This window comes from Oncorhynchus clarkii, unplaced genomic scaffold (assembly GCF_045791955.1).
Source record: "Oncorhynchus clarkii lewisi isolate Uvic-CL-2024 unplaced genomic scaffold, UVic_Ocla_1.0 unplaced_contig_10532_pilon_pilon, whole genome shotgun sequence".
In the NCBI taxonomy this organism is placed as follows: domain Eukaryota; kingdom Metazoa; phylum Chordata; class Actinopteri; order Salmoniformes; family Salmonidae; genus Oncorhynchus; species Oncorhynchus clarkii.
Window position 1 is genome coordinate 492,524 of NW_027261121.1, and position 57,766 is coordinate 550,289.

Consider the following 57,766-nt stretch of genomic DNA (forward strand, 5'->3'; position numbering starts at 1 on the left):
GACACGCTCCCAATTCTGAGCAGTAGTTTTAGGCCAGGATTCAATCCAAGCTGCGTTATCATAGAGCAGTGACTTTTAAAGGTCATTTACGCTTGATGCACCTTCTGCCGTGAATGATAATGTCCACAAACAAAAAAATGCCTTTAAAAGGATCATGGTCAGCTGTCCAGTGCACTACTCTATAACACACTTTGGATTGAATACTGGCTTTTAAAACACTCAACAGTTCTTGGGTGTAGAGTCCTACTACTGATCCTGTAAGGTCTTAATACTGATCCTGTAAGGTCTTCATACTGATCCTGTAAGGTCTTAATACTCCTGTAAGGTCTTAATACTCCTGTAAGGTCTTAATACTGATCCTGTAAGGTTATATCACTCCTATTGGCCATGACAACGTCATCCGGTAATAGTGCCTTCAGAAAGACTTCACACCCCTTGACTTTTTTTCACGTTGTTGTTACAACCTGATTACATTGAGATTTTGTGTCACTGATCTACATACAATACCCCAATGTCACAGTGGAATTGTTTACAAAGGAATTCAAAATGAAAAACTGGTTATGGAAAGCCTAAATAATCACAAGTTGCATGGACTGTGTGTGCAATAGTGTTTAATATGATTTTTGAATGACGACCCCCACACACAGTTAACTGTAAGGTCCCTCAGTCGAGCAGTGAATTTCAAGCACAGGTTTACCAATGGTTCACAAAGAAGGGCACCTATTGGTAGATGGGTTAAAAAAAAGAAGCAGACATTGAATATCCCTTTGAGCATTGTGAAGTTATTAATTACACTTTGGATGGTGTATCAATACACCCAGTCACTACAAAGATACAGGCGCCCTTCCTAACTCAGTTGCCGGAGAGGAAGGAAACCGCTCCTCCCTCTCTTACTCAGTCTCTCCTTACACTAAAGAGGCCAGGCCTTTCACAGTGATACTCATGACTATAGGAAGGTATCCAGGCTGGTCCTTCATCTCTGTCCTCAGTGTGTCCTCCTCTCTCTTCAGTGTAACTTCAGAGTGACCAAAGAGACTCTCTGTCCTCTGATACAGCTCCTCCTCAGTCAGAACAGCCAGACCAGCATCACTCAGAGAGAGGGTCTCCCCACTCCCTGCTGCCACATGCTGCACCTGGAGGACAAGCAGCACAGGAATATGATCAGATACTGCGATGTCATGTCTGTAAGATGCAATGACCATTTCAAAATGGAGAATGAAGTATTGTCATAACGTGGGAGTGTTTATTTGTCCTGTTACACACGTGTTGGTAATGGAAAGGTGTTTGTTGCATATCCCAACTCCCCCTGGGACACCCACAGGGAGTGAGGTCACGGCCAGGGTTACTGGCCCAACGCTCTAACTGCAAGGCTACCTGCCGCCCTTAATCTATTCCAAACAACTATTGAATTAATTGAACCTTTATTTAGCTGAGCCAAGTGGTGAACAGGCCAAGTGGTGAACAGGCCAAGTGGTGAACAGGCCAAGTGGTGAACAGGCCAAGTGGTGAACAGGCCAAGTGGTGAACAGGCCAAGTGGTGAACAGGCCAAGTGGTGAACAGGCCAAGTGGTGAACAGGCCAAGTGGTGAACAGGCCAGGTGGTGAACAGGCCAAGTGGTGAACAGGCCAAGTGGTGAACAGGTCACACAGTACTATATTTTTGAAGTATACAGACTTGTTAACCAGACAGTGTAGTCTTTATTTTTTACCCCCTTTTTCTCCCCAATTTCGTGGTATCCAATTGTTAGTAGTTACTGTCTTGTCTCGTCGCTGCAACTCCCGTACGGGCTCGGGAGAGACGAAGGTCGAGAGTCATGCATCCTCTGAAAAACAACCCAACCAAGCACGCATCCAACCCGGAAGCCAGCCGCACCAATGTGTCGGAGGAAACACCGAGCACCTAGCGACCTGGTCAGCGTGCACAGCGCCCGGCCTGCCACAGGAGTCGCTAGTGCGCGATAAGACAAGGATATCCCTACCGGCCAAACCCTCCCTAACCCGGACGACGCTAGGCCAATTTTGCGTCGCCCCATGGACCTCCAGGTCGAGGCTGGCTGTGACAGAGCCTGGGCTCGAACCCAGAGTCTCTGGTGAAACAGAGGCACAGATGCGATGCAGTGCCTTTGACGACTGCACCACCCGGGAGGCCCATAGGTTGTTTGTAAGTGTACAGTACTTTTGAAGAAGTATAGACTTGTTTTTACCAGGCTAAGTGTAACAAAAGGAGAAATGTGAACTCACCAGGATCTGCAGGGCCTGTAAGACTGGAGGACTGCAACAGGATCCCAACACAGAGAGACACTCATCTGTCATTCCTGAGAAATAAAGATTCACAGATGGTGTGAAACAGGAAGTGGTTTTCAGGGCATTGTGGGTTCTGAGAAAATAAAATGTTCATGAAGTGAGATGCCAGTTTTCCTGATAAATGCAGTGGCTGGAGACTGTTGTGACAATGAACTGAACTGGCACTTAATATTCAACTAGTCAACTAATATTCACTGCTCAGTGTCTCACCATCCATGGCACTGATAATGAGATGAGTGGCATTGAGGAGGGATGGTGTCTGGCTGGAATCACTGAGGAGGGACCGTGTCTGGCTGGAATCACTGAGGAGGGTGGGTGTCTGGCTGGAATCACTGAGGAGGGAGGGTGTCTGGCTGGAATCACTGAGGAGGGAGGGTGTCTGGCTGGAATCACTGAGGAGGGACCGTGTTGGGCTGGAGTCCGATTGCTCTAGAAGGTTCAGTATGGCCTGGACTGTCTGCATCTGAGAGGCTTCCTTAACCTCCCCCAGGTCAGCTGTCTTACCTGTGCACATCTGGTCCAGCTGTGAGAAGAGCCATTATTAGAAAGAATAGGTGAGATGTGTGGTTTGTTTTTTCCTGCTAAACTTAGTTGAATGTACTGACTGTAAGTCTCTCTGGATAAGAGTGTCTGGTAAATGACTCGTGAAGGTTCGAGACAGAAGACATTTAGGATACTATGGTAGATTATAATGATGACAGACCGAACGTAATGAGAAGTTAGTATGTTCAGCATTTTCAGAAAGCTACTGATTCTTGCCAGTAATCCGATCATAGAAAATAACTGTAGGACTGTGTGTGTTTGTGCCCTGTTTCTGTACGCCTCACTCACCACACTCTCCAGCACACTGACTGCCTCTCTGTCCTCCATGGTTGTCTTGAGGAGCTGGAGCAGAGAGGAACGTGTGTCTGCTGGCAGGACTGACAGCAGCTGGAAATGACCCCTCAGTTTCTCCAGTTCTGTCAACACACAAACACTTTGCATCTAGCGGAAGTTTGACTCAGCTGCCACCGTATCACAGAGATTTCACAACCAGAAAACTATCATATGTAAGATTTATTCTGCAACCACAATGGGACAAATGTATGAATTTATTTATTTTAATGAATTGTTAGAGGAAACAGTGATCTCTCCAAGGCAGTGCTATAACCTTTTACATGATCCTCCTGATGAGCTCTTTTGTTCATATGACCGATGTATTTATTCATCTAGGCAAGAAGGTGAAGAACATCCTTATTTACAACCGGATACGCTAGACATCGGCCCTGTACACTCATGTTGTATGTACAACGCATATGGCACAAGGTTTTTGGACCAAAATAATTACACAAGTGTTGTGGACTGTGGAGCCACGGCACAATGATTGAGTAAACATTTCTGTGCAGACAATTTATCACAAAAATAACAGTTGTATCACAACAACCATTGTGTTAAATGTGTTGTAAATCAGTTCTACAACCTGAATGTGACGGGGTCATTAAGAGTTTTACATAAAGAACAACATGTAACATTCCATTCAGTATATGTCCACCACTAGACCAGGGACGTCTTGCACCACTAGACCAGGGACCTCTTCCACCACTAGACCAGGGACCTCTTCCACCACTAGACCAGGGACCTCTTCCACCACTAGACCAGGGACCTCTTCCACCACTAGACCAGGGACCTCTTCCACCACTAGACCAGGGACCTCTTCCACCACTAGACCAGGGACCTCTTCCACCACTAGACCAGGGACCTCTTCCACCACTAGACCAGGGACCTCTTCCACCACTTTGCGTCTTCTACCACTAACGTCTTCTACCACTAGACATGGGACGTCTTCCACCACTAACGTCTTCTACCACTAGACCAGGGACGCCTTGCACCACTAGACCAGGGACGTCTTGCACCACTAGACCAGGGACGTCTTGCACCACTAGACCAGGGACGCCTTCTACCACTAGACCAGGGACGTCTTCTACCACTAACGTCTTCTACCACTAGACCAGGGACGCCTTCTACCACTAGACCAGGGACGCCTTCTACCACTAGACCAGGGACGCCTTCTACCACTAGACCAGGGACGCCTTCTACCACTAGACCAGGGACGCCTTCTACCACTAGACCAGGGACGCCTTCTACCACTAGACCAGGGACGTCTTCTACCACTAGACCAAGGACGTCTTCTACCACTAACGCCTTCTACCACTAACGTCTTGCACCACTAGACCAGGGACGTCTTCTACCACTAACGTCTTCTACCACTAACGTCTTGCACCACTAGACCAGGGACGTCTTCTACCACTAGACCAGGGACGTCTTCTACCACTAGACCAGGGACGTCTTCTACCACTAGACCAGGGACGCCTTCTACCACTAGACCAGGGACGTCTTCTACCACTAGACCAGGGATGCCTTCTACCACTAGACCAGGGACGCCTTCTACCACTAGACCAGGGATGCCTTCTACCACTAACGCCTTCAACCACTAGACCAGGGACGTCTTCTACCACTAACGTCTTCTACCACTAGACCAGGGACGCCTTCTACCACTAGACCAGGGACGCCTTCTACCACTAACGCCTTCAACCACTAGACCAGGGACGTCTTCTACCACTAACGTCTTCTACCACTAGACCAGGGACGTCTTGCACCACTAGACCAGGGACGTCTTGCACCACTAGACCAGGGACGCCTTCTACCACTAGACCAGGGACGTCTTCTACCACTAACGCCTTCTACCACTAGACCAGGGACGCCTTCTACCACTAGACCAGGGACGCCTTCTACCACTAGACCAGGGACGCCTTCTACCACTAGACCAGGGACGCCTTCTACCACTAGACCAGGGACGCCTTCTACCACTAGACCAGGGACGCCTTCTACCACTAGACCAGGGACGCCTTCTACCACTAGACCAGGGACGCCTTCTACCACTAGACCAGGGACGCCTTCTACCACTAGACCAGGGACGTCTTCTACCACTAGACCAGGGACGCCTTCTACCACTAGACCAGGGACGTCTTCTACCACTAGACCAGGAACGCCTTCTACCACTAACGTCTTGCACCACTAGACCAGGGACGTCTTCTACCACTAACGTCTTCTACCACTAACGTCTTGCACCACTAGACCAGGGACGCCTTCTACCACTAACGTCTTCTACCACTAACGTCTTGCACCACTAGACCAGGGACGTCTTCTACCACTAACGTCTTCTACCACTAACGTCTTGCACCACTAGACCAGGGACGTCTTCTACCACTAACGTCTTCTACCACTAACGTCTTGCACCACTAGACCAGGGACGTCTTCTACCACTAACGTCTTCTACCACTGGACCAGGGACGCCTTCTACCACTAGACCAGGGACGTCTTCTACCACTAACGTCTTCTACCACTAGACCAGGGACACCTTCTACCACTAACGTCTTCTACCACTAGACCAGGGACGCCTTCTACCACTAGACCAGGGACGCCTTCTACCACTAGACCAGGGACGCCTTCTACCACTAGACCAGGGACGCCTTCTACCACTAGACCAGGGACGCCTTCTACCACTAGACCAGGGACGTCTTCTACCACTAGACCAGGGACGTCTTCTACCACTAGACCAGGGATGCCTTCTACCACTAGACCAGGGACACCTACCACTAGACCAGGGACACCTACCACTAGACCAGGGACGTCTTCTACCACTGGACCAGGGACGTCTTCTACCACTGGACCAGGGACGTCTTCTACCACTAACCTCTTCTACCACTAACGTTTTCTAACGTTTTGAGCCACAACCAATTGTGTATTCTACTATTCTACCTCTCAACAGTAAGTTGAGACCCCGACTGAGTTCCCCTGACAGAAATCTAATGATAATAACAACAACAATTTAAATTGGTACGTGGGCCTACAAAAGGAGGGGAACTTCCATTAGTCTCGTTACCTCTCTGAAAGCAGCTCTTCTTTGGGGTGTCGTCGCGAGCGCCAGACACCCCCACTAAGCTCTTCTTAACAGGCCCATCCACCTCAAACCCCCCAAGAGTGTCGGACATTAGGCACAGCTCTGAGGAACAAGAGTGTGGGACATTAGGCACAGCTCTGAGGAACAAGAGTGTGGGACATTAGGCACAGCTCTGAGGAACAAGAGTGTGGGACATTAGGCACAGCTCTGAGGAACAAGAGTGTGGGACATTAGGCACAGCTCTGAGGAACAAGAGTGTGGGACATTAGGCACAGCTCTGAGGACAAGAGTGTGGGACATTAGGCACAGCTCTGAGGAACAAGAGTGTGGGACATTAGGCACAGCTCTAAGGAACAAGAGTGTGGGACATTAGGCACAGCTCTGAGGAACAAGAGTGTGGGACATTAGGCACAGCTCTGAGCACAAGACAAGGAGACAGTAGTATGAACCTATTAATACAGACACTCATTCAAATACATTGGACATACTGAACATTAACAGAGACCATGCACTTGATAAGGCTTTGTAATATACAACCTACATGGTCTGATGATGGGTCCAGGTGAGGGTTGACAGTTTAAAACGTGTGTTGTTGCCTGAGAAACAGGAAAATAAAGGCTCCCTCACCATAGTGTCCGTTGAGTTTGATCTCCAGCTCTATAATGCCGTAAGCGATGACGGTGTGGGCAGGAATCTCCAGAGACACGTTGCTGTCTTTGTGCAGGCTGCTGTTCTCCTTTACAGACGCCTGTGGAAAGTGGTACTTCAGTCATCTTTGGGGGGTGTCTGTACTTTACTATTCATATTGTTGACAACTTTTACTTTCACTTCACTACATTCCTGAAGAAAATAAGGTACTTTTTACTCCGTACATTTTCCCTGACACTCAAAAGTACTCGCTACATTTTGAATGGTCCAATTCACACACTTATCAAGAGAACATCCCTGGTCATCCCTACTGCCTCTGATCTGACACACTCAATAAAACACCAACGCTTCATTTGTAAATTATTGTGTTGGAGTGTGCCCCTGGCTATCCGTAAATTAAATTAAAAAAGAAAATGGAACCATCTGGTTTGCTTAATATAAGGAATTTGAAATTATTGATACTTTTACTACTTAAGTATATTTTAGCAATTACTTTTGATACTTAAGTATATTTAAAACCAAATACTTTTAGACTTTTACTTAAGTAGTATTTTACTGGGTGACTTTCACTTGAGTCATTTTCCTTCAAACCAGTCAAGGGAAGTGAACAAGTGGACATGACGACATAGAATGACTGATCTACTGTAGTAGTCTATGTAGTAGTCATTCATATGACTGATCTACTGTAGTAGTCTATGTAGTAGTCATTCATATGACTGATCTACTGTAGTAGTCTATGTAGCCTCTAGCACACATAGGCCTGTCTGCAGTGTTGTCATAGGTCCAATCCAGCCTGCAGCCTCCAGCACACATACGCCTGTCTGCAGCGTTGTCATAGGTCCATCCAGCCTGCAGCCTCCAGCACACATAGGCCTGTGCAGTGTTGTCATAGGTCCAATCCAGCCTGCAGCCTCCAGCACACATACGCCTGTCTGCAGCGTTGTCATAGGTCCATCCAGCCTGCAGCCTCCAGCACACATAGGCCTGTCTGCAGTGTTGTCATAGGTCCAATCCAGCCTGCAGCCTCCAGCACACATAGGCCTGTCTGCAGTGTTGTCATAGGTCCAATCCAGCCTGCAGCACACATAGGCCTGTCTGCAGTGTGGTCATAGGTCCAATCCAGCCTGCAGCTTCCAGCACACATAGGCCTGTCTGCAGTGTTGTCATAGGTCCAATCCAGCCTGCAGCTTCCAGCACACATAGGCCTGTCTGCAGTGTTGTCATAGGTCCAATCCAGCCTGCAGCACACATAGGCCTGTCTGCAGTGTTGTCATAGGTCCAATCCAGCCCGCTGCCCTTGGAGTCAACCTCTTCCCTATTTTCCCTGCTTAAAGATTCATTCATCATACAGGGTAAACTACATGGCTAACTTCAACTCTTGTAATATATAATATCCCAGCCTAACAAATAGAGATGATTAATGTAACAAATCCTACAACGCTCTTCATCTCTCTCCATCTACCTGGGTGCTCTTGGGCCCACAGAAGCTCAGCAGCTCCCCTAACTGCCCCCCCTGCTGGACCTCCTCTATGACCGAACACGGCTGGGTCGTCACAATCCTCTCCTTCACCACCGCAAACACCTCCCTGGACTTCTCACGGGTCTGCTGGATCAGACAGTGGGACATGTCCAAAAGCCTGCAGGAGAGACAAATAAATCAGAGAATTGTCCTTTGATGAGGGCAAAGATGATTCAAGTTATGTTTCTTGGATGATTATAAAGTAGCTTGGAGAAATTCAGTCTGTTTGTGACAACATGCCACTCCTCATTGTGCCAAACATGACAAGCAGTGGCAAGGAGTAGAATGGTGTGGGGTGGGGGCTGTGCTTTGGCAAAGTGGGTGGGGTTATATCCTGCCTGTTTGGCCCTGTCCGTGGGTATCATCGGATGGGGCCACAGTGTCTCCTGACCCCTCCTGTCTCAGCCTCCAGTATTTATGCTGCAGACAGTTTCTCCTGTCTTATCTGGTGTCCTGTGTGAATTTAAGTATGCTCTCTCTAATTCTCTCTCTCAGATGACCTGAGCCCTAGGACCATGCCCCAGGACTACCTGGCCTGATGACTCCTTGTTGTCCCCAGTCCACCTGGCCGTGCTGCTGCTCCAGTTTCAACTGTTCTGCCTGCGGCTATGGAACCCTGACCTGTTCACTGTGATTACTATTATTTGACCATGCTGGTCATTTATGAACATTTGAACATCTTGGCCATGTTCTGTTATAATCTCCACCCGGCACAGCCAGAAGAGGACTGGCCACCCCTCATAGCCTGGTTCCTCTCTAGGTGTCTTCCTAGGTTTTGGCCTTTCTAGGGAGTTTTTCCTAGCCACCATGCTTCTACACCTGCATTGCTTGCGGTTTGGGGTTTTATGCCAGGTTTCTGTACAGCACTTTGAGATATCAGCTGATGTAAGAAGGGCTATATAAATCAATTTGAATGTTAGCACAGACAGACTGGATTTCTCCAGGCTACGCATAAAGCAGTGTTCAGCTTCATTAATACATTTACTGGTATTATAAATCTATTTTTATTTTTTAACTATAGCATACATATGGTGTTGGGCAGTCAGAATACAGTCCGCCCATATGGTATTGGTAGTCAGAATATAGTCCGCCCATATGGTGTTGGGTAGTTAGAATACAGTCCGCCCATATGGTGTTGGGTAGTTAGAATACAGTCAGCGCATATGGTAGAATATAGTCACTGCATACAGTTTGCAAAGAAGAAACACTGATCATGAGGAAAGATGCTGTGATATACAGGGCATTCGGAAAGTATTCAGACCCCTTGACTTTTTCCACATTTCGTTACAGCCTTATTCTAAAATTGGTTAAATAGTTTTTTCCCCTCGTAAATCTACATATAATACCCCAGAATGACAAAGCAAAAAGTTTTTTTTCAATAAAAAATGTATAAAACATAAACTTAAAAATGCACAGTTATAAAGGTAATCAGACCCATTACTCAGTACTTTGTTGAAGCACTTTTGGCAGAGATTACAGCCTAGAGTCTTCTTGGGTATGACGCTACAAGCCTGGCACACCTGTATTTGTTGTGTTTACTAGTCTCCCAGTCCCTGCTACTGAAAAACATCCCCACAACATGATGCTGCCACCTCCATGCTTCACTGTAGGGATGGTACCTGGTTTATTCCAGACGTGACGCTTGGTATTCAGGCCAAAGAGTAAAATCTTGGTTGTAGTATCATACCCAAGACTCTAGGCTGCAATCGCTGCCAAAGGTGCTTCAACAAAGTACTGAGTAAAGGGTCTGAATACTTATGTAAATATAATATTTGTGTTTAAAAAAATGTTTTTATTAGCAAACAAAATTAAAAAGCTGTTTTTGATTTGTCATTATGGGATATTGTGTGTAGAAGTTTGCTGCTTCAGTGTCTTCAGATATTTTTGTCAGATGTTACTATGGAATACTGAAGTATAATTACAAGCATTTCATAAGTGTCAAAGGCTTTTATTGACAATTACTTATTATTTGCAGTGTTGACCCTTCTTTTTCAAGACCTCTGCAATCTGCCCTGGCATGCTGTCAATTAACTTCTGGGCCACATCCTGACTGATGGCAGCCCATTCTTGCGTAATCAATGCTTGGAGTTTGTCAGAATTTGAGGATTAACCACAAGTTCTCAATGGGATTAAGGTCTGGGGAGTTTCCTGGCCATGGACCAAAAATATAAAGGTTTTGTTCCCCGAGCCACTTAGTTATTATGGCAAGGTGCTCCATCATGCTGGAAAAGGCATTGTTCGTCACCAAACTGTTCCTGGATGGTTGGGAGAAGTTGCTCTCGGAGGATGTGTTGGTACCATTCTTTATTCATGGCTGTGTTCTTAGGCAAAATTGTGAGTGAGCCCAGTCCCTTGGCTGAGAGGCAACCCCACACATGAATGGTCTCAGGATGCTTTACTGTTGGCATGACAACAGGACTGATGGTAGCGCTCACCTTGTCTTCTCCGGACAAGCTTTTTTTTCGGATGCCCCAAACAATCGGAAAGGGGATTCATCAGAGAAAGTGACTTTACCCCAGTCCTCAGCAGTCCAATCTCTGTACCTTTTGCAGAATATCAGTCTATCCCTGATGTTTTTCTTGGAGAGAAGTGGCTTCTTTGCAGTCCTTCTTGACACCAGGCCATCCTCCAAAAATCTTCTCCTCACCATGCGTGCAGATGCACACGTGCCTGTTGCCATTCCTGATCAAGCTCTGTACTGGTGGTGCCCCGATCCCGCAGCTGAATCAACTTTAGGAGACGGTCCTGGCGCTTGCTGGAATTGTCTTGGGCGCCCTGAAGCCTCCTTCACAACAATTGAACCGCTCTCATTGAAGTTCTTGATGATCCGATAAATGGTTGATTTTGGTGCAATCTTACTGGCAGCAATATCCTTGCCTGTGAAGCCCTTTTTGTGCAAAACAATGATGACGGCACGTGTCTCCTTGCAGGTAACCACAGCTGACAGAGGAAGAACAATGATTCCAAGCACCACCCTCCTTTTGAAGCTTCCAGTCTGTTATTCGAACTCAATCAGCATGACAGAGATCTCCAGCCTTGTCCTCGTCAACACTCACACCTGTGTGAACGAGAGAATCACTGACATGATGTCAACTGGTCCTTTTGTGGCAGGGCTGAAATGCAGTGGAAATGTTTTTTGGGGATTCAGTTAATTTACACGGCAAAGAGGGACTTTGCAAATAATTGCAATTCATCTGATCTCTCTTCAGAACATTCTGGAGTATATGCAAATTGCCATTATACAAACTGAGGCAGCAAACTTTGAAAATTAATATTTGTGTCATTCTCAAAACATTTGGCCACGACTATATATAAGGAATAGGGTGCTATTTGAGATTCAGCCTGTGTGTTTTCCTTTCACTAACCACTGACTCTACTGTAGGAAGAGGTGAACTGAGTGTAACCTGGGGTTACTGTAGGTACAGGTGAACTGAGTGTAACCTGGGGTTACTGTAGGTACAGGTGAACTGAATGTAACCTGGGGTTACTGTACGTACAGGTGAACTGAGTGTAACCTGGGGTTACTGTAGGTACAGGTGAACTGAGTGTAACCTGGGGTTACTGTAGGTACAGGTGAACTGAGTGTAACCTGGGGTTACTGTAGGTACAGGTGAACTGAGTGTAACCTGGGGTTACTGTAGGTACAGGTGAACTGAGTGTAACCTGGGGTTACTGTAGGTACAGGTGAACTGAGTGTAACCTGGGGTTACTGTAGGCACAGGTGAACTGAGTGTAACCTGGGGTTACTGTATGTACAGGTGAACTAAGTGTAACCTGGGGCTACTGTATGTACAGGTGAACTGAGTGTAACCTGGGGTTACTGTAGGTACATATTAGAGAGAGAGAGAGAGAGGAACTCACTTGTCTTTGGAGTCGCGCAGCAACTTCTGTACATCCACCTCCTCTTTCTTCAGGCTGCCGAAGGACGACTGGAGTTTAGATGTGTCTTTCCCCTCCACTTTAAGGTTTATAGCAACCAAATTCGACTCAAAGTTTCCTGATTTGTTGTCACCAAATGTCCCTTGGTACTTTAGGAAATCAGTCTTGACCACAACTGTAGGAGAGGGAAGCAAAAATGTTTTTTTTAATTCTTCTAGCTCTGTCAACTTGGTTTTTGATCATAGTTTTATCTTAAATCTACATAAATCTACTTAAATCTAACTCGGCCACTCAGTGACATTCACTGTCTTTTTGGTAAGCAACTCCAGTGTTTATTTGGCCTTGTGTTTTAGGTTAGTGTCCTGCTAAAATTTGAATCTGCCTGTGCTTAGCTCCATTCCGTGTATTTTTTATCCTGAAAAACTCCCCAGTCCTTAACGATTACAAACATACCCATAACATGTTGCAGCCACCACTATGCTGGAAAATATGGAGAGTGGTATTCAGTAATGTGTTGGATTGGATTTGCCCCAAACATAACAATTTGTATTCAGGACAAAAATTGTATTGCTGTACATTTTTTGCAGTATTACTTTAGTGGCTTGTTGCATACACACTTCCTTCTTCTCACTCTGTCAATTAGGCTTAAAGTCATCATTGGCCTCATGGTGAAATCCCTGAGCAGTTTTCTTCCTCTCTGGCAACTGAGTTAGGAAGGGTGCCTGTATCTTTATAGCGACTGGGTGAATTGATACACCATCCAAAGTGTAATTAATAACTTCACCATGCTCAAAGGGATATTCAATGTCTGCTTTTTTTTACCCATCTACCAATAGGTGCAAAAACCTCCCTGGTCTTTGTGGTTGAATCTGTGTTTGAAATGCACTACTCAACTGAGGGACCTAACAGATAAACATAATTCCACTGTGACATTATGGGGTATTGTGTTCAGGCCATTATGGGGTATTGTGTTCAGGCCATTATGGGGTATTGTGTTTAGGCCATTATGGGGTATTGTGTTCAGACCATTATGGGGTATTGTGTTCAGGCCATTATGGGGTATTGTGTTTAGGCCATTATGGGGTATTGTGTTTAGGCCATTATGGGGTATTGTGTTCAGACCATTATGGGGTATTGTGTTCAGGCCATTATGGGGTATTGTGTTTAGGCCATTGTGGGGCATTGTGTTTAGGCCATTGTGGGGTATTGTGTTTAGGCCATTATGGGGTATTGTGTTTAGGCCATTATGGGGTATTGTGTTTAGGCCATTATGGGGTATTGTGTTTAGGCCAGTGACAAAACAAATCTAAATGTAATCCATTTTAAATTCCGTCTGTAACACAACAAAATGTTGAAAAAGTCAGGGGGTGTGAATACTTCTGAAGTCACTGTATGTATCATTATGTATCATGATAGGATCCTCTTCATAATCTTTCCAGTAACATGGATAACAGAATCGACGCTCAAATCTTTCACAAGGAACACATTCACACAGTATCACACGTAGGGAGAGCGGAGCCTATACCTGCAAACAAACAGGTAGCAAGTACAGGTGTGCAGCCTATCATTTCAACTGAGGGGCTGATCTTGTGTTTACCTGGGGTTAAGGGTGTGTCTCCAGTCAGCACATCACTGAGGGTAAAATCAGTGGGCAGGTACTTGGGTTTCTGCCAAATCCAAAAACGCTTGCGTTTCACAACCAGTGAGAGAGGGACCAGTTTGTCTGAGTCAATCAGACTGGACACAGGGATCAAGCTGCCATCATCATCAATCTCCTCCACAAAGTTTCTTGTAGCCGTGGAAAACATCTTCAATGGGAGACAGACACAGAAATGGTCGAGGATGATGTCTCTGTTTGCAACTGATAACAAACACGACAAGAACACAAGATTAATAATACGATAATATTCACATTGAAAAAGTTCCCATTAATTTACTATCTAAAAAAATAAAACGTTAAAGCCATGAGCTATGAGCCATATGAGTAGCAGACTGGATACGCTAAGAAATCAGACTTTACACAGAGTCAATACTGTGGTTGTTATTCGTAAACGTTCATAGACGTCTATCTATGCGTTCATAATTCACGACTCAATATGTTCAAAATTGAAACTACTGCTACCTACAAGAGCAATATGTTTTACCGTTTATCCTGGCTATGTCCTAGCCGAACGCGAAAGACCGTTCCAGGTTAGAGTTACCGGTTTAGATAAAGGTAGATATTTCTGTCCCAACAGCGGAATAAGTACGGTGATAACAAAGAGTTTCGCTAAACCCCTTTCTCCAGCCACGTGCACTGGGAGTGTTTTGGGGGAACCCCCTCACGTTTGGCTCTATCTCTCTGTGCTTCCATCTCCACCTCCTGTCCAGGGCACCACCAGCTGCACAGTGAAACCAAACATGTTCTCATTGTTCTATCTGTGGTAAAACATTACAAAATAATGTAGCCATGATGATAATATTTTATTACATGTAACGGAACTTTCAATGCATAGATAGACAAGCTTGGCTCCACGAAGACACCTATGATACATATTAAAGTATAAGTTAATTATGCCCCATCAAGAGCCCCCTTATTTACATAAGTATTCAGACCCTTTTGCTATGAGACTAGAAATTGAGCTCAGGTGCATCCTGTTTCAATTGCTTGTCCTTGATATGTTTCTACAACTTGATTGGAGTCCACCTGTAGTATATTCAATTGATTGGACATGATTTGGAAAGGCACAAACCTGTCTATATAAGGTCCCACAGTTGACAGTGCATGTCAGAGAAAAAACCAAGCCATGAGGCCGAAGGAATTGGCTTTAGAGCTCCGAGACTCTGACAGAGCTCCAGAGTTCCTCTGTGGAGATGTGAGAATCTTCCAGAAGGACATCCATCTCTGCAGCATTCCCCCAAACAGGCCTTTATGGTAGAGTTTCCAGATGGTAGCCACTCCTCAGTAAAAGGTACATGACAGCCTGCTTGGAATTGCCAAAATGCACCTAAAGGACTCTCAGACCATGAGAAACAAGAAACCAAGATTGAACTCTTTGGCCTGAATGCCAAGCGTCACTTCTGGAGGAAACTTGGCACCATCCCTACGGTGAAGCATGGTGGTGTCAGTATCATGATGTGGGGATGTTTTTCAGTGGCAGGGACTGGGAGACTAGTCAGGATTGAGGGAAAGATGAACAGAGCAAAGTACAGAGAGATCCTTGATGAAAACCTGCTCCAGAGTGCTTGGGACCTCAGACTGGGACGATGGTTCACTTTCCAACAGGACAACAACCCTAAGCACACAGCCAAGACAACGCATGAGTGGCTTCGGGTCAAGTCTCTGAATGTCCTTGAGTGGCCCTGCGAGAGCCTAGACTTGAACCCGATCGAACATCTCTGGAGAGACCTGAAAATAGCTGTGCAGCGACGCTCCCCATACAACCTGACAGAGCTTGAGAGGATCTGCAGAGAACAATGGGAGAAACTCCTCAAATACAGGTCTGCCAAGCTTGTAGCATCATACCCAAGAAGACTGAAGGCTGTAATCGCTGCCAAAGGTGCTTCCACAAAGTACTGAGTAAAGGGTCTGAATACTTACAGTTGAAGTCGGAAGAACATACACTTAGGTTGGAGTCATTAAAACTTGTTTTTCAGGCCTCCCGGGTGGCGCAGTGGTTAAGGGCGCTGTACTGCAGCGCCAGCTGTGCCATCAGAGTCCCTGGGTTCGCGCTCAGGCTCTGTCGTAACCGGCCGCGACCGGGAGGTCCTAGTGTCGTCCGGGTTAGGGAGGGCTTGGTCGGTAGGGGTGTCCTTGTCTCATCGCGCACCAGCGACTCCTGTGGCTGGCCGGGCGCAGTGCGCGCTAACCAAGGTGGCCAGGTGCACGGTGTTTCCTCCGACACATTGGTGCGGCTGGCTTCCGGGTTGGATGCGCGCTGTGTTAAGAAGCAGTGCGGCTTGGTTGGGTTGTGTATCGGAGGACGCATGACTTTCAACCTTCGTCTCTCCCGAGCCTGTACGGGAGTTGTAGCGATGAGACAAGATAGTAGCTACTACAACAATTGGACACCACGAAATTGGGGAGAAAAAGGGGTAAAAAAAAAACAAAAAAACTTGTTTTTCAACCACTCCACAAATTTCTTGTTAACTATAGTTTTGGCAAGTCAGATAGGACATCTACTTTGTGCATTACACAAGTCATTTTTCAAACAATTGTTAACAGAGATTATTTCACTTATAATTCACTGTATCACAATTCCAGTGGGTGAGAAGTTTACATACACTAAGTTGACTGTGCCTTTAAACAGCTTGGAAAATTCCAGAAAATGATGTCATGGCTTTAGAAGCTTCTGATAGGCTAATTGACATAATTTGAGTACATTTGAGGTGTACCTGTGGATGTATTTCAAGGCCTACCTTCAAACCCAGTGCCTCTTTGCTTGACATCATGGGAAAATCAAAAGAAATCAGCCAAGACCTCAGGAAAAAAATTGTAGACCTCCACAAGTCTGGTTCATCCTTGGGAGCAATTTCAAAACGCCTGAAGGTACCACGTTCATCTGTACAAAAAATAGTACGTAAGTATAAACACCATGGGACCACGCAGCCGACATACCACTCAGGAAGGAGACGCGTTCTGTCTCCTAGAGATGAACATACTTTGGTGTGAAAAGTGCAGATCGATCCCAGAACAACAGCAAAGGACCTTGTGAAGATGCTGGAGGAAACAGGTACAAAAGTATCTATATCCACAGTGAAACGAGTCCTATATTGACACAACCTAAAAGGCCGCTCAGCAAGGAAGAAGCCACTGCTCCAAAACCGCCATAAAAATGCCAGACTACGGTTTGCAGCTGCACATGGGGACAAAGATCGTACTTTTTGGAGAAATGTCCTCTGGTCTGATGAAACAAAAATAGAACTGTTTGGCCATTATGACCATCATTATGTTTGGAGGAAAAAGGGGGAGGCTTGCAAGCCGAAGAACACCATCCCAACCGTGGGGGTGCTTTGCTGCAAGAGGGACTGGTGCACTTCACAAAATAGTTGGCATCATGAGGAAGGAAAATGGTGTGGATATATTGAAGCAACATCTCAAGACATCAGTCAGGAAGTTAAAGCTTGGTTGCAAATGGGTCTTCCAAATGGACAATGACCACAAGTATACTTCCAAAGTTGTGGCAAAATGGCTTAAGGACAACAAACTCAACGTATTGGAGTGGCCATCACAAAGCTCTGACCTCAATCCTATAGAGAATTTGTGGGTAGAACTGAAAAAGCATGTGCGAGCAAGGAGGCCTACAAACCTGACTCAGTTACACCAGCTCTGTCAGGAGGAATGGGCCAAAATTCACCCAACTTATTGTGGAAAGCTTGTGCAAGTCTGCCTGAAATGTTTGGCAATGTTAAAGGCAATGCTACCAAATACTAATTGAGTGTATGTAAACTTCTAACCCACTGGGAATGTGATGAAAGAAATACAAGCTGAAATAAATAATTCTCTCTACTATTATTCTGACATTTCACATTCTTAAAATAAAGTGGTGATCCTAACTGACCTAAGACGGGGAATTTTTGCTAGGATTAAATGTCAGAAATTGTGAAAAACTGAGTTTAAATGTATTTGGCTAAGGTGTATGTAAACTTCCGACTTCAACTGAATGTAAATGTAATATTTCCGTTTTTTATCAATTTGCTAAAAAATTGTCTAAACTTATTTTTGCTTTGTTATTTTGGAATAATGTTTGTAGATTGATGAGGTGAAAAAACTATTTCATCAATTTTAGAATAAGGCAGTAACATGACAAAAAGTGGAATGCATTGTATACACAATTCATGCCTCAGTTGCCTCAAGGGTTGAAAATCAATCTTGTCCTGTCTCCTCCCTTTCATCTACACTGATTGAAGTCGATTTAACAAGTCACATCAATAATTGATCATAGCTTTCACCCGGATTCACCTGGTCAGTCTATATGTCGTGGAAAGAGCAGGTGTTCTTAATGTTTTGTACACTCAGTGTATGTTGGATTTATTCTTCTGTGGAGTGCCAATTCTGTAGTCGTAATACTCACAGATGTCTGTTCAGTAGTCGTAATACTCACAGAGTACCTTTGATATTTTCAGTATTTTCAATTTTTCTTTTGAATAAAGACTTTCTAAAATGCCACAGTTCAGCATTTTGACTGTGACTTCTGGAAAATGTTTAACCCACTTATCCCAACATTTCTCCACGTTTTCACCATCATTGAAAAAGCCCTAGTTCTTTTGTTGTTTTGACAAAGTCATTTCTGAATATTTGTATTTATTTACTGTGATTAATTTACGTCTGTCCATCTTTTTAAGGTCAACCCTGTTACGTGAACTCTCGTTTTAATATGGTGAAACTGTTTTCTAAAGAAATATTCAACATCTAATAGTTAAATCATGGTGTAAAAGCAGGTAAAAACTGGTTCTCCTCCTTTAGTTAATTTTCTGGTGTTTTGTGGTGGAAAACTGAGTGGGTTGAGCGTAACACTTTAAACCTGTTATCCATAGATTTAAACAAATAAATGGGGAAGCTTGCTTTCCATTGCCACTCCCTGCGAACAGGCTTCCATTACCCCTGTCACAAGGATATTTATGGCTGATTTAAAATGGTCAACCCTAATATGGTCAACCTTGTTACTTAATAGGCACTTACTATAATCATTTAAACAAATATCTCTTGAGATGGGAAAACATAATTTTTTACGAAGTTGAACCTATGCTCTTTATGAGAGACTGTTCAAATTAGGTGAAATCCCAAAATAAAGCAAGTTACACTTCTCAAAAGGCAGCAAATCGTGTTTTTATCATTAGAACCACTTCCTGAAAATGTGGTGGTGTAGAATATGTGACTGTCTGGGTTAGAATCTGGGTCGTCTGGGCACCAAACGTCTCTGACTCATTTAAAATGTTCTCCACAGGCCTCTATGAAGCAGATCGGCAGTACTCAGACAGAAAGTGATGTGTCACTGGGTATTCCTGCAAATACTGTCATGGCCTACAGTCTGATTGAGCTTTACGTCAAATGCAATGGACAGTTTGGTGAGGAAATGTATGGTTTGTCAATGTCCCAGGTTTAGCTGCATGGTTAAGTACCATGGTAAAGTACACAGCCAGCGTCTCTGTTCCTCAGTGTATTTAGTATATTCCACTGTATTGAGTATAGCCACTGTATTTAGGACAGCCACTGTATTTAGTACAGCCACTGTATTTAGTACAGCCACTGTATTTAGTATAGCCACTGTATTTAGTATAGCCACTGTATTTAGTATAGCCATTGTATTTAGTACAGCCACTGTATTTAGTACAGCCACTGTATTTAGTATAGCCACTGTATTTAGTACAGCCACTGTATTTAGTACAGCCACTGTATTGAGTATAGCCACTGTATTTAGTATGGCCACTGTATCTGTCTGTGTGTGACTGGTTATGACTGTTGTCTGCTCTTGTCCACAGAGCTGTGCCTCATCCGCAACAATGGGGGCTTTGAAAAGGTTTGGTCAAAGGATGAGATTGAAGAGGATGGAATTATGGACCTGAGAGGCGACTTTGATACCAACAGCCCCTTAAATCTGAACGAAGGTAATAATGCCAGTGGAGGGTAATGTCTATAAGGGTAGTCTACTGAATGGAACGTCTGGTCAACATGTAGTCTACTGAATGGAACGTCTGGTCAACATGTAGTGTACTGAATGGAACGTCTGGTCAACATGTAATGTAGTCTACTGAATGGAATGTCTGGTCAACATGCAATGTAGTCTACTGAATGGAACGTCTGGTCAACATGTAATGTAGTCTACTGAATGGAAAGTCTGGTCAACATGTAGTCTACTGAATGGAACGTCTGGTCAACATGTAGTCTACTGAATGGAACGTCTGGTCAACATGTAATATAGTCTACTGAATGGAACATCTGGTCAACATGTAATGTAGTGTACTGAATGGAACGTCTGGTCAACATGTAATGTAGTCTACTGAATGGAACATCTGGTCAACATGTAATGTAGTCTACTGAATGGAACGTCTGGTCAACATGTAGTCTACTGAATGGAACGTCTGGTCAACATGTAATGTAGTCTACTGAATGGAACGTCTGGTCAACATGGAATGTAGTCTACTGAATGGAACGTCTGGTCAACATGTAATGTAGTCTACTGAATGGAATGTTCCATATTTAAATCGTTCTCTTTGATGAGTAATTACAATGTTTCCACACTTTTGGAATATAAAAATAAATGATTTGCCACATAAAAATACTTTTTATGGTCTCTGTGTTGTTTGTGTGTTGACAGAACTGGAGAAACTGAGTGGTCATTTCCAGCTGCTGTCAGTCCTGCCGGTGGCCAAACGCTCCTCTCTGCTCCAGCTCCTCAAGACAACCATGGAGAACAGAGAGGCAGTCAGTGTGCTGGAGAGTGTGGTGAGTGGTAGAGGTCTTCACGGGTCCAACAGATCCGAAATCCGACCCGGGACCCGAGTGGGTTCGGGTCCTAAATTCTGACTTTTGTCTCGGCTCTGGATCGGGTCTGGTCTAATTGCCACAGGTTTCTGGGTATGTGTAATTACAACTGATTTACCGAATGGACCTGACTGGACCCGTTCTCTTGTTGTCTGTTTCAGCCAATTGCAACTCAATAAAATGTATAGCTTATGTCCAACTGAAACTGATTCCGGCCGCTCACCTGAAATGCCCCTGCTGCCGAGGAGAGGGAGAGAGAGAGCGAGTGAGTAAAAGGAGACATTGTCTAGGCTACTGTTATTCCTGAAGATTGAGGCCTTTTTCAATGAAGTAAAGCGAAAGTTAGAGGAAAAAGAGTATTATCAGGATAAGGTAAGACCCAGATGCAGACCGAGTCGAAGTAACAATGTTTATTTCAGCAACAGAGGCAAAGGTACAGGACGGCAGGCAGGCTCAGGGTCAGGTCAGGCAGAGGTCGGAAATCCAGATAGGGGCAAAGGTACAGGACGGCAGGCAGGCTCAGGGTCAGGACAAGCAAGGGTCAAAAACCAGGAGGGCAAGAAAAATAGAGGCTGGGAAAAGACAGGATCTGACAGGACAAACGCTGGTCAGCTTGACAAACAAGACGAACTGGCAACAGACAAACAGAGAACACAGGTATAAGTACACAGGGGATAATGGGGAAGATGGGCGACACCTGGAGGGGGTTGGAGACGAGCACAAAGACAGGTGAAACAAATCAGGGCATGACAGTAGCCCGCCCTCTAGGAGCGACACCTGGCGCCCTACATGGGCGCATACCTGGTTGCCCGGGGTGCCAGCGGTGGAGGTCGGCGATGAAGGCTGGGTCCAGAATGTCTCTAACAGGGACCCAGCACCTCTCCTCCAGGTCATAACCCTCCCAGGCGTATAGTAGTAGTCCTATAGTAGTTGTCCTATAGTAGTAGTCCTATAGTAGTAGTCCTATAGTAGTAGTCCTATAGTAGTTGTCCTATAGTAGTAGTCCTGTAGTAGTAGTCCTATAGTAGCCCTAGAGTAGTAGTCCTGTAGTAGTAGTCCTATAGTAATTGTCCTATAGTAGTAGCCCTATTGTAGTAGCCCTATAGTAGTAGCCCTATAGTAGTAGCCCTATATAATAGTAGTCCTATAGTAGTAACCCTATAGTAGTCCTATAGTAGCCCTATAGTAGTATCCCTATAGTAGCCCTATAGTAACCCTATAGTAGTTGTCCTATAGTAGTAGTACTATAGTAGTAGCCCTATAGTAACCCTATAGTAGGCCTATAGTAGTCGTCCTATAGTAGTAGTCCTATAGTAGTAACCTTATAGTAGTAACCCTATAGTAGTAGTCCTTTAGTACTCCTATAGTAGTAGTCCTATAATAGTAGTCCTATAGTAGTAGTCCTATAGTAGTAGCCCTATAGTAGTAACCCTATAGTAGTAGTCCTATAGTAACCCTATAGTAGTAGTCCTATAGTAGTAGCCCTATTGTAGTAACCCTATAGTAGTAGCCCTATTGTAGTCCTATAGTAACCCTATAGTAGTAGCACTATAGTAGTAGTATCCCTATAGTAGTAGCCCTATAGTAGTAGTCCTATAGCAGTAGTCCTATAGTAGTAGCCGTATAGTAGTAGTCCTATAGTAGTAGCCCTATAGTAGTAACAATATAGTAGTAACCCTATAGTAGTAGTCCTATAGTAGTAGCCCTATAGTAGTAGCGCTATATGAGTAGTCCTATAGTAGCCCTATAGTAGTAGTCCTATAGTAGTATTCCTATAGTAGTATTCCTATAGTAGTATCCCTATAGTAGTATCCCTATAGTAGTAGCCCTATAGTAGTAACCCTATAGTAGTAGTCCTATAGTAGTAACCCTATAGTAGTAGTCCCATAGTAGTAGCCCTATAGTAGTAACCCTATAGTAGTAGCCCTATTGTAGTCCTATAGTAACCCTATAGTAGTAGCACTATAGTAGTAGTCATATAGTAGTAGCCACACACACACACACACACCCCTACCTAACTACCTACCCACCTACCCACCTACCTACTTACCTACCTACCTAATGGCAGGAATGAATATATTTCTCTCTCTCTCTCTCTCTCTCTCTCGTCACAGCTGGATCAGATGTGTGAAGGTGAGACTCCTGACCTGGGTGATCTGGAAGAGTCTGAGAGGGAAACAGTCCAGGCCATACTGGATCTTGTAGACCAATGTGTTGGGAAGGAAGAGGACGAGATCAGATCCTCACTTCTCAGTGCCGTCCACCTCATTGTCAGTGCCATGGACGGTGAGATAGAGAGCAGTTTTCACAGGATTCTCCAGTTATTATTTGATCAGTTCCTGGGAAACTAGGTTCAGTACTGTGGTTTTATGTGTGTATATTTATATCTTCAGGAATGACAGATGAAGGTCTCTCTGTGTTGGGATCCTGCTGCAGTCCTCCAGTCTTACAGGCCCTGCAGATCCTGGTGAGTTCACACCTGCTTGATTGAGCCTCCAGTCCTGTATGACCTGGAGTTCATTTTTCTAGGTTTTTGTTTATGTAAATGTGTTTGGGTTTATGTAAATGTGTTTGGGTTTATGTAAATGTATTTGGGTTTATGTAAATGTATTTGGGGTTATGTAAATGTATTTGGGTTTATGTAAATGTGTTTGGGTTTATGTAAATGTATTTGGGTTTATGTAAATGTATTTGGGTTTATGTAAATGTATTTAGGTTTATGTAAATGTTTCTTCCCATGTTAAATAAATTAATATTTCTACCATTATGATAACATTGTACCACCAGTAGCAGTACTGACACCAATGACGGTAACCAGTGGCAATTTCTAACAAAAATATTGGTGGGGCAAACTCAATGAAAAAAGTGAATATGCATCGATACATTACTACACTAAACATTGAATGCACCATCATAAATAACTACCAATCCCAGAAATTAGTTTTGAGCCACACACAAAAAACGTTATAGCATAGCATGGAACCCAAACCGGCTGCGCGCGCCATCGTGCATAAATGTATTTTGTCTCTCCACACCAAACGAGATTATGACACGCAGGTTAAGATATCAAAACAAACTCTGAACCAATTACATTATTTTAGGGACAGGTCGAAAAGCATTAAACATTTATGACAATTTAGCTAGCTAGCTTGCACGTGCTAGCTAATTTGTCCTATTTTGCTAGCTTGCTGTTGCTAGCTAATTTGTACTGGGATATAAACATTGAGTTGTTATTTTACCTGAAATGCACAAGGTCCTTTATTCCGACCATTAATCCTCAATAAAATGGTCAACCGAATCGTTTCTAGTCGTCTCTCCTCCTTCTAGGCCTTTTCTTCTCTTGACTTTATATTGCGATTGGCAACTTTCATAAATTAGGTGCATTACCGCCACTGACCTCGTTCGTCTTTCAGTCACCCACGTGGGTATAACCAATGAGGAGATGGCACGTGGGTACCTGCTTCTATAAACCAATGAGGAGAAGAGAGAGGCAGGACTTGCAGCGCGATCTGCATCAGAAATAGAACTGACTTCTGTTTTAACCTTTGGCAACGCAGACGCTCGTTGACGCGCGCGAGCAGTGTGGTTGCAATAATTTAATAATATAGATTTCTAAATTTATTTTGCAACGCTCGCGCACGTGAGCGGTGTAGTCAGCTGATTACAGGCTAACTACACCGCTTGCGTCACGTGCGCGAGCGTTGCAAATTAAATTGGGTTCCGTGGGTTATGACCAGTGTATATGCTACTGCCCATATCTTTGGCTCCTATTGCAAGGAAGACCACGGTAGTCCGGCATACTTTATAGAGTAAAGTCTATTTTACTTCAGAATCAATATCAGCATCGGTCTGCAATATTGCTAATCACTGTTAGAGTGATGGGACGCAGCAGAACACCATTCTGAGTGCAGTTGCCTCTGCCTGTCTGTTAACAAGATGTTCAGGTTATGAATTTAGCAACAATGTTTATAAAGCTACTCTCTGCCTCACTTCAACCATTGCATAGATACAGTTCCATGGGTTTTTATATTCTGACATCAATCATTAACAACAACACGTAGTAGCTAGCTAGCTACCTCAAACAGCTGTTAGCCACCGCAAGTTCCATCCAAACCACTCAGGTTGAATTATTTTCTAACTTGCTCTATTTTAACTGAGGCCTGTTCAGTGGTTGATGAGCACCAAGATGTTTTATCTCTACAAGTTTTAAAATAATTTGCTAGGAGATTGTTGACATGATTCATGATGACTTTTCAGCTAGCTAACTAGAAGACGATGAACAACTATGAAATTTCTACCAGAGATAAGATGTCTATTTATCTTTGGCAAATGACATCAATCCTTCATGGGCGGACACTACTAATGAATCTCTATGGCAGCACCCAAGTGGGCTACAGCTGACTGAGTCCCCAGGCTAGCCTCTCCATAACAGATCACTGAGGGAGGCTGAAACAGCTGCATTAGGGAGCTGCCTTTCCTCAAATCAAATTGACCAAAATAACAATACAACAGGGAACGAGCATGTACTGTGTGCTTTATTAGCTCAAGCAATTACAAATCAAATGTGTTTGAATGAAATCCAGAATTACATGCAGAACAGCGCCATCTCCCGGATAGTGGTGGGGCTGCCCTGAATGATGTATTGCATCAAAGTATAGGTCACATCAATTACACGTTTATAAGTAATTTAGGAGTTTCTTAAATGGAGGCCACCGATCTCAAATCTGAAGTAATTTAACCTTTAAAAGTAATTTACTTAATCATTTACTAAAGAGATTTGATGAATCATTTTGCTCAGTGTAATTTCCCTTCATTTAAATTGAGTTACACCAATTACACGTTTTATTTAAACACACCAAATTATCACTGGAATCATAACATGTATGACATACTAAAAGGGTCTGATTAGCCAATCATTTGATTTAATATAGACCCCTCTCCTGATAACAGTTTGCCACTGGAAAGAATGCTTAAGGTCCTTGTATATCTTTGTAATGAGTGATCTACAAGGCTGTAACACTAATGATATTAAATACATTAGTTTATTTTATAGCATTCAAAATAATATATCTCTAAATCTCCAAAATAACTCTACTCATCAATACTGGGACAAGCCTATTTGCTTCTAAGTATTTGAAACAATGCATACAAATCAAGTTTTGCAGTATAAAGGACTTTCATTATGTTTCACATTGATAAACAGTTCAATATCAATTAAAACATGTATAATGTCTAACTATTTGTCATTTTAAAGTGTTTTTCATTGTTGCAAATTCTAGGGATGCAGATGCCACATTAATTCCTGTGCTGCTTGTCCTCCAGGTGCAGCATGTGGTAGCAGGGAGTGGGGAGACCCTCTCTCTGAGAGATGCAGGTCTGGCTGTTCTGACTGAGGAGGAGCTGTATCAGAGGACAGAGAGTCTCTTTGGTCACTCTAAAGTTACACTGAAGAGAGAGGAGGACACACTGAGGACAGAGATGAAGGACCAGCCTGGATACCTTCCTCTAGTCATGAGTATCACTGTGAAAGGCCTGGCCTCTTTAGTGCAAGGAGGGAGAGAGAGAGAGGGAGAGAGAGAGAGAGAGAGACCATGCAACTTGTAAATCCTGTTTGAACTGATACACTCAGTATTCCATTCCATGTCTTACTCCTGCACTAGTTGAGCTACAGAACTAGTGAACAACAGTGAATGTATCCTTGTAATGTTTTCAGTAAAGTTCAACAAACGATATCAGACGTCCCGACCTCCATTCTTCTAGTCATTAGATAATACAACATAAAGTGGGACATTACAGAGGGAGGGGGGAGGGGGGGTTAGTTTATTAGGATCCCCATTACATAATACAACATAAAGTGGGACATTAGAGGGAGGGAGGGAGGGAGGGAGGGAGGGAGGGAGGGAGGGAGGGAGGGAGGAGTGAGGGAGGGAGGGAGGGAGGGAGGGAGGGAGGTGGGGATCCTACACATTGTCAAGTGACCCGTATGACAACAGAAACAGAATCCTGTTCAAAATACTGTTCACCAGAATCATGTCCCAAAAACAAGTCTGTTATTGTTGTAGACTCATTTGAAAGTGTAAACTTTCTCACATTACTGTGCTACCAGGTTCAAAAAGTATAAGAGGAAGTCCAGCACCCTGGTATTCTTGATGTCAAGAAAACCAGGGTGATGAAGTTGTTCTTATTTTTAATAATAATTCTATACTCAAAGATAGATAAAGATGCTGAATATGTGGAGTCAGTATAATGGTCCATTCCTGTGATGTCTGATTCACAGTGTTTGAACAACATAGACATTTTGTCATCACCTATGCGATGTGTGTGTGTGTGTGTGTGTGTGTGTGTGTGTGTGTGTGTGAGAGAGAGAGAGAGAGGGGGTATGAGTGGGTGTATGTGTGGGTATGTGTCTGTGCATATGAATGGGAGAGTGAAGGAGGGTGAATATGAATATGTGTAGGAGGGTGGGAGAGAATGGGTGTGTGGAGGACTACGCTATATGTTGTGTGTGAATGAAGGAGAATGGATGAGGAAGTAGGTGTATAGAGGGGTGTACAATAGATGTGTTTGAGAAGAAGGGATGGGGGAAAGACAGAGGTGCTGATAAACTGTGTCTGCTGGGTAAGAGAGGACAAGGAGGGGAGGTGCTGATAATCTGGTTCTGGTGGGTAAGAGAGGACAAGGAGGGGAGGTGCTGATAAACTGGGTCTGGTGGGTAAGAGAGGACAAGGAGGGGAGGTGCTGATAAACTGGGTCTGGTGGATAAGAGAGGACAAGGAGGGGAGGTGCTGATAAACTGGTTCTGGTGGGTAAGAGAGGACAAGGAGGGGAGGTGCTGATAAACTGGTTCTGGTGGATAAGAGAGGACAAGGAGGGTAGGTGCTGATAAACTGGGTCTGGTGGGTAAGAGAGGACAAGGAGGGGAGGTGCTGATAATCTGGGTCTGGTGGGTAAGAGAGGACAAGGAGGGGAGGTGCAGATAAACTGGGTCTGGTGGGTAAGTGAGGACAAGGAGGGGAGGTGCTGATAAACTGGGTCTGGTGGATAAGAGAGGACAAGGAGGGGAGGTGCTGATAAACTGGGTCTGGTGGATAAGAGAGGACAAGGAGGGGAGGTGCTGATAAACTGGGTCTGGTGGATAAGAGAGGACAAGGAGGGGAGGTGCTGATAAACTGGGTCTGGTGGGTAAGAGAGGACAAGGAGGGGAGGTGCTGATAAACTGGGTCTGCTGGGTAAGAGAGGACAAGGAGGGGAGGTGCTGATAAACTGGGTCTGGTGGATAAGAGAGGACAAGGAGGGGAGGTGCTGATAAACTGGGTCTGGTGGGTAAGAGAGGACAAGGAGGGGAGGTGCTGATAAACTGGGTCTGCTGGGTAAGAGAGGACAAGGAGGGGAGGTGCTGATAAACTGGTTCTGGTGGATAAGAGAGGACAAGGAGGGGAGGTGCTGATAAACTGGGTCTGGTGGATAAGAGAGGACAAGGAGGGGAGGTGCTGATAAACTGGGTCTGCTGGATAAGAGAGGACAAGGAGGGGAGGTGCTGATATTTATATATATGGACTTGGTCGTTTACCAAATAGGGCTATCTTCTGTATACCCCCCACCTTGTCACAACACAAATGATTGGCTCAAACGCATTAAGAAGGAAGGAAATTCCACAAATTTTAAGGCACACCTGTTAATTGAAATGCATTCCAGGTGATTACCTCATGGCACTGGTTGAGAGAATGCCAAGAGTGTGCAAAGCTGTCATCAAGGCAAAGGGTGGCTATTTGAAGAATCTCAAATATACAATACATTTTGATTTGTTTAACACTTTTTTGGTTACTACATAATTCCATATGTGTTATTTCATAGTTTTGATGTCTTCACTATTATTCTACAATGTAGAAAATAGTACAACTTATTAAAACCCTTTAATGAGTAGGTGTGTCCAAACTTTTGACTGGTACTGTATATTTATTTGTTTTCATATTATATATATTTTTTATTGCACTCAAGATAGAAAATGTATACATACGAACAACTACTAACAGGCACACACAGATAATGACTACATCTCATCTGCCCAGACCTGCATGCTCACACCACCATCCCTAGTGCGTGCATGATTGTTTGCCACTTGGCCCTTAACGTGCTTTTCTCGTATGCCAAAGATGATTCAAATATATTATTTTTCTTGGCTGATAATAATGTATTCTGGAGAAATCCAGTCTGTTTGTGCCAACATTCCACTCCTTACCACTCCTCATTGTGCTAGACATGACGAACAGTGGCAAGGAGTGTAATGTTAGCACAGACAGACTGGATTTCTCCAGGTTACTCATACAGCTGTATTCAGATGCATTACGACATTTACTGGTCTTATACCTCTATTTAAAAAAAAACTATAGCACAACCAAGTATTTTGACTAAAGTACATTACACGACTAATCGCTCACGCCTGTCAGGCACTGTTTTTCCTGTTAAAACCTGTTGAGGCTAGGGGGCAGCATTTTCACTTTTGGATGAAAGGTGTGCCCAGAGTAAACCGCCTCCTACTCTTTCCCAGATGGAAATATATGCATATTATTATTACTGGTGGATTTGGATTGAAAACACTCGGAAGTTTCTAAAACTGTTTGAATTATGTCTGTGAGTATAACATAACTCATATGGCAGACAAAAACCTGAGAAGAAATCCAAACAGGAAGTGAGAACTCAATTTTGAAAACAGTGCCATTTGATGTCCATCTTAGATATGGATGAGCATGCACTTCCTAGGGCTTCCACAAGATGTCACCGTCTTTAGATTCTGGTTGTATGATTCTACTATAAAGGAGGGGCTCATAATAGCTCTTTTACTGAGTGGTCTGGCAGAAAGCCTCGGTCTCATTGCGCTCGGTCACGAGAGAGTGTTCTTGCTTTCCAATGCGTTTCTTCAGATAATGAAATTCTCCGGTTGGAATCTTATTGCTGATTCATGTTTAAAACATCCTAAATATGGATTGCATACATCATTTGACTTGTTTCTACGACCTGTAACGGAACTTTTTGAGTTTGTCTGGAGGAATTGCTTGTGCTTGTTGAGGATTGAATGCTGGTCTGAACAAGCTAACAACAAGTGGATAAATGGTGGGCTTTATGGAACAAATCAGTCATTTATTGTCGAACTGGGATTCCTGGAACTGCCTTCTGATGAAGATATTCAAAGGTAAGTGAATATTTATAGTGTTTTTTGTAGCTTCTGTTGACGGCAAAATGGCGGCTATTTCTTTGGGTTCTGAGCGCTGTTCTCAGATTATTCTTTTTCCTTAAAGTTTAAAAAAAATCTGACACAGCGGTTGCATAGAGGATACGTTTATCTTTAATTCTGTGAATAACACTAGCATCTTTTATCAATGTTTATATTGAGTATTTCCGCAAAATCACCGGATGTTTTGGAATCAAAACATTACTGCACGTAACGCGCCAATGTAAACTGAGATTTTTTTTACATATGTGTGTATATATATATATATATATATATATATATATATGCACATTATCGAACAAAACACACAATACATGTATAACATGATGTCCTATGAGTGTCATCTGATGGAGATAATCATAGGTTAGTTATTCATTTTATCTATATTTCTGCTTTTGTGACTGGGAAAAATGGCTGTGTGTGTTTTTGAATTTGGTGGTCATCTAACATAAATATATGTTGTGTTTTCGCTGTAAAATATTTTAAAAATCGGACACGATGGGTAGATTAACAAGATGTTTATCTTTCATTTGCTGTATTGGACTTGTTAATGTGTGAAAGTTAACTATTTTTAAATAAATAAAAAATTCAACTGAATGGGAGGGGGTGTTCCCTTTAGGGAACTCCTTGCCATAACAAGTTTAATGATGGCGAGGGCAGGTGTTTGGCAGGCATGAGCGAAGGACACTGTGTGCTAACTAGCTAGTCCGTGGAGGACTCCGGTACACAGCAAGCGGAAGGCCTGGGGTGACGGGGTGACACCGTGTGCTAGCTAATTAGATAACTAGCAAGCTAACTAGCTCATGGTGTCGCAAGCTAGCTAGAACACAGTGATGCCCCAGCCTCCTGCCCGCTGTGTACTCCGGCACACAGCAGGCAGGGGGACACTGTGTGCTAGCTAGCAGGACTCCGGTACACAGCAGGCAGGGGGACACTGTGTGCTAGCTAGCAGGACTCCTGTCCTGGTCAGTCCCTGGATGGGAGACCAGATAGTGCTGGAAGTGGTTTTGGAGGGCCAGTAGGAGGCACTCTTTCCTCTGGTCTAAAAAAATATCCCAATGCCCCAGGGCAGTGCCCCCAATATAACATATATTTAGATTTCTTGAACACCTTTTTGATTACTACATGATACTAGATGTGTTATTTCATAGTTTTGATGTCTTAACTATTATTCTACAATGTACAAATATAGAAAAAACCTGGAATTAGTAGGTGTGTCCAAACTTTTGACTGGTACTATGTATATATTTATTTGTTTTCATATTATTATTATTATTTTTTATTCCACTCCAGATAGGAAACATATATATACGAACAACAAATTACAGATGCCCACAAACAATGACTACATCTCATCTACCCAGACCCGGATGCTCACACATCCCTAGTGTCTGCATTAATGTTTGCCACTTGGCCTGAAATTGTACCAATTTGATTTTCTCGGTTGCCCATGCTAAATCAATGATGGCCCACTGGTCGGTAATTGAGACCATGATTACTACAAGTTTAGATAGCTGGCTAGACTAATTGACTAATCTAAAACATGTTTGCTGACATGGGTAAGTGACTGTCAGTGACTGAAATAAGAAGACTGCTGATGCAAAACCACATTTCGAAATTGCACCTTGTGTATTCTACTATTCCAAGCCTATTCCCTATATAGTGCACTACTTTTGACAGGTCCATAGGGCTCCATTGAAGGGAAAAAGCCAAAGGAAACACTGCCTTCTTTCATTGGTCTTGTTACCTCTCTGAAAGCAGCTTTTCTTTGGGGTGTTGTCGCGGGTGCCAGACCCCCACTACGCTCTTCTTAACAGGCCCATCCACCTCAAACCCCCCAAGAGTGTGGGACATTAGGCACAGCTCTGAGGAACAAGAGTGTGGGACATTTGGCACAGCTCTGAGGAACAAGAGTGTGGGACATTAGGCACAGCTCTGAGGAACAAGAGTGTGGGACATTAGGCACAGCTCTGAGGAACAAGAGTGTGGGACATTAGGCACAGCTCTGAGGACAAGAGTGTGGGACATTAGACACAGGTCTGAGGACAAGACAAGGAGACAGTAGTATGAACCTATTAATACAGACGCATTCAAATACATTGGACATACTGAACATTAACAGAGACCATGCATTTGATAAGGCTTTGTAATATACAACCTACATGGTCTGATTATGGGTCCAGGTGAGGGTTTACAGTTTAAAACGTGTGTTGTTGCCTGAGAAACTGGAAAATAAAGGCATATGCTCCTTCACCATAGTGTCCATTGAGTTTGATCTCTTTCTCAATAACGCAGTAAGTGATGACAGTACGGGAAGGAATCTCCAGAGACAGACTGCTGTCATTGAGCAGACTGCTGTTCTCCTTCACAGACACCTGTGGGTTGACAAGACAGAAACCTCACATCTGGGGTGTATTAACTACGAACCAAACGGGACAAAACAAGGAGGGACCTACCTGAATTGGTCCAGTAAGAAACTCAGCTTTTGTTGCAAAACTCTTTCTATAGTAAGGGAACACCCCCCTGAAATGGAAAAAAATGAATGGGAAGTCATTGGCACTGGACAAACCATATACACGGTGTCCAATACCACTCAATTCGGCGTTGTTTCGTTCAAAGTTGATTGCAAATGCCATATGGCAAATGCCAGGTGTAACACTTTAAAAATCCAACAGGTGGCGAGCGCGCTCCACCGTGGTTTTTCATATTGCAAATGCAAAACAAGTCAACATCCAAAAGCAAAATTTTGAAAAAATCAAAAACCTAGCAACCCCTTAAAAAAGTGCTTTCTGGACCATCTTTTGAAATTCTTTAGATTTCTTTTGTCAATTACACATGTGTAAGAACTGTAGAATATACTTTTGTCAACTTTTATTATCATATATATATATTTTTTAAACTTGTGCATAAGGCGTATGTTTTGTCCATTTGCAATATGATTTCATAGGAAGTCAAAAGTCAAAGTCAAAAGTCACTTTTTTTTGGGCCAAATGCCATAAGAAATTTGACGTGCTCAAAAATCCTGCAGAAATGCAAAATTGACTGGCCTGATGAAAACAGGATGGCCGGGCAGTGATAGTGGTTCCTTTCCATCGCTCGTTGTGTTGACTTCATCATGTCCATTTGGTGATGTTTTTTCACTGTTGAATCATATTGCAAGTGCACGTGCATTTGCAATATGTTTCAATGGGCATTTACCATCACGAATTTGGCATGCTCAAAAATCCTGCAGAAATGCAAAATTGACTGGCCTGATGAACACAGGATGGCCGGGCAGTGATAGTTGCTCCTTTCCATCGCTTGTTGTGTTGATTTCATCATGTCCATTTCGTGATGTTTTTTTTCACTATTGAATCATATTGCAAATGTACGTGCATTTGCAATATGTTTCAATGGGCATGTACCATCATGAATTTGGCATGCTCAAAAATCCTGCAGGAAAGCGAAATTGACTGGCCCGATGAACTCTGGATGGCTGGGCAGTGATAGTTGTTCCTTTCCATCGCTCGTTAGGGTTGATTTCAGAATGTCACTTTGGTGGTACCTCACTGTTAAACATATTGCAAATGGACAATAGTCACCAGCAAGACACCGTCCATCAGTCAATTAGATATCATTCTGACACCAAACTGATACAAACCAAACCCACTTTTTCCAACACATTTAGTAGCCAACTATCACATACTTCAGAGCTGGCCCATAATTCACAACGTCTTCTGTTCAAACCATAATAAAAACCCAAAACACGTAGTTACGTTTTAGCTGCGGGTCCAGTCCTGACATTATGTGTAGGCCTATGTGAGGCGACCCCGAATCCCAAGTTTTGGCTCGATAGGTCATTTGGTGCCCGAGCAAGACCCTAATTGGTGCTGAAAATCCACTTTTTTCCATGCCTTGCTACGGGGTCCTTGAATGAGCAATCGGACAGAAACGTTGGATCCGTCTATATGGGCCAAGGCGGTCGTAATGCACCTAGTCTTGCGACTCGGGGACATTTCTAAATGTCGTCATTTTCGTGATGCAAAAATGAATTGAAGTTATTCCAAAGGGGCTGTTTCTCGGTCCGAGAACCTTCTAGAGCCACGTAACTCACCACGCACTATCAACCTGAGGTCTAGAACATGATTCCAAAGTTTCAGAACTCTAGGTCTGACGGTTCTTTAATAGTTCGAACAAAGTTAACTCATGCAGGCAGTGTATGTCTCTACGCACCCCAATGTGTCCCTCCTTCCAAGCTGTGTGTGTGTGTGATTTAGTTTTTCTTTGAAATTTTATGGGAAAAATGACTGATTTACAGTTCATGGGGGTTCTGACTTTTTTAACCCTTCGAAACAGCCCCTGTGACACCAATTATGGCACTTACGGTTGGCACAGGAAGCTATAAGTCAACACATATCCTCACTGGGGTATGCTTTTACAGAATCCTGAGTTTTAAGTCTTTACGTTAAGAACTGTCTGATTTACACAGGGTTGAATGCACTATTTCTATCATGGATATTCACTTTTAGGGTGATTTTAACCACTTCCGGTTAGTCCAGGAAGCTTAGAATCAACACAGGTAGACCTCATAGTGGCCTGATGGACTGTCACCGAAGACAGGTTCATACGGCATTCATAACCCACATAGGCTTCAGGTTGAATTTAGGGGTGCAGGCAATGTATTCCTATGGGGAGAGAAGTCAATGCAAACTGTTTGATGTAAACACCTTCTTTTAACTGTTAAGGAATAATGCCACACGGTCAAGGTTAGGCTTGCACGGATCAGGAGGACCTCATGAACGTACCTGAGGTCGAATTGTGCTTCTCACCCTAACGGTTCTCTCACTGTCACCCAAAAGCAAATGACGTTGGGGGACAGGCTTCATTTTGGGCCTACTTTTCTCATGGTCGCTGCGCTTAGACCGAGCGAGCTACGGTCAAGCGGGATATCTTGTTGAACTCGGCACGGCCTAGAGATTATGGTAATGCCATTGCCTGCTCTCTGTGTCTTTAAGCACCACACTTTGTCACTCCATCCTTGCTGTGTATGTGTGTGAGAGCTTTTCTTTGACATCACTGTTGGGAGAAATGACTGATTTACAGTTCAGGAGGGTTACCTAGTCACACATATGAAGTTTTGGAAAGACGTGACTTTTTTAACCCTTCGAAACAGACACTGTGACCCAATTAAAGGCCCTTACGGTTGGCACAGGAAGCTATAAGTAAACACATATATTTCTTAGGGTATGCTCTTACAGAATCCTGAGTTTAAAGTCTTTATGTTAAGAATTGACTGATCTACACAGGTTTGAATACAGTGATTTTCATAATGACAGGTTATGTGTTTCAAAACACTTTCAGGGTGAATTTAATCACTTCCGGTTGCTCCAGGAAGCTTAGAATCAACACAGGTAGACCTCATAGTGGCCTGATGGATTGTCATCGAAGACAGGTTCATACGGCATTCATAACCCACATAGGCTAAGTGACCCCAAAATTTTGAACGGTAGTGTATATGTATATATATTAAATATGAATCTATACAGAGTAAAGTACATGGTTAACTTCAACACTTGTAATATATAATATCCAAGCCTAACAAATAGAGATGATTAATGTAACAAATCCTATAACGCTCTTCATCTCTCTCCATCTACCTGGGTGCTCTTGGGCCCACAGAAGCTCAGCAGCTCCCCTAACTGCCCCCCCTGCTGGACCTCCTCTTTGACCGAACATGGCTGGGTCGTCACAATCCTCTCCTTCACCACCGCAACCACCTCCCTGGACTTCTCACAGGTCTGCTGGATCCCACAGTGGGACATGTCCAAAATCCTGAAGGAGAGACAAATAAATCAGAGAGTTGTCCTTTGATGAGGTCAAAGATGATTCAAATCTATTATTTTTCTTGGCTGATAATAATGTATTCTGGAGAAATCCAGTCTGTTTGTGCCAACATTCCACTCCTTGCCACTCCTCATTGTGCCAAACATGACGAACAGTGACAAGGAGTGTAATGTTAGCACAGACAGACTGGATTTCTCCAGGTTACTTCTACAGCTGTATTCAGATTCATTAAGACATTTACTGGTCTTATAAATCTATTTTTTTAAACTATAGCTACAACCTCAAAAATGTTTAAGGTTTTGTTGAAGGTCAATGTTGATGTATTATTTTTGATTTGTATTCGTATTCCCCAGTCAGCCCATATGGTGTTGGGTAGTCAGACTACAGTCAGCCCATATGGTGTTGGGTAGTCAGACTACAGTCAGCCCATATGGTGTTGGGTAGTCAGACTACAGTCAGCCCATATGGTGTTGGGTAGTCAGACTACAGTCAGCCCATATGGTGTTGGGTAGTCAGACTACAGTCAGCCCATATGGTGTTGGGTAGTCAGACTACAGTCAGTCCATATGGTGTTGGGTAGTCAGACTACAGTCAGCCCATATGGTGTTGGGCAGTTATAATACAGTCAGTCCATATGGTGTTGGGTAGTCAGACTACAGTCAGCCCATATGGTGTTGGGTAGTCAGACTACAGTCAGCCCACATGGTGTTGGGTAGTCAGACTACAGTCAGCCCATATGGTGTTGGGTAGTCAGACTACAGTCAGTCCATATGGTGTTGGGTAGTCAGAATACAGTCAGTCCATATGGTGTTGGGTAGTCAGACTACAGTCAGCCCATATGGTGTTGGGTAGTCAGACTACAGTCAGTCCATATGGTGTTGGGTAGTCAGAATACTGTCAGCCCACATGGTGTTTTGGGCAGTTAGAATACAGTCAGCCCATATGGTGTTGGGTAGTCAGAATACAGTCAGCCCACATGGTGTTGGGCAGTTATAATACAGTCAGCCCATATGGTGTTGGGCAGTTATACTACAGTTAGCCCATATGGTGTTGGGTAGATAGATAACAGTCAGCCCATATGGGTAGTTAGAATACAGTTAGCCCATATGGTGTTGGGCAGTTAGGTTACAGTCAGCCCATATGGGTAGTTAGAATACGTACAGGTGAACTGAGTGTCCTTAGCTTAATGATGAGCTTTGAGGGCACTACGGTGTTGAACCCTGAGCTGTAGTCAATGAATAGCATTCTCTTTTTTAAAACTTTTTTTACCCCCTTTTTCTCCCCAATTGGTAGTAGTTTCTCATGTCTCATCGCTGCAACTCCCGTACGGACTCGGGAGAGGCGAAGGTCGAGAGCCATGCGTCCTCCGAAACACAACCCAACCTAACCGCACTGCTTCTTTGCGCCCGGCCCGCCACAGGAGTCGCTAGTGCGCGGTGGATATCAAGGATATCAAGGATATGGTTTGTTGGAGGGCATAGCGGGAAATCTTCTAAGGTTCTGGGTTAGAGTCCCGCTCCTTGAAAGCGGCAGCTCTAGCCTTTAGCTCAGTGCGGATGTTGCCTGTAATCCATGGCTTCTGGTTGGGGTATGTACGTACAGTCACTGTGGGGACGACGTCATCGATGCACTTATTGATGAAGCCAATGACTGATGTGGTGTACTCCTCAATGCCATCGGAATAATCCCTGAACATATTACAGTCTGTGCTAGCAGAATAGTCCTGTAGCTTAGCATCTGCTTCATCTGACCAATTATTTTATAAACCGAGTCACTGGTGCTTCCTGCTTTGATTTTTGCTTGTAAGCAGGAATCAGGAGGAGAGAATTATGGTCGGTTTGCAAAATGGAGGGCAAGGGAGAGCTTTGTGCACTGCTAGCCGAACTGCTTCTTGACACAACGCACATCCAACTCGGATCCAACCCGGTCGTCCCCACATCTCTGTGTGTGGAGTAAAAGTGGTCTTGAGTTTTTTTCCCCCTCTGGTTGCACTTTAACATGCTGATAGAAATGAGGTAAAACAGATTTAAGTTTCCCTGCATTAAAGTCTCCGGCCACTAGGACCGCTGCCTCTGGATGAATGGTTTCCTGTTTGCTTATGGCGGAATACAGCTCATTGAGTGTGGTCTTAGTGCCAGCATCGGTCTGTGGTGGTATGTAGACAGCTACGAAAAATACAAATGAAAACTCTCTAGGTAGATAGTGTGGTCTACAACTTATCATGAGATACTCTACCTCAGGTGAGCAAAACCTCGAGACTTCCTTAGATATCGTGCACCAGCGGATGCCACTGTTGTTTACAAATATGCATAGCCCACCAGCCCTTGTCTTACCAGACGCCCCTGTCTATCCTGCCGATACAGTGTATAACCAGCCTCCTCCTGTATGTTGATTATGTCGTCTTTTAGCCACGACTCCGTGAAGCATAAGATATTACAGTTTTGAATGTCCTGTTGGTAGTTCAATCTTCCTCGTAGGTCATCGATTTTATTTTCAAATGATTGCACGTTAGCTAGTAGAACGGAAGGCAGTTGGGGTTTTATTTGATCACCTACAAATCCTCAGAAGGCAGCCCGACCTCTGACCCCATTTTCTCTGTCTTCTCTTCACGCAGATTACGGGGATTTGGGCCTGTTCCCGGAAAGCAGTATGTCCTTCACGTCGAGCTCATCGCACTCATTGAAGGAAAAAAAGCTTCCAGCTCGTGGTGGTGAGTAATCACTGCTTTGTTGTACAGAAGTTATTTTCAGTCACAAGAGACGGTAGCAGCAACATTAAGTACAAATAAGTTACAAACAATGCAAAAACCAAGCAAAAAAACACAATTGTTCAGGAGCACGAAATATGTCAATTTTAAATTAAATAGATCCTCTCTCTAATCCTGAGAGTGATCTTCCTTGCAATTGCTCGAATAAACCTCATTGCTGATAAATGAGTTCTGCCTTATTCCTAGACTTAGTTTTCCTCAACACCGTCATATGCAGTGCATTCGGAAAGTATTCAGACCCCTTCACTTTTTACACATTTTGTTACGTTACAGCCTTATTCTACAATGGATTAAATAGATTTTCTTCCTCAGCAATCTGCACACAATACCCCATAATGACGAAGCGAACAATTAGACATTTTTGCAAATGTATTAACATAAGTTTGTTAAAAAAGTTTGAAATATCCAATAAACGTTGTTCCACTTCATGATTGTGTCCCACTTGTTGTTGATTCTTCACCAAAAAATACAGTTTTATATCTTTATGTTTGAAGCCTGAAATGTGGCAAAAGGTCGCAAAGTTCAAGGGGGCCGAATACTTTCGCAAGGCACTGTACGTACACCGAGGTGCTTCTACGAACTAAACTGTGCTATGTTGAATTACATGTAAGAACCACTCCCCAATACTGCTTCACTGACATGAGGATGACAACACATCAAACCCCATTATCCTTCCCTGCAACTTGGCATGTACCAAGGACATAACAATGGACGACAGCCGAACAGTGGAACAGGACAGTTTCCCAGTAAGGGGTTAAAGACAATCCTATGATTATGTAATTAATTCTTAGCTAATGCATTTAAGACATTATAGTATATCATTCTTAAGCAAGCTAATTAGCTTATATTTGTTTAATTCTTTTTTTTTTTAGAAAGAGATGTTGAAAATGGGCATGGATTGATTCAATTGATTAAACCAACCCAAATACGTATAGCTACACTCTTAGAAAAAGGGTTCCAAAAGGGTTCTTTGCATAGGGTTCTACCAAGAGCCGTTTTCATCTGAAGAACCCTTTTTGGAAAATGATGGTTATTTAAGGTAAAGGATTCTACCTAGAACTTTTTATATCCTGCTAACCCTTTTTGGAAGAAAGGGTTCTTTGATGATTATTTGGAAGGAAAGAAGGGTTCTACACAGAACCCTTCTGAATCTGAATAAGCTTTTTATTGTACCTTTATTGGAAACCACATACATGAGAACCTTACAGTGACATGCTAGCGGCTAGTCCACTGTTACAGCACAGTGTACAGTGGTACAGAGAAACCTACATAGAATTCACATAGAAACCTGCTATTTTATACAATGCATTGTGATTGTGGACTGGTTGGCATAGTTTGTTCCAGCTGTAATAGGACGCTACTGTATTTAATCAAACTAGGAAACAAACTGTGGGTGTATTTGGAATGCAGTTCCTGTGTCATTGTGAGAAGGGGGTGTGGCAAAGACACTCCTCTTATAGGCTTGTGACTGACACATCCCCTTCAGAGATTTAGCACTGATTGAGTCCCAAGGACCTGGAGGAAGAAACGGTGAGAACCTGGTAGCTATAGAAGCTCTTGCAGATTACGTCAACAGAGATATGAAATAGTGCTCTTCAGGATACACTGGATAAATATATTATGGGATAGAAAATGTCACATTTCATGCTTTGAGTGAAATGTAGTTTACAGTAGTTTGAATTGATGCTATTGAGAAGGCTTGCTTGGACTTGCATTTATTACTTTTTGTCTTTGTCCTTTCTGTTTGTCCTCAGCCTGAGACACCATTCTCAACCATCTCCTCATCTGTCTCCTTGACCTCTTTGGACTTATAGCTATGGCTACGTTTGCCTCAGCAACAGAAAACTTTGTGAAGAACGTGGATTCTGATGGCAACCTGATACCTGTGTCCTCCCTGAACAACTGTGGCAAGTTGAACCCTCTCTCACTGGTTCTCAAACAGTCACCTTTCTTTATGAAAACCAAATACACGCCTACTAAGTTGACCCTCGATGATGTGTTTACCAAAAATACACCCTTAAATCCAGGTAAACTCCTGATGCCTCATTTCTAACCGTATGTTTCACAGTAAATATCAGCGTGCGACATTTCTTAAAATACGTACACATGAAAATATTGAGAATTATAAACTTAGCGCATGTCACTTCCTAAAACTGTGCTCATAAATGAGCATTAAAGTCGAAATCACACAAACGTTTATTTCTCATAATGGAAATAGAATGCATATGAGTGAATGTGAGAAAACAGACGGTTTACAAGCATGAATGGTGGGTGTCATAAGATGTCAAATTAGAAAGGAAGTCTATTTTTCTCACGTCTATGTGGAGCAATGCCGGTCAAATTAGCGGATCAATTGCCAGAAAATAGACTGATTGTACATTGTTATGCCTGGAATTTTGTAATGTGTAGTTAAAAGCGCCAATGCTGATAAGTTTAACTATCAGTGCCAATACTATGTATAGGCTAGGGCTAATGATAAACGGTGTAGCAATGCATGAATGCAACAAAATCCTATTCATTAACAACTGGATTGTGTTTCAGAATTATATATCAGCTGTCAATGTCATTTCTTTACAGTAGGCTATCACAATAGTAGCTTAATAAAGCCGAGTTGATTGATAAAGTATTTTCATAACCATATAACATGCCGTCAAATGTAACAGTTGAACAGACAGATTATATTTTACAGTGAAGCATTGAGTTCAAAAATTCTGCTGACAGGTCCAAAACTATTTGCCATTGTTTTTTGTAATTTTAGTAATTTAACAGACAATCTTATCCAGAGCAGCTTACAGGAGCAATTAGGTTTAAGTACCTTGCTCAAGGGCACAGATAGATTTTTCACGTGGTTGGCTCTTGGATTTGAACCAGTGACCTTTCGGTTACTGGCCCAATGCTCCTAACCCCTAGGATACCTGTCGCCCAGAAACTGGCACAGTCCTTTGGTCGAATACGGCAATAATTATTACAAAATATGAAAACATTCTGTCAACACCTCCAAAAACATCTGATCAAATTTTCCGTGGCTCACTGCTGTTGTCTAATTCCAATATTCTCCAAATGATACAGCATTATTGTCACCATAAAATGTGAATAGAGGGCGTGCTTTCCAGGCAGAGTTAAAATGCCTGTTCACTCACACAAAGTTTTTAAACGGGTCTGATGTATAACGGGAACTGCGAATGTATGGTGTCTGCCAAGTTTTTAAATCTCTATTTTTAACCATAGATAGGCCTACATATTTTTTTCAGAAATTGCACACGCAGCAATTATTTTGTGTGAAATTGATGCAATTGCTACAAATGGGCCTCATTTATAACTATTGCGTAAATGTCACACTAAATATCCTCTTTGCACCATTTCTGAAAAGAATACTATGTATACAAATAGAGATATTTATAAACTTGACACAAGCAGATGTGCATGTTTCCCATTATAAATCAGACCTGTAGTAAAACTCTGCTTGGAAAAGTCCTCCATTCACCTTTTATGGTGACAATAACGCGGTATAATTTGGAACTATTGGAATTAGGCAACAGCAGTTTCTAAAACTTCCATTCTTTCCATTCTGCCAATGGTAAATGGTGGTGGACCTGTCAGCAGAGCATTTCAATTCAACATGTCTTGCATTGACTGGACTACCTGCTAATTCTGAGACATTGTAAAGGAGAACAAATCAAAGAAAATACACAGCAGCTTCCTCACAGTGCTAGCATATATACTTCAATGGAAAATATCAATCACCTGTTTAAAAAAAAAAAATTGACCCCTTTTTCTCCCCAATTTCGTTGTATCCAATTGTTGTAGTAGCTACTATCTTGTCTCATCGCTACAACTCCCGTACGGGCTCGGGAGAGACGAAGGTTGAATGTCATGCGTCCTCCGATACACTACCCAACCCAACCAGCCGCACTGCTTCTTAACACAGCGCACCCAACCCGGAAGCCAGCCGCATCAATGTGTCGGAGGCTACCTTGGTTAGCGCGCACTGCGCCTGGCCCGCCACAGGAGTCGCTGGTGCGCGATGAGACAAGGAGATCCCTACCGACCAAGCCCTCCCTAACCCGGACGACGCTAGGCTAATTGTGCGTCGCCCCACGGACCTCCCTGTCGCGGCAGGTTACGACAGAGCCTGGGCGCGAACCCAGGGACTCTGATGGCACAGCTGCCGCTGCAGTACAGCAGTACAGCGCCCTTAACCGGGAGGCTCAATCACCTGTTAAATTCAGCTGTGTAGCCTACTATAAACTGCACTGCCTATGTGATTGCATAGCCTACAGCAAAACTTGAAATAAATAGCCTATCTATTTACTAGGCTTCTAGGCCAAATTAAATGACAGATGCGAGTGCTAATTTGATGTATGGCTCCTTCAGATACATGAACCCATTACAGCCAGATAAGGTGAGGAATGTAGTCTGCCATCATGATCATCATAAAATAAATAGGAAATAGATTTCTGTGTCTATTTATACAGTATTAGATTCCAAAAATAAAACACAGATTTTCACTCTTCTCACTAACGGCACATGGCTCCTTTACAATACTTCAACCCCTAGATAGATATTGTGTGTACGTGTGGTCTAAAGTTTGCAGGAAGCAAGTTCAGTTTTTATAAAAGCAAACTTTTGTTGTATATTTAAGTTTATAAATCAGTCCATTTGATTTATAACAGGAAACATGAGTATGTGTGGCATGCGCCAAGTTCATAAATGGCAATATTTGTATAGGTACATATTATTTGGATGTGTCTGTTATAGATATTTGATGGATGTGTCTGCTATAGATACAGTGCCTTGCGAAAGTATTCGGCCCCCTTGAACTTTGCGACCTTTTGCCACATTTCAGGCTTCAAACATAAAGGTATAAAACTGTATTTTTTTGTGAAGAATCAACAACAAGTGGGACACAATCATGAAGTGGAACGACATTTATTGGATATTTCAAACTTTTTTAACAAATCAAAAACTGAAAAATTGGGCGTGCAAAATTATTCAGCCCCTTTACTTTCAGTGCAGCAAACTCTCTCCAGAAGTTCAGTGAGGATCTCTGAATGATCCAATGTTGACCTAAATGACTAATGATGATAAATACAATCCACCTGTGTGTAATCAAGTCTCCGTATAAATGCACCTGCACTGTGATAGTCTCAGAGGTCCGTTAAAAGCGCAGAGAGCATCATGAAGAACAAGGAACACACCAGGCAGGTCCGAGATACTGTTGTGAAGATGTTTAAAGCCGGATTTGGATACAAAAATATTTCCCAAGCTTTAAACATCCCAAGGAGCACTGTGCAAGCGATAATATTGAAATGGAAGGAGTATCAGACCACTGCAAATCTACCAAGACCTGGCCGTCCCTCTAAACTTTCAGCTCATACAAGGAGAAGACTGATCAGAGATGCAGCCAAGAGGCCCATGATCACTCTGGATGAACTGCAGAGATCTACAGCTGAGGTGGGAGACTCTGTCCATAGGACAACAATCAGTCGTATATTGCACAAATCTGCCCTTTATGGAAGAGTGGCAAGAAGAAAGCCATTTCTTAAAGATATCCATAAAAAGTGTTGTTTAAAGTTTGCCACAAGCCACCAGGGAGACACACCAAACATGTGGAAGAAGGTGCTCTGGTCAGATGAAACCAAAATTGAACTTTTTGGCAACAATGCAAAACGTTATGTTTGGCGTAAAAGCAACACAGCTCATCACCCTGAACACACCATCCCCACTGTCAAACATGGTGGTGGCAGCATCATGGTTTGGGCCTGCTTTTCTTCAGCAGGGACAGGGAAGATGGTTAAAATTGATGGGAAGATGGATGGAGCCAAATACAGGACCATTCTGGAAGAAAACCTGATGGAGTCTGCAAAAGACCTGAGACTGGGACAGAGATTTGTCTTCCAACAAGACAATGATCCAAAACATAAAGCATAATCTACAATGGAATGGTTCAAAAATAAACATATCCAGGTGTTAGAATGGCCAAGTCAAAGTCCATACCTGAATCCAATCGAGAATCTGTGGAAAGAACTGAAAACTGCTGTTTTGCAAGGAGGAATGGGAAAAAATGTCAGTCTCTCGATGTGCAAAACTGATAGAGACATACCCCAAGTGACTTACAGCTGTAATCGCAGCAAAAGGTGGCGCTACAAAGTATTAACTTAAGGGGGCTGAATAATTTTGCACGCCCAATTTTTCAGTTTTTGATTTGTTAAAAAAGTTTGAAATATCCAATAAATGTCGTTCCACTTCATGATTGTGTCCCACTTGTTGTTGATTCTTCACAAAAAATACAGTTTTATATCTTTATGTTTGAAGCCTGAAATGTGGCAAAAGGTCGCAAAGTTCAAGGGGGCCGAATACTTTCGCAAGGCACTGTATGTGATGTGGTATAATAGCATGGAGTCCATTCAAATGTTGAACTTTCCCTCAGCTGTCAAGGAGTCTGAATTTGTGGACTACAGTGCGACATTTAGTGACAGCCGAGATGCCAGCGTAGACGTGGAGACAAAATTGGCGGCAGATGCAGTTAATGTAAACTTTAACATGGGGGCAAAACACGCCTCCACACACAAGTCGTCCCTTGGCAAACTGAAGAAAGAAGAGGTTGACCTGAAGTGGTTACAAAACAACTCAAAACACAAGTAAGCTACATCAGAATGGGGAAGAGGAAGTTTGAAAGGAAAGTTACAAGTGGGTCTTTGTCCATGTGTAAACACACACTATGATCAGTGAAACATGCTAAAACATTTGTAACATAATGTGACTGTGCCCCTGGGAGTTGAAGTGAACAACATAACTCACACAAAATTCCAGCTAAAAGCGGAAACAATCAATTTGATGCGAGTCAACTTCATGCCATTTCCAAAACCTTGTATTTCTGTCGAGCGAGAGACAGTTTCAGGGACTTAAAAAAAAAAAACTTACCGGCACCCCTAATGGAGAAAGTTCCAGATTTTGTCTAAATTGATTCAACGGCAGTTAACCTAGAGGTTAAGAGAACTGGGCCAGTAACTGAAAGGTCACTGGTTAGAACCCCCAGAATCCACCCAAGGTGGAAAAATCTGCTGTTCTCTTGAACAAGGCAGGTAACAACCCAAAAACACATGCTCCCCGGAGACCGATGACTTGACCGTCGATTTAGGCAGCTACCCGTAACTCTCTGATTCAGAGGGGTTGGGTTAAACGCAGAAGAAACATTTAGTTGAATGCATTCAGTTGTGCAACTGATTAAGTATCCCCGTTGCATCATTTATTTGTGTCTCTCCTGCAGGCTTCTGGACATGTCCCACTATCTGATCCAGGAGGCCCGTAATAGTAGGTCTGTGTTTGGGGTGGTGATGGAGAGGATTGTGACGAGTGAGCCGTGCTCGATAAGAGTAAAGAAGCATCAGGCTGGAAAATGTGGTGCTGGAGGGAAGGTCACTGGAGTCCCGGTAGGTGTGAGAACAAGAGTAACCAGCCAGCCAGCACTTCTCAAATAACTGGTGACTGAGGCAGCACACCACTGCAGGCAAGCTGATATCCAACCCATGTGTCGGTAGCCGACATGGTGGTATGACGATATCCAAATCACGATAGCGTATCACAGATTTAAAGTGGAAGTCAATTAAGTCCATTTTTGTTGTAGAAACATAAATGGTTTGTTTCTGATTAACTCTAGTTTTTGGTTTATTTACAGGTGTCTGTAAAGGGGAAAGGCAAAGTACAAGAAGTCAAAGATGTGTTCCTGGAGATTCCTAAAAACACTGTCATTGCCTACAGCATTGATGAGATCATGGTCCAACTTGATGGACACTTTGGTGAGGGAGTAGTTCATTATAATAACTTGGATTCTTTGGTTTTCACTTTGGTATACCTTCATCGATCTACTAGTACAAAGCCACTCTATCCTTCAATGTGCTTATCCAGTACACTATCCAGTCTGTCTGGGGTTATAAAAGGTTATATTCTATTACAGACACATTAATGTACACTGTTAAATTATATGTGAGCTAAACATAAACAAAATATATAATATATACACTGAGTGTACAAAACATTAACCTCTTACAGGTAGGCGAGACGCTAACGTCTCAACTGGCCAATTGCTGGGGGAAATGCAGAGCGCCAGATTCAAAAGATTCAAATAAAATGCTATAAAATTCAAACTTTCATTAAATCACACATGTAAGATACTCAATTAAAGCTACACTCGTTGTGAATCCAGCCAACATGTCAGATTCTAAAAATGCTTTTCGGCAAAAGCATAAGAAGCTATTATCTGATAGCCTGCACCATCTGCACCAGCACTGAACAAAGGAGCTAGCATATTACAACCCTGCGGGCGCTACACGAAACACTGAAATAAAATATAAAACATGCATTACCTTTGATGAGCTTCTTTTGTTGGCACTCCAATATGTCCCATAAACATCACAATTGGTCCTTTTGTTCGATTAATTCCGTCCATATATATCGAAAATGTCCATTTATAAAGCGCGTTTGATACAGAAAAAAACAGCTTACAAAAACGCAACGTCACTACAAAATATTTCAAAAGTTGCCTATAAACTTTGCCAAAATATTTCAAACTACTTTTGTAATACAACGTTAGGTATTTTTAAACGTTAATAATCGATCAAATTGTAGACGGGGCTATCTGTGTTCAATACAGGAAAGAAAAGAAACCAGCACTGCTTTTCACATCTTACGCAACTCACAAAAGTGTCCCCAGTTCCGAGTTGGTCTACTTCTTCATTGCACAAAGGAATAACCTCAACCAAATTCCAAAGACTGGCGACACCTAGTGGAAGCGGTAGGAACTGAAAATAGGTTCCTATGAAATATCCCATGGCAAAGACCATATAGGGAACAGAGAGGGGAAAAAAAAAATCTGAACAGTTAGTCCTCAGGGTTTTGCCTGCTACATAAGTTCTGTTATACTCACAGACATGATTCAACAGTTTTAGAAACTTCAGAGTGTTTTCTATCCAAATCTTTGAATAATATGCATATCTTATATTCTTGGCATGAGTAGCAGGAAGTTGAAATTGGGCACGCTATTTATCCAAAAGTGGAAATTCTGCCCCCTAGTTTTATTAAGAACACCTGCTCTTTCCATGACAGGCTGACCAGGTGAATCCAGGTGATGCTATTATCCCTTATTGATGTGAACACTTTCCTAATATTGAGTCTTTGCCCTCATAACAGCCTCAATTCGTTCAGGGCATGGACTCTACAAGGTGTCGAAAGCATTCCACAGGGATGTTCATCCATGTTGATGTCAATGCTTCCCACAGCTGTGTCAAGTTGGCTGGATATCCTTTGAGCGGGAAAAACCCAGCAGCATTGCAGTACTTGACATAAACGACGTGGGCCTGGCACCTACTACCATACCCCGTTCAAAGGCGCTTAAATATGTTGTCTTGCACATTCACCCTCTGAATGGCACACATACATAATCCATGTCCCAATTTCCTCAAGGGTAGAAAATCCTTCTTTAACCTGTCTCCTCCCCTTCAGCTACACTGATGAAGTGGATTTAACAAGTAACATCAATAAGGGATCATATCTTTCACCTGGTCAGTTTGTGTTGATGGGTTCTGACTTTTCTAAATATTGTTAATTTCAGGTATCCTATTGAAATATTGAGTGCCAAAGTCTGTTTCTAAACCAGAAGTTAATGCTTATTACCTGGGTGGCAGGGTAGCCTAGTGGTTAGAGTGTAGAGGCGGCAGGGTAGCCTAGTGGTTAGAGTGTAGAGGCGGCAGGGTAGCCTAGTGGTTAGAGTGTAGAGGCGGCAGGGTAGCCTAGTGGTTAGAGTGTAGAGGCGGCAGGGTAGCCTAGTGGTTAGAGTGTAGAGGCGGCAGGGCAGCCTAGTGGTTAGAGTGTAGAGGCGGCAGGGTAGCCTAGTGGTTAGAGTGTAGAGGCGGCAGGGTAGCCTAGTGGTTAGAGTGTAGAGGCGGCAGGGTAGCCTAGTGGTTAGAGTGTAGAGGCGGCAGGGCAGCCTAGTGGTTAGATTGTAGAGGCGGCAGGGTAGCCTAGTGGTTAGAGTGTAGAGGCGGCAGGGTAGCCTAGTGGTTAGAGTGTAGAGGCGGCAGGGTAGCCTAGTGGTTAGAGTGTAGAGGCGGCAGGGTAGCCTAGTGGTTAGAGTGTAGAGGCGGCAGGGTAGCCTAGTGGTTAGAGTGTAGAGGCGGCAGGGTAGCCTAGTGGTTAGAGTGTAGAGGCGGCAGGGTAGCCTAGTGGTTAGAGCGTTGGACTAGTAACCGGAAGGTTGCAAGTTTAAAAACCCCTGAACAGGCAGTTAACCCACTGTTCCTAGGCTGTCATTGAAAATAAGAATTTGTTCTTAACTGACTTGCCTAGATAAATAAAGGTAAAAATAAAATAAATGAAGCTTGGTTTGTATTGAGTCACTGATAAGGGTGGAGAGATGTGGTTTAGTGAGGAATGGAGGTCAGGTATTGCCGGCATCACTTAATTTCATACAGCCTTGCTAGTCCAGGAGATAAATCAAAGGCTATAACACAATTAGGATGATAACATTCTCCAGATCAGGAAATAAACTATACAAAGTCCTAGTATACAAGTGTAGATTCAGGTTCACTGGTACATCATTGGTCTAAGACTGTAATCTAACCCTGCTGTGTTCACTGGTTACAGTACATCACTGGTCTAAGACTGTAATCTAACCCTGCTGTGTTCACTGGTTACAGTACATCACTGGTCTAAGACTGTAATCTAACCCTGCTGTGTTCACTGGTTACAGTACATCATTGGTCTAATACCCTGTTCTCTTGGCTATAGAGGTGCGCTCCTTTGGAAAGGGTGGGTTTGAAAGAGCCTGGAACCTTGTAGGTTCATGCAATATGCCCAAGGTCGTGTCGCTCCCAAAGGAATGCATCCTTCGTCAAGGTAATGATGCCACTGGATTGACAGAGCAGCTGTGTTTCTCCCTTCTCCATTTTCCTTACAGTTGTAGTTTAAATGAATCTGGTGATTTGATTGATGTGGTAATTGTTTGCATACTGTAAGTCTAGTGATGCTGTAGTGAATGTACTGTATGTTGTTATTTGGGTGAAGCAGAAGCCCTAAATGTCAAGCTTATCCTTTAGTTACAATTGCAGCACATTTGTTGTGACTTTTTAAGTAATTCATAGAAAATAACATACTTTGAAATAGTGGCAGTTGAGTCCTGTGATTCTCTCAATCTGGATACAAACTTTGTGTTGTTTACCACTGGGCACAGATGTCAGTCAGTTCAACGTCTAGTTTTGAATGACATTTGATTGAGGCTGTAAACTAACATGAATTCAACAAACATATTCACCATGTCTTTGGATTTAGGTCAAAAGTAGGTTGAAAAAAAGACTACATTCTTTTACCTTGATGATTTCCCCACTTTATTCAACATCACTACGTGTACATGTTTTTGTTGAAAGTGGAAACAATGTTGTTTCAACCTGTTTTTGTTTACAGTCTGTTGTGTGTTGACAGAACTGGCGAAACTGAGGGGTCATTTCCAGGTGCTGTCATCCCTGCCAACAGCTAAACGCTCCTCTCTGCTCCAGCTCCTCAAGACAACCATGGAGGACAGAGAGGCAGTCAGTGTACTGGAGAGTGTGGTGAGGCACTATTACGGATTACAAGCACTTAAAATAAATCAGTGGAGCTTTAGAGAAAAGTCTCTGAGGTACTATACCACTCAGTATTTCAGTTCCCTTAGTTTCTCATCTACACTCTTGTATGGCCGTCTCTCTCCTCACAGCTGGATCAGATGTTGGTTGATGAGACACCTGACATGGATGATCTTATGGAGGAGACTGAGAAGCAGACAGTCCAGACCATACTGGACCTTTTACATGAGTCTGATGGAACAAATGAGGGCCAGACATACGACGAGTCACCCTCACTGCTCTGTTCCATCAACCTCATTGTCAGCGCCATGAATGGTGAAATAGAGCAGAATTACATTACATCATCAGTTTATCATTACGTGGATCAATTCTGTTTCAACAACTTTTTTGATAATGACGTAACTTAACCTTTGACCCTGTCAACTGCGACACTCTTCCCGTTCCAGTTTCATGTCATGTGTTCACACGGCTCTAAATGAAGAAACGTTCATTAGTAGCACTGGTGCTCCCAACTTAAAAAAGTGTGCATATTTATTTTGTAGAAATGCCAGATGGGTGTCTCTCTGTGTTGGGATCCTGTTGCAGTCCTCCAATCTTACAGGCCCTGCAGATTCTGGTGAGTTCACACTTCCCCTTTTGCTACACTGGTAAACAAGTCTGTATACTTCTTCAAAAATACTGTACACTTAGCCTGGTAAACAGGTCTGTATTCAATACTTTACTGTATGTCCCAATCATCCATTTTTTTCTGACTAATCATATCAGATCTTTTTCAGAGCTGATCTGATTGTCTAAACGCAGCCATACAGGCACAATACAGCAGTATATAATCATATTCCTGTGCTGCTTGTCCTCCAGGTGCAGCATGTGGCAGCAGGGAGTGGGGAGACCCTCTCTCTGAGAGATGCAGGTCTGGCTGTTCTGACTGAGGAGGAGCTGTATCAGAGGATAGAGAGTCTCTTTGGTCTCTCTGAAGTTACACTGAAGAGAGAGGGGGACACACTGAGGACAGAGATGAAGGACCAGCCTGGATACCTTCCTCTAGTCATGAGTATCACTGTGAAAGGCCTGGCCTCTTTAGTGCAAGGAGGGAGAGAGAGGGAGAGAGAGAGAGAGACCATGCAACTTCTAGTTGAGCTGAAGAACTAGTGAAGAACAGTGAATGTATCCTTGTAATGTTTTCAGTAAAGTTCAACACACGATATCAGACGTCCCGACCTCCATTCTTCTAGTCATTAGATAATACAACATAAAGTGGGACATTACAGAGGGGGGAGGGAGGGAGGGAGGGAAGGAGGGGGGAGGGAGGGAGGGGATCCTACGTTTGAGCATTGTCAAGTGACCCACATGACAATAACAGAAACAGAATCCTGTTCAAAATCCTGTTCACCAGAATCATGTCCCAAAAACAAGTCTGTTATTCTTGTAGACTCATTTGAAAGTGTAAACTTTCTCACATTACTGTGCTACCAGGTTCAAAAAGTATAAGAGGAAGTCCAGCACCCTGGTAATCTTGATGTCTAGAGAACCAGTGTGATTAAGTTGTTATTAATGATTCATTTTAATATTGATTCTTTACTCAAAGATAACATCGCCAATGCTCAATATGTGGTGTCAGTATGATAGTCCATCTCTGTGATATCTGTGAGATTCAGTGTTTGAACAACAAAAACATTTTGTCATCAGAAACCCTATGCGGTGTGTGTGTGAGTGTGTGTGTGTGGGTGAGGGGGTATGAGTGGGTTTATGTGTGGGTATGTGTCTATACATATGAATGGGAGAGTGAAGGAGGGTGAATATGAATATATGTAGGAGGGTGGGAGAGAATGGGTGTGTGGAGGACTAAGCTATATGTTGTGTGTGAATGAAGGAGAATGAATGAGGAAGTAGAGGGGAGGTGGTGATAAACTGGGTCTGGTGGATAAGAGGGTAAGGATGGAAGGGTGGGACAAGCTTGGCTTGGGGAGGCAAGGGGGAGTAAAGATGGGAGATGGGGTTAAGCATGGCTTTGGTGGGGTTAAGGGGGGAGAACAGGGAGGGGGGGTGGAGAGGGATGGATATTGTTAGAGAGAGAGAAGGAACAACTTAATTCTTCTACGTTGTCATCGCATTTCTTTATGACTTGTAAAACCGTTACAACATGAATAAGGATGTTGAAACATTATTATTCCTTGTTTGTCATTACAACTAAGATGTAATGGTGGTTATTGGTGAGAATGAAGAGGGTCTATATCCAGGGGATTGGGATTGGGTGACTGGGAGGGCATTAGACATTTCTCTGAGGTGAGGGGCTATATCCAGGGGATTGGGACGGGGTGACTGGGAGGGCATTAGACACTTCTCTGAGGTGAGGGGCTATATCCAGGGGATTGGGATGGGGTGACTGGGAGGGCATTAGACACTTCTCTGAGGTGAGGGGCTATATCCAGGGGATTGGGACGGGGTGACTGGGAGGGCATTAGACACTTCTCTGAGGTGAGGGGCTATATCCAGGGGATTGGGACGGGGTGACTGGGAGGGCATTAGACACTTCTCTGAGGTGAGGGGCTATATCCAGGGGATTGGGATGGGGTGACTGGGAGGGCATTAGACACTTCTCTGAGGTGAGGGGCTATATCCAGGGGATTGGGACGGGGTGACTGGGAGGGCATTAGACACTTCTCTGAGGTGAGGGGCTATATCCAGGGGATTGGGACGGGGTGACTGGGAGGGCATTAGACACTTCTCTGAGGTGAGGGGCTATATCCAGGGGATTGGGATGGGGTGACTGGGAGGGCATTAGACACTTCTCTGAGGTGAGGGGCTATATCCAGGGGATTGGGATGGGGTGACTGGGAGGGCATTAGACACTTCTCTGAGGTGAGGGGCTATATCCAGGGGATTGGGACGGGGTGACTGGGAGGGCATTAGACACTTCTCTGAGGTGAGGGGCTATATCCAGGGGATTGGGATGGGGTGACTGGGAGGGCATTAGACACTTCTCTGAGGTGAGGGGCTATATCCAGGGGATTGGGATGGGGTGACTGGGAGGGCATTAGACATTTCTCTGAGGTGAGGGGCTATATCCAGGGGATTGGGATGGGGTGACTGGGAGGGCATTAGACACTTCTCTGAGGTGAGGGGCTATATCCAGGGGATTGGGATGGGGTGACTGGGAGGGCATTAGACACTTCTCTGAGGTGAGAGGGGCTATATCCAGGGGATTGGGATGGGGTGACTGGGAGTGCATCAGACATTTCTCTGAGGTGAGGGGCTATATCCAGGGGATTGGGATGGGGTGACTGGGAGGGCATCAGACACGTTTTTTGAGGTGAGAGGGGCTATATGCAGGGGATTGGGATGGGGTGACTGATGGGGCATTAGACACTTCTCTGAGGTGAGGGGCTATATCCAGGGGATTGGGATGGGGTGACTGGGAGGGCATTAGACACTTCTTTGAGGTGAGGGGCTATATCCAGGGGATTGGGACGGGGTGACTGGGAGGGCATCAGGCACTTTTTTGAGGTGATGGGCTATATCCAGGGGATTGGGATGGGGTGACTGGGAGGGCATTAGACACTTCTCTGAGGTGAGGGGCTATATCCAGGGGATTGGGATGGGGTGACTGGGAGGGCATTAGACACTTCTCTGAGGTGAGAGGGGCTATATCCAGGGGATTGGGATGGGGTGACTGGGAGGGCATCAGGCACTTTTCTGAGGTGAGGGGCTATATCCAGGGGATTGGGATGAGGTGACTGGAAGTGCATCAGACATTTCTTTGAGGTGAGGGGCTATATACAGGGGATTGGGATTGGGTGACTGGGAGGGCATCAGACACTTCTGAGGCGAGGGGCTATATCCAGGGGATTGGGATGGGGTGACTGGGAGGGCATCAGACACTTCTCTGAGGTGAGGGGCTATATCCAGGGGATTGGGATGGGGTGACTGGGAGTGCATCAGACATTTCTCTGAGTGATAGAATAATTTGCATGTTTAAGATAATGACTAAAGTATTCCACCCTGAAACCATACAATTGTATGAAATGTGTTAGAGTCATAATTCAATAATGTGACTAGGTCATTGTGTTACTATTTCACAATATGAGCTGGGTATAGTTGAGACATTCAAGGCCAACTGAACTGTCGACTTGTGAGAACTCTGGAACCAATAACAGGAAAGAGGCCTCCCCAACCTAGGTAGGGGAGTAACTGTTAGAAATGGCTAGGCTTGCAGAAGAGAATGAGAAACTATGTGTTAGTATTGTATAAAAATACAGCCCACCTAAGGAGAGGTGGAGTTTCTTCTGGTGTGTGTGTGTGTGTGTGTGTGTGTGTGTGTTATAAAAATATTGTGTTCTCATTTTGAAGTCAGAGCGCTCTCTGAATAAAGTATTGATCTGTTGCAGAATCTGAGACTGTGTCTAATTCTTTATTAATCTGAGATTTAAGACCTCTGGGGAAATAGCCAAAGCTTGAGTGATAGTTGAGTTCAACCATTGGGATAAAAAATCTTGTGACATTAGATACTTCTCTGAGGTGAGGGGCTATATCCAGGGGATTGGGATGGGGTGACTGGGAGGGCATTAGACACTTCCCTGAGGAGAGAGGGGCTATATCCAGGGGATTGGGATGGGGTGACTGGGATGGCATTAGATACTTCTCTGAGGAGAGAGGGGCTATATCCAGGGGATTGGGATTGGGTGACTGGGAGGGCGTTAGACACTTCCCTGAGGAGAGAGGGGCTATATCCAGGGGATTGGGATGGGGTGACTGGGAGGGCATTAGACACTTCTCTGAGGAGAGAGGGGCTATATCCAGGGGAGTGGGATGAGGTGACTGGGAGGGCATTAGACACTTCTCTGAGGAGAGAGGGGCCATATCCAGGGGATTGGGATTGGGTGACTGGGAGGGCGTTAGACACTTCCCTTAGGTGTGCGTGGGGCCTCCACCAGAGTATGTTAGCGGTGCGGAGCTGGAGCGGAGCGAGGAGCAGAGATTCCCAAAGGCTGTAGCGTCGGCTTTCTCTGCCGCTCCAATTTCGCCCCAGTAGCGCTCACTTCACGAGCTCTGGGCATGCCCGCCCCAGCATGCCCGCCCCAGCATGCCCGCCCCAGCATGCCCGCCCCAGCATGTATTTGTAGTCTACTTGTGTGCTGCTAATTGACCCTTGCTTTAGCTATTGTCATGGAGTTCACTAAATATTTTCATAAAGAAACTGATAAAACACACAGGTGTTAAATCAAGGTGACTTATAAAGATGAGGACCAAGAGCAAGAGAGAGAGAGTGTGGCGATGCAGTGTCCACTCTTATGTGTAAGGCTTGGATGCCACCTGCTGGTAGGTTATAGAACGGATGCCATTGTTCTATGCGGCATATGGCAGTTGTTACGCGCTGGCTACATGAAACTTCCACAACTAAAGAATCATTATGGAATCTGAAAAGACAACCCAAAAGTATGATGGTGTACTTACTACATGCACATGCTAAAAAAAAGGAATGAGGTGGGTAGATAACGAAGTGTGTCATTGGAGCAAAGAATTTATAAACTAAAAATCATCTAATTTTTGTTCTATTTTATTTTATTTATTTAACCTTTATTTAACGAGGCAAGTCTGTTAAGAACAAATTCTCATTTACAATGACGGCCTACCTAAAGGCAAAAGGCCTCCTGCGGGGACGGGGGCTTGGATTAAAAAAAAAAAAAGATAGGACAAACATACATCAAGACAACACAACACAACATAAAGAGAGACCTAAAGACAACAACATAGCGAGGCAGCAACACATGACAATACAACATGGTAGCAACACAACATGGTAGTAGCACAAAACATGACAAAAGCACAAAGGGCAAGAAGGTAAGAGTCAATAATACATCACACAAAGCAGCCACAACTGTCAGTAAGAGTGTCCGTGATTGAGTCTTTAAATTAAGAGATTGAGATAAAACTGTCCAGTTTGAGTGTTTGTTGCAGTTTGTTCCAGTCGCTAGCTGCAGAGAAAATGAGCGACCCAGGGATGTGTGTGCTTTAGGGACCTTTAACAGAATGTGACTGGCAGAACGGGTGTTGTATGTGGAGGATGAGGGCTACAGTAGATATCTCAGATAGGGGGGAGTGAGGCCTAAGAGGGTTTTATAAATAAGCATCAACCAGTGGGTAATGTGTTGGGTCTACAGAGATGACCAGTTTACAGAGGACTATAGAGTGCAGTAATGTGTCCCATAAGGAGAATTGGTGGCAAATCTGATGGCCGAATGGTAAAGAACATCTAGCCGCTCGAGAGCACCCTCACCCGCTGATCTATAAATTACTCCGTGATCTAGCATGGGTAGGATGAATCAGGGTTAGTTTGGCAGCTGGAGTGAAAGAGGAGCAATTACGATAGAGGAAACCAAGTCTAGATGTAACTTTAGCCTGCAGCTTTGATATGTGCTGAGAGAAGGACAGTGTACCGTCTAGCCATACTCCCAAGTACTTGTATGAGGTGACTACATCAAGCTCTAAACCCTCAGAGGTAGTAATCACACCTGTGGGGAGAGGGGCATTCTTCCTACCAAACCACATAACCTTTGTTTTGGAGGGGTTCAGAAGAAGGTTAAGGGTAGATAAAGCTTGTTGGACACTAAGAAACCTTTGTTGTAGAGCATTTCACACAAAATCCGGGGAGGGACCAGCTGAGTTTTAAGACTGTATCATCTGTATATAAATGGATGAGAGAGCTTCCTACTGCCTGAGCTATGTTGTTGATGTAAATTGAGGAGAGCGTGGGGCTTAGGATCAAGCCTTGGGGTACTCCCTTGGTGACAGGCAGTATTATCTACACAATAGGCCATCATTGATTTTGGCCCAATAGGCCTAGCTTATTCCCACATTCAAGGAGCTGTCCGTTTTGATTTGGGTTATTTTACCTAAAAACCTTTAGGCCTACCTATAGAAGAAGAAAACCATACTCTGCATCCCTGCCCAGCCTGGCAAGAGTGGCCAAACGGGTGTTAAGCATCCCCAGTGGCTCTGCAGGTGTGGAGAGGATGTTCTCCGCTGATGGTCGGCTCTCCAGACACCATAGCATGAGCCTGAAGCCACAGACTGGCCAAACTCCTGTTGCACTAATGAGTCATCTTTCATTTAATTTGTATTTAATTCTAAGTAAGTCACTGCCTATATGCACAATTTATAGACACCATCGCATGAGCCTGAAGTCACAGACTGGCCAAACTCCTGTTTCTAAAAATGAATTCAAAGTCACTAATGAAACATCTTTCGTTTAATTTGTATTTAATTCTCAGTAAGTCACAGCCTATATGCACAATTTATAGACTATAATGATTTAATACAACTAAATGTTGTTTAAATGCTGCACACTTTATGTACCTACAAGCCTACTGTGTCGCACATGCAAATGCTTCACAATATATTTCTTTGTAGGCTGTAGACTTGACATCATTAAAATAATATAGCCTAAATAATTCCCTGTCTGGCTCCTGACCTATTTAGAGTGTTTGTGTAGCCTATTTGAAATTATGTTTGCCTCTTACGTTCACTTGTCCTTGTTCATTCAAATACTTTTCTTATGGTTTGGTTTCAATACTTAAAAAC

The 57,766-nt window shown here is 43.6% G+C and overlaps 3 protein-coding genes across 5 annotated transcripts; 2 read left to right on the forward strand and 1 right to left on the reverse strand.

The window, feature by feature from the left end:
* Positions 1 to 742: 742 nt before the first annotated feature.
* Positions 743 to 14,519, reverse strand: LOC139404949 (gasdermin-E-like). The gene is made up of 10 exons (XM_071147496.1): positions 14,435 to 14,519; positions 13,888 to 14,151; positions 12,273 to 12,465; positions 8,355 to 8,529; positions 6,872 to 6,992; positions 6,227 to 6,346; positions 3,136 to 3,263; positions 2,515 to 2,827; positions 2,242 to 2,315; positions 743 to 1,133 (listed from the first exon to the last, which is right to left on the reverse strand). The coding sequence occupies exons 2-10, from the start codon at positions 14,096 to 14,098 to the stop codon at positions 906 to 908; spliced, it is 1,563 nt and encodes a 520-aa protein (XP_071003597.1). The 5' UTR covers positions 14,099 to 14,151; positions 14,435 to 14,519; the 3' UTR covers positions 743 to 905.
* A 4,701-nt stretch (positions 14,520 to 19,220) lies between these two features.
* On the forward strand, positions 19,221 to 26,486 carry LOC139404954 (gasdermin-E-like). Its single transcript, XM_071147503.1, has 6 exons — positions 19,221 to 19,337; positions 19,752 to 19,877; positions 20,588 to 20,715; positions 22,869 to 23,040; positions 23,148 to 23,221; positions 26,077 to 26,486. Exons 1-6 carry the CDS (start codon positions 19,223 to 19,225, stop codon positions 26,356 to 26,358), a joined length of 897 nt encoding a protein of 298 aa, XP_071003604.1. The 5' UTR covers positions 19,221 to 19,222; the 3' UTR covers positions 26,359 to 26,486.
* Positions 26,487 to 40,057: 13,571 nt separating this feature from the next.
* Positions 40,058 to 51,392, forward strand: LOC139404956 (gasdermin-E-like). Of its 3 annotated transcripts, none has more exons than XM_071147506.1 (10): positions 40,058 to 40,103; positions 40,328 to 40,600; positions 45,004 to 45,214; positions 45,844 to 46,006; positions 46,252 to 46,372; positions 49,359 to 49,466; positions 50,049 to 50,176; positions 50,320 to 50,503; positions 50,731 to 50,804; positions 51,047 to 51,392. In XM_071147506.1, the coding sequence occupies exons 2-10, from the start codon at positions 40,390 to 40,392 to the stop codon at positions 51,335 to 51,337; spliced, it is 1,491 nt and encodes a 496-aa protein (XP_071003607.1). In that variant the 5' UTR covers positions 40,058 to 40,103; positions 40,328 to 40,389; the 3' UTR covers positions 51,338 to 51,392. The 3 variants fall into 3 exon arrangements, with proteins under 3 accessions (XP_071003607.1, XP_071003610.1, XP_071003608.1); XM_071147507.1 differs by having other exon boundaries at positions 40,080 to 40,114; XM_071147509.1 differs by lacking the exons at positions 50,731 to 50,804; positions 51,047 to 51,392 and having other exon boundaries at positions 40,075 to 40,103; positions 50,031 to 50,176; positions 50,320 to 50,704.
* Positions 51,393 to 57,766: the final 6,374 nt, after the last annotated feature.

Coding starts and splice junctions, on each gene's coding strand:
- LOC139404949 (XM_071147496.1), bottom strand. CDS start 14,098: ATGTTTTCCACGGCTACAAGAAACTTTGTGGAGGAGATTGATGATGAT. Junction 6,993..8,354: donor GTGGGCCCAAGAGCACCCAG/GTAGATGGAGAG, acceptor CACTTTCCACAG/GCGTCTGTAAAGGAGAACAG. Junction 2,828..3,135: donor TCAGTGTGCTGGAGAGTGTG/GTGAGTGAGGCG, acceptor CTCTTCTCACAG/CTGGACCAGATGTGCACAGG.
- LOC139404954 (XM_071147503.1), top strand. CDS start 19,223: ATGAAGCAGATCGGCAGTACTCAGACAGAAAGTGATGTGTCACTGGGT. Junction 20,716..22,868: donor TCAGTGTGCTGGAGAGTGTG/GTGAGTGGTAGA, acceptor CTCTCGTCACAG/CTGGATCAGATGTGTGAAGG. Junction 23,222..26,076: donor TACAGGCCCTGCAGATCCTG/GTGAGTTCACAC, acceptor CTTGTCCTCCAG/GTGCAGCATGTGGTAGCAGG.
- LOC139404956 (XM_071147506.1), top strand. CDS start 40,390: ATGGCTACGTTTGCCTCAGCAACAGAAAACTTTGTGAAGAACGTGGAT. Junction 40,601..45,003: donor AAATACACCCTTAAATCCAG/GTAAACTCCTGA, acceptor ACTTTCCCTCAG/CTGTCAAGGAGTCTGAATTT. Junction 50,177..50,319: donor TCAGTGTACTGGAGAGTGTG/GTGAGGCACTAT, acceptor CTCTCCTCACAG/CTGGATCAGATGTTGGTTGA.